Source organism: Anticarsia gemmatalis, chromosome W (assembly GCF_050436995.1).
Source record: "Anticarsia gemmatalis isolate Benzon Research Colony breed Stoneville strain chromosome W, ilAntGemm2 primary, whole genome shotgun sequence".
NCBI classification, from domain to species: domain Eukaryota; kingdom Metazoa; phylum Arthropoda; class Insecta; order Lepidoptera; family Erebidae; genus Anticarsia; species Anticarsia gemmatalis.
In genome coordinates, this window is record NC_134775.1 from 9,037,382 (window position 1) to 9,101,069 (window position 63,688).

A 63,688-nucleotide genomic window follows, 5' to 3' on the forward strand; every position below is an offset into this window, starting at 1 on the left:
TAGCTTCGATTTATTTATTTATTGCAGGTATTATAAATAATTAATGTGGTGTTGTAAAATAGTTGTACAGCAAAAATTACAAATAAATTAAGATTTAATTTTATTAAAAAATCGTTTTTTAAAACTGTTATCTTCTTCACTTTCATCCTCAGCAGTAGAATCTTCTTCTGTAAGTTTATTACAGTCAATAGGATCTATTGTTGGAACCGGATTTACAATATTCGGTGCCATAATTAAACTTCAGACTTCTGGAGAAAATGTAGAATTTTTTTTTTTTGGAATATCTCGCAGGCTATTTATTAGTGGGTCTGATGTAATCAGCAACATGGACAGCATATCATTATTCGTCGCTGTTCGCGAACACTTTCGTGTGTGATGTATCCGAAATCTGCGACAATCCTTATTTCGTGCCTCTTGGGCTTCAAAATCAAAATCAAAATCAAATCATTTATTCATTTAGGTCAAATATTGACACTTATGATAGTCGTTACAATAACTGAATCTACCACTAGCTCGGAAAGGGGGTAGAGCCTTATGAGAAGAGCTAGCGAGAAACTCACGGCCACTCTTTTCAATCGCCAAAAGTTTTACAATGTGGTTGATACAATAATTGATCATGCGAGGAGCTGCCAACAATCAGCGATATAGACTAAACGTCAATTAAGTTAAATTAATATAGCTAGGTTATTTATTAGTCTCTGATCATACCGTATGTTGGGAGCACCTACTAGCATGTGATAATAAGAATATGGGCAGCAAGTGAGCACACTGGTTGTGAACATTATAGAAGAAAAAAAAGTGACAGTTTTATGATTAACATCAAGTTGTACGTAACATCACCTATTTGCATCATTAATTGCCCATATTTTACAATATTTAAACCTACTTCTACTGCCAATTTAGAGCAAAGTTCCCTAATTTCAAAGAATCCTAATCAAGCGAGCGACTAATCCCAAGAGCTATTGTCGTTTAGATACTCATCAATTCTGTAATAAGTTTTCCTAACGAGATGTTCCTTAACAGCAACTCTGAATTTTGGCAGGGGTAAATCCATGATGTGCTTGGGAAGCTTGTTGAAGAAACGAATGCCGAGACCTACAAACGAATTGTGCACCTTGTGTAAACGATGATGGGGACCTACTAATTTGTGTCTGTTTCTAGTGTTATAATTGTGTCTATCGCTATTTGTTGCGAAAGTCCCTAAATTTTGTTTTATATACAACAAGTTTGCAAGCACATACTGTGATGACACCGTCAGTATCCCTATCTGCCCAAAAAGCTCTCTCAAGGAGTCTCGCGCTCCTAAACTATAAATTGCACGGATAGCTCTTTTTTGAAGGACAAAAATAACATCTATATCAGCAGCCTTACCCCACAGTAATATACCGTAAGACCTCTGAGAGCTGCCCGATTGGAATTAGATAATGCTTAATGATATCTGTACTGTGCACCAAAATTTTGTGCAGGGTAGGAGGCATGTAGTACCAAGAATAATGTTGTAAATACAGTGATCTGGTATCACGAGCGAGTTTTTCAAATGCTTCCAAGTTTATGTCATATCCTGACGATAATGCCCTGAGCAAGAAGCTAAGGTTTTTCAATAAATTGACATCTAACCCCGTGATTTCCGCACTGACTTCAGGATTCAAAAAAAATCTACGTACTGTATTCCCGTCATTACTTGATCCGAAGCCTGGTTTTGGCTTATCTATAATTAACCCTAATTTCTCTCTAAATGACTTTTTAATTAAGCTTGATCTTTGTTGTACAGAAACTTTGTCGCCAGCTTCTCTTGCTTGCCATTTTTTTATATCTAGGCGATAACTTATATGTAACATGCACTCAAAGCATCTCATTAAAGCATGTAGCGTTGATAAGCCAAACCCTACTTTATCTGGATCAACTGTATAGTCTCTGTTTTCATCGTTTAAATTTTTTGACGTTAATCCACAGAGATAGCATTTGAGTGACGAGGAAGTTTCTGTTAAAGCATTACATATTTTTCCATCGATCATAGTTAGTAACATTTCATGTTTGACAGTAACCTCTTTTTCATTGATATTATATACTTTTGGAACTAACTGGCTTATTTCCTCCAATACTTTATTAGTTTCACAAACTGTAAGTTCAGAGTTCTCCTTAGCAAATATGAATTTTATGGGTCGACAATACATCGTCGACGAAGGCCGAGGTTCTGCCAAATAATAACATTATTATTGTCAATTAACCTTAGAGGAACGAACGAAAATATAAATAAAAACTCATCAGTGTCATTAATGTTGGTAAATTTTTGTTTAAAGTTGCTATATCCTGAGCTACCATCGCAACCCCATTTAATAATCAACTTTAATTCCGAGCTGGACGCATGTATAATAACGTTATTTTGTACATAGAGAAGACGTTCTACAGTTTTATCTAGGATCGCCTGCAATTTTATGTCTACCCGTGTTTCGCTAATAAAAATTGAGTCTTTAGCGGGATAACAATTTGTTTTTGCTTCCTGTACATTATTATACGAGGGATATACGCTATAACCTGCTTTAAGTGCCCACTTCCTACATTGTTTATACGTGTAACTAGTACACTTCGCTTCCACAAAGTAAGCCAATGCTTCATCTTTTGACAAACAGCGTTGTTGAGACTTAGGTGTAGAAAGACTTTTTTTAACGTTGCTGGCCTTCTCAGGACTTTCAGTAACATTTTTAATTATATTTGCTACATCACGATTTCCCGAGAGTCTAGAAGATATTTGGGCAGCCACTATCAATTCATCAGCACTGCGAGACTGAATTAAATCATCAACCCGTCTTCTTTTTGTTTTGAACGAGGCTTGATCAAATTCAATCATCGGGCGACCAGGACCAGGTTCATTAATAGTTTGGGTTTCTAATGAGGACGTAGATGGATGCAAAATACGCACTACTGTAAATTTAATGTCTTCACCATTCAGCCAACCAACACTAGCCGGCCTTGTCTCAAAGCCCTCTCGAGACCTTCCGCACCGTATCCACTTTTCGGCTATTTTCGAGCAAACTCGACTAATATTCTTTTTAATACTTTTAACACAATCATCCGTAGTATCTTCTAAATTAAATTTCAATGACAAATACTCCCAAAATCTTGAGGTTGTTTCACTTTTTCTAAGGTTAAGCCATTGGTCAAAAAACTCCCGTCTCGATACGTTCACTATGATTTCTGCAAAAAAAACAAAGTTGTGCACTCGTGTGGCAATTTTAAATTACTGTTTCTAATAGTTAAGATATGTGGCTACAACATATAAAAAAAACAGCCCGGGGACCTGAGGGGACCAGTAGTTTCTAGTCTAAGAAACAAAAATATGTCGAAAAATGTATAAATTTGTTATTTAACAGCGTGTATTTAACTAACTATAATGTATTTGAAATAAAATTATGATATATTATATAGTACATACCTTCTACTTCACGATTCATAACTAACTATATCACAATTATATCAGTATCCACTGTGAGACGTTGACACGTTAAGTGCAAGAAAGTGAATAATTTCATCGCAAAAATACCACTTACACCGATACGTTACATTTTTATATTTTTATAAGCGGGTAGTTGGAAAAAATAATATTCAAAACGTTACCTCTGGGTATCTGGGTATCCCTTTAGGTATAGAAATTAAAGAAATGAGATGACCCTTTTTGTCCAGCTAGATTGGCCTCCTGGTTCACAGTGGGACGGCGGCCGGTCGCGGCGGTCGACGTCACGCCGCAAGTACCTACGCGCGCCACACAGACACGATTACGCACACAGCCGTCAGCCTCACACTCACTAGTATGCAGCGTTACTTAGTATTTGTTCTATGTTTAAAATGGAAATGTCATAATTATCCCGCTCTCCGATAAAAGGTACATTCATACGATTTAAAATGTGTGATATCTAATTATTACACGTACAAATACATACAGAACGACATAAAACCCTATTGATATTCTTTAGCGCAGCAAAAAATGTCAAATAAACAATTTAACATGAAGGTAGGTATGCTGATGTATTCATTTAAGTCGCAAACTTAAGAGGAACATTATTAAAGAAATGGTATCGTCGCTTTATTCCATTTGATCTTGCCAACTTCTACCTATCCGATATTTACACGCTCATTCACACTTCATGCAAGCGCGGTGCGACTCCTTTGCCGAAAATTAGATGCCATCAAAAACATTCTGTAAAAACCTCAAGTCTCGCCGTAAAAAGGTGTGAGATATATATAATACCAAGTCGATTAATCTATTTAGTCTCTACCTATTTAGAACCTAAGTCCAATTTGTACGGAAAGACGTTTTTTTTTCATAATTCAACATATTTTCCTATGGGAATGTTGTTCAGTTTCATGGGCTAAACACCCTTACCCACCCTATACCCCCTCCCGTTATGCTTCATATAGTAGGTACCTATTTACACCTATTTATTTTATTTTCTACAGTAATAATAATTCATTAACTGCAAATGTAACCTTGTAATCTTATACATTTATATGGGATTACAAAGTTATTGTTGCAGTTGGTGTATTTAGAAAACTGGACCGAAATTAGAAAATATTTAATTTTTCCCATGATTAAGACACTAAACCCTATTTGTATTCTAAATTTTAAGCTTCTAAGTCTGCTAGAAGTACCTTAGACTTTTGATGATCGGTGAGTCAGTGAGTCAGTGAGTCAGTGAATCAGTGAATCAGTGAGCGACAAAATTCAAAATTTTAACAAGTTGTCATTCTTAAACTACTGGTTCAAATTGACTGAAATTTTAAATATACCGTGTTTATAGTATACAATGACTGATTAGTTGCTGAAAATCCAGGCTTCTAGTTTTATTTACAATCACAACGAAATTATAGGGGTGTCAAAAATAGCCCGAATTGCTTCGAGAAAAGGATGTTAGTTACGGCCGTGCCGCTTTTTTTTGCTCGACTTGCGGGGGCACTTCCGTGCCCCCAGATGCTAAGTACTTCTCCGGGGATTATAAATTATGATAAATTAGTTTTTCTGATTAGAATATTAATGGATATTGATAAAATGTTAAAGTATTTAAGTGTTTTATACTCGGTCAGTAAATAAATACACGTCTAAATAATAATACGTATTTAATAGGCAACGGCCATATTGACAGAACAAAGTATTTGAGAAGACCAATGACATTTATGAAATATATTTAAGTGTTGCAATTACAAATAATTAATTTCAACAGATATTGATTGTTATCATAGCAATGATAATAACAGTACATTTTTGATGGTTTAGCTAAATAATTATTTGTATAACTGCCTCTGTGGCGCGGTCGGTAGTATATGCGACTGCGGCGCGAGAGGTCTCGGGTTCGAATCCTGGGTCGGGCCAAAAAGTCTTTTCTGAGATTTTCTGTTAAGAATTTCTTAGAGATTGCCCGGAGTTAGGAAGTTGAGGTCGAAGACCTCCGTGCCTCGGAGAGCACGTAAAGCCGTCGGTCCTGCTCCTGACCTCTCACTGGTCGTGTCGGTTATCCGTCCCACCAAACTATGAGAGTGATGGAATAGAGAGTGTACCTGTGTATTGTGCACACACTTGGACACTATAAACAAAGTCCTGCACAGACGGCCAGTTTCAATGAAACTGACCGCCGTAGCCGTATATCGGCTAGGAGGAGGACATTATTTCGTGTTTATTTTGTTTACTTTATTCTGGTTTTGTGTAATTAATATAATTAATATCAAAGTATTTTAAACTTACATCAATATTTTTTGTAATGTTATTAGGTAATTGAATAAAACTACAATGCAACGAGTTACAACTGTAACAAGTAAAAATAGTAATTCGTCGCAGTCATAGGTCAAAGTGCCTCATCAATATTTTATTGAATCTAATCTCTCGCTGGGAACCTAACTCGTCACTCGTCACCAAATCGGCGCGGCGGCGCACAGTGGGCTGAAATCGTAAAGTTGGGACTTAGGGACTAAAACTTTTTGAATTCTATGTACTAATACAAATATATTATGTTATTACAGTTTTTTGATATACTCAGTATTTTTCGAGTTATGGAGCCCTAAACTTTGTATGAAATATTAATGGGGTTTTTGGTTTTATCTTGCATTTTTTAATATCGTTTTACAAAATATTGTGATAAATATTGGTTAACATTTCACACTACACTTATGACATCATTTGTTTATAACAAAACTCAGCAGCGCGGTGACCCTCATTACTGATAGATCGCCCGGAGTCCTGCTGGCAGGACTTGGTGTACTTCCGGAAGGACGCAACTTTTTTCGTTCACAGCACCGTAATATTATATTACTCAAAGTTCATATTTACATGTTAATATTGTATAATCCTTCCTCTTTCACACTGTAGTAGAAAGGATTCGTCATTGCAACTGCAATTCAATCGGCAAGCGATGGCGCACGAGTATAAATTTCGACGCGCCCGGTACCGAAAATGCATGGGGTCGAGAACAATTTGGTGAAAACTATAATAAAACTGAAATATCTGGGAGCGTGGTTAGATTCTTGGCAAATAATAAAGTACGCGTACAGTGGGATATTGATGGTGAATATTCAATAATGCCTATTGAATTAATAAAACTTACCAATGACCAAATGACAAAGTGATTCAAAGCTCCTCTATAATAAATAATATGAGTTCTATAAATGAATAATTATAGCAATAGATAAGCAAACATCCAAATATAATTGTGATAATTTTTTTTTAAGTAATTAAATCACGGAGTTTTATTTTAATTCGCAATAATCAAGGTTTAAGACCTCTGACTCACTAGGGTTCAAAGCCTAGGGTCACCGTACTGCTGGAAGGACAATAGAAGTTTTCATACAAAACGCGTACTGCTAGAAGGACTCGAGTCCGTCTTCTAGCAGGACGTTATGACATCCTTCCGGAAGAGCTTCCAGCAGGACCTACCGTCGGGCGATCTATCATTACCATGTCGTCCAATCAGAGCGCAGTAAAATGATGACGTGTCATTATGTGATTAGGTAATGAATAGCAGGTAAAAAATTACACCGTTACATTTGTAAAATCACCATTTCCAATACGCTGTTACACACGTACTGCACTACAAGTGAACATGAATCTACAGCAAAAGTGTCTACTGCCACGTGAACGAATGCGAAATCCAAGAAAACCGTCTAGTGAATTAGAACCTAAGCAAAAAAAGAGACGTACAAGACATATTCATACAACTATGACTACAGAGGAAATATCTTATGCATGTATTATGAAATTACGAGAGGGTGGTAATCAAGGAATAGCTGAAATCCTCAGACACCTACATACATACTTCAAAATCTACAGGATATTCAGGAAGCCAAAAATAGTCTTTTGGGTAAGAATGAAGATCTTAAATTTACTCCAGATGAAACTATGGAATAGCTTTTTGTATCAAAACTAAAGCCAAATTAACAAAGAGGCAACAATACTTTAAGAAAAAGCATCAAATAGAAAATTACAATATGTTTCCTTCCTGCTACAAGGTGTAAGATGCAAAAAAAGAATGTTACCCGCCAAAGGATGACATCACCTTAACAGATACAGCTGCTAGAATAAAATTGCAGCCTCTATTAGACATAACCGCCAAAATGATATTCAAGGCAATCAATACTGATAGCACAGAATGTAAGGAGTTGACAATGATAAGCAAATGATGGTGGATGGTGCCTCAAATCAAACAAACTAAGCAAACAATTACAACGGAAGACAGTGCTTTGGCAGATAATTCAAGTATTTTTATGGGTAGTCTAGTACTAATAAAAATTAGAGTCATCCTATATCGTCCCCGTAGAGCGAAAAATCACTAACTAACACCTAAGTGATTTTGAGATACGAGGTGTTTTATGTCCTAACCTCTCGAGCGCCCCACGTCAAAATTCAAATATACCGTTAAGCGTCCAGGCCAAAAATGGCGCGCGAAATTGAATTGGCGGTTGGCGTTTAAGCGCCGATTCCGTCATATTTTGATACTAACACCCTAGTCATACCTTATATATTTGAAATCTACATAAAATTTGCTATATATTAAAAAAATAAACCACAAATAATATTTGATAGTGGTGGTACAATAGTCGGTTTAATCTGAATATTTTGTGTTTTAGGCATGTGTTTGAAGAAAGTCTAAAAAATATTTTTAGGCATAAAAAATAATATGACGGAGGGTCTTATCGTGTAGTTAATGAATAATGACATTAAAATCCAACTGTAAAATATACTCAAATCTTTAAAATTAGTTAAAAAAAGTATTTACAATATTGGTCATAAAGGAACATGTCGTTGGGTCAGATGTTGTTTAAGGTGCTCTCTGGCCTATATCAACCACTTATTCAAGTGTGTGCATTAGATCGTCGTCTCGTTTCATCAGCTTCAATGTCAAATATGTTTGAAAGGGATAAACATAGTTTTAGCATTTAATTTCTACGTTTTTTTAATGTAAGATCGTTTTGCCGTACCACGGTGGCGGGACGCTTGACGGGGGTAGCACATTCAACCGTGACACGGTGGCCGGGCGCTTGAGAGGTTAAATGACAAAAAAAAATATGACTTTTTTCGAAGATTAGTGTAGGCGCCTTTACGGTACTTTATAAATAAAGAGTGGACTGTATGATATAGGGCTTTAATGCCGTAATTTACAACAGATCATAAACGCAACGTAGTACAAATAAGTGCCCGCGGTTAAGCGCGCCGTGGCCTGAAGAGAAGTGACGGCCGCGGTGGCGGCGCGGGCGCGGCCGGCCGCGGTTGCGCCCCGGCCCCCGCACCGCTCCCTCGTTCAGCTGTAGCGGTCGTGCGCCGACATACTCCCCGGGTTGAAGCGTTCAGTCTTCTAATGGGAGTGGGCATATGCAATTGAAGGCACGACGGATGGTGCCCCTCCTGGTCTTCATTTCTGCCACCCTCGTGACTCCGTCAACGCCGGGATAGGTCTTCGTGACCCGACCCAGGGACCAGAGCAGTGGTGGCGTCGTCTTGTCCTTGATTAGGACCAAGGTTCCTGGCTTCACCTCCCCTCTGGAAACAAACCACTTGGACTTGGCCTGCAGCAGAGAAGTGTACTCATTATGGAAGCGTCCCCAGAAGTGCTGCCTGATGTACTGTATCCTCTTCCACCGGTCCAGTCGCGTGATGTGCGTATTATCAGTCACCTGGGTGCATGGTACAGATAAGAGTGGTCGTCCAATCAAGAAATGAGAAGGTGTTAGTGCCGTAAAATCGTTCGGGTCAGAAGAAAGAGGAGTGAGAGGGCGCGAGTTCAATACCGCCTCTATTTGAATGAGACAAGTAGACATCTCTTCATAAGTGAAGTGAGTAAGACCCAATAGCCTTTTCAAGTGATGCTTGCACGATTTTACAGCAGCTTCAGCCAAAGAATTGAAATGAGGGCTATATGCAGGCGTGAAAATAAATTCGATACCCTCCTGCGCGATTTCAAATGGAACATTTGATGAATTTTAAAAATTGTACATTTCATTAGACGCGCCTACGAAATTAGTCCCGTTATCGGACGTGATGCTTCGGGGCTTGCCTCGACGCGCCACGAAACGATTTAGAGCGGCCATGTAGGCCTCAGAGGTGAGGTCTGTGACGAGCTCCAAATGTACTGCTTTTACTGCCGAGCAAACAAAGATGCACATGTAAGCCTTTGTTAGTTTGCAGCCTCGCCCCGCGCGGTTTGCTATGAGTACTGGCCCGGCATAGTCAACGTAACTGTGTAAGAAAGGAAATTCAAAATTAGTTCTCGACGATGGTGATTAGTTCTTGAGTCTGTAACATTTGAGACATTTATTTACGGTGAATCTAGATAGGTTCCTACCACCTAGCGGCCAATACGTTTGTCGAATGTGTGACAGTAACAACTGAGGACCGGCATGAACAAGCTTTAAATGTTGCATGTGAAAAATAAGTTTAGTAAGAATGTGCTTACCACATAAAAGAATAGGATGCCTCACATTGAAGTCATAGGGAGAGTTATCAAGCCTCCCGCCCACACGAATGAGGTCGTGATCGTCAATGAAAGGCGTCAGAGGAAGCAATCTACTTTTGCGTGGCAATTTTTGACTACTTTTTAAAAGTTTATATTCCTCAGGGAACATTTCAAGTTGTGAGAAATGAATAATTGAATTAAATGAATTTTCTAGCTCTAACAATGAAAGATTGCCACACAATTTATTATTTTTATTTTTTAAGTTGTAAATAAATCGCTGTACATATGTAAATATTTTATGAATTTTTGTTAGACTAGAATACTTTGATAATAAATTATGAATGATAGATGAATGAGAGGTTACGTGTGAATGATGAACATTATGTGAGTGATCATTACTATTATTACTACCACTACTAATGATATGAGTCACCACTTCTGGCAAATCATGTTTCTTTGTGTTTGGCATTGTGGGCCATTCACTCTCTTTATTTAATAAAAAAGACGGTCCGGACCACCAGAGGGGTGTGTCCTTGATAATGTCGGCCCGTAGACCACGCGAAACAAGATCCGCTGGGTTGTCCTTAGACGGTACGTAGCTCCAGGTATGACCACATGTGATCTCTTGAATCTCGTTGACTCTATTTCTGACGAAAGGTTTTAATTGGTTAGAAGGAGTAGAGAGCCAACCCAACACTATGGTTGAATCACACCAGAATCTATACTTGTGGATAGTCATGGTGAGAGATTCCTGAACCTTAGCACACAGCCTTGCTCCCAACAAAGCGCCACAAAGTTCAAGCCTCGGGATAGTTGTAGGTTTGATGGGTGCTACACGATTTCTAGAGACTAGAAGTTGTACACCTACGACTCCGGCACTGTTACACGATCGAATGTACACACAGGCGCCGTATGCTTTCTCGGATGCGTCGGTAAAAACATGTATTTCGTGCGTAACAGAGTCTTTATGCGAAACCCAACGAGGAACCTTTAAATAATTTAAAGATGTAATAGTACTCTCAAACACAGACCAAGCATTGCTCACCTCGAGCGATACTCCGTCGTCCCAGTCGTATTTATCTAGCCAAAGTCGCTGCATGAGGATTTTGGCTTCAACAACGCACGGACCAACGAGGCCCAGTGGGTCGAAAATCTGACTGATAACAGAGAGGATATGACGTTTGGTGACTTTATTAGTAGAAGTAACGTTTATAGTGTATGTAAGTGAATCTGAGTCACAAACCCAGTTAAGTCCTAGGGTTTTGGACTGAGAACCGTTAAGACCATGCTCAGAAAAATGTAACATATTATCTGATTCATTATAATTATTATTAGATTTTATTTGATTTAAGATTTCCAAATTATTTGATCGCCATTTGCGTAAATTAAATTTTGCTGAAGAAAGAACCTTTTTTATAGTTTTAGTTACATGTACAGTTTCAGATATGGTGCTCCCTCCCCCGAGATAATCGTCTACGTAAAAATCACGCCGTATAGCGAGTTGTGCACGACTATCCTCAGTGTTATCAGCCAAACTTACCAAACACTTGGTGGCTAAATAGGGAGCAGACGCAGTACCGTACGTAACTGTGTTTAATGTGTATGTACTTAGAGGTTCCGAGGGATCAAATCGAAAAATATTTTTTTGGAGAGGTCGTTGATCTGGACTTAGTTCGATAGCCCTGTACATCTTCTCCACGTCACCTGAGACCACGTATCTATGCTGACGAAAACGTATTAAAATGGATAATAGATCGTCTTGCACTACCGGACCGACCATCTGAATGTCGTTAAGAGACACTCCCGTACTAGTAGGGGCTGATGCGTCGAAGACTACGCGTAGTTGAGTTGTGGTACTCGAATTCCGAATGACTCCATGGTGTGGAATATAATATTTAGTTATGGAATGTCCAGGTGGAGAAGTACAGTTAGAGTCTAACGTCATATGACCTAAGCGCTCATACTCTCGCATAAATTCGTAATATTTGCTTTGAAAGGAAGGATCACGCTTAAACCGCCGCTCTAGGGACAAAAAACGATTCCTAGCATTTGTGTAAGACTGTCCTAGAGAGCTTGGATCGTCCTTCAAAGGCATTTTAACGACAAACGCACCATCGCTGTTGCGTGTAGTGGTTTGTGTAAAGTGTTGTTCACACATTCTCTCCTCAAGAGAGTGGGAATGTTTGTGTGAGACATTGTCAAATTCCCAGAATTTAGTGAGGTCGGGATTGACATTGGAATGATGGCAAAAGTGATTAGAAGCAGAGGAAAGAAAGCTAGATTGATGTGAAATGCTACCAGATACAAGCCATCCGAATTTTGTTTCACACAATTTAGGTAAATTTTTCCCTAAGTCTATCGTATTTGAACCTATGACATTCCAAAACACCTCAGCCCCTACCAGGACATCGACGGCCGACGGAACGTTGAAGTTCGGGTCCGCTAATGTAAGACCTGAAGGAATAGGGACATGGTTAATGGGTACGAACGTAGAAGGCAAGACCTTCGTGATCTCAGGTAGGACGTGGCAATCAATATCTACAGTGTAGGCACAGCATAAGGACTCTATAGTTAGTTGACAAGACTGTGTACTGGTGGATATGTGATTATTGATACCTGTTACCTTGGTGCTAGTACCTCGTCGTGACAAACCCAGTTTCTCTGTTAAGCTCTGCGTTACGAAGTTCGCCGTACTGCCGTTGTCCAGCAGTAGGCGCGCGGCGTACTTCTTACCTGTGTGGCTGATGACGTTCACCAACGCTGTCGATAAGAAAACATGCGCAGAAGTGGCGAGCTGCATAGAATTAGCCGAAAGCACAACATTAGACGCAGATGGCAGTGCAGGAGGCAGTGAAGAAACAGCAGAAGGCAATAGATTGGGTTCGCTAGAATCTAAGTGCAAAAGCGTATTATGTTTGGTCTTGCAATATCTGCAGCGTGAAAACTTACACTGCTTAGCAGTATGTCCAATGCGTAGGCAGTTAAGACAAACAGTCAAATCTTTTGCCCTTTGAATGCGATTTTCTATTGATAGGCTTCTAAAGGTATTGCATTTATATAAAGTATGTGCTTGGGAGCAAAGTGGACATTTAATATTAATATTTTTTAATTTTTTATCTGAGTTTTTATTTTTAGAGTAGTTGTTATTGTTACCTAAATTAAATAAAAGTCTAAATTGTTATTTAAAGCAACAACAGTATTGTGCCGAAAAGAATTCGTATTATTATTTGATTCTACAGACTCCAACCAATCTGCTTTTTTACTTAAGAATGAACAAAATTGTGACGTAGTAGGATAGCCTGTAATTTTATTGTTTCTGTGTTCCTCCCATTCACGACTAGTAACTAAATCTAATTTTTTAACCATGACAAAAATGATGATATCATCCCAATGTTCAGTGGGTCTTTTTAAATTGGTTAATGCCCGAACATTTTTATTAATATTATCAACTATGCTTCTAATGGAGACACTCGATTCTTTAGTAATTGGCTCAAAATCAAATAATAAAGCTTGTAAATGATTTCCCACAAGCAGATACTCATTGTTGTATCGCTCGCACAACAAGTCCCAAGCGGTCTTATAATGATCCCTGCTAAAATCTAAATTTTTAATTAGCGACGCTGCGGTTCCCTGTAGGGAAGCACGCAAGTAATGAAACTTGTTGATGTTATTAATGCTAGAGTTATCGTGAACTAATGACGAAAAGGTGTCTCGAAACTCAAGCCAGCACTGATAGTTCCCGTCAAAATGAGGCAAATTGATTTTTGGCAAACGAACAAAATTATTGGAAGCGTGTACACCTGAGTCAGCATCTTTGAAGCCCGCCTCAGAACCAGCAACGTTGACCGAAGAACCGAGCAGGCTGCGCGTGAGTGCCACCAGACTAAAAAATTGGCGGTCGAAGTCCTCACGGTCCGTGAGTGCAGTCTCGGCATCGTCGATAAGCATTTCGATGTCTGTCTGTAAATCATCAAATTCGGCATGTAAGGTTTCGAATTTATGAAAACGCTCCTGCAGGTCTAATCTTTGCAACTCAGATATTTGTGCACTACTGCTAATTAAAGTTAAATAGTTACTGTAAATCTTGAGCTTCGACTTTAAAGAACTACGTTTCTTAATAAGTGTCTTAACGTCCGACATTTTCTAGTATCTATTAAAAAAAATGAACACGTGTTTACCGTTATGCGATAACACTAATGAGTCTGTTATTGAAAGGATAGCAAAACAACTGTGCGGAACACAAAGGAACTAAATCTATAAGTATAAACTGCATAAACCGAGATCGAGCACGTGGTATGTGTCTCGACTGCACATGCGCATATAATGTTGCCGCAGTTTATTTATTATAACGAAGCGGTGAAACACTGTAAATACAGTATAATAAGCACTAGTAATTGGAAATAACTATTTGTGAAGGAGGAATGTACTTGCTCAACAAAAAGAAAAACTTGAGAATACGATTATTTCGGCAAAAAAACGGCTGGGAATATAATTAATTGGAACGAACTCACTCAGATAAGTACTAATACTCCCAGAATATGACTTCAACTTCTTCCAAGGTGACGCACGTTGCTTCGGGGACGACTTCTTTGACTTCGGTGTGGCCGCGGAAAGTTCCACGCGGCGGCCCGTTGATTTGCGAAGATGACGTGGTTACGACGGTGATTTTAACGGTGAAAGGACCAAAAACTGTAGGCGCCTTTACGGTACTTTATAAATAAAGAGTGGACTGTATGATATAGGGCTTTAATGCCGTAATTTACAACAGATCATAAACGCAACGTAGTACAAATAAGTGCCCGCGGTTAAGCGCGCCGTGGCCTGAAGAGAAGTGACGGCCGCGGTGGCGGCGCGGGCGCGGCCGGCCGCGGTTGCGCCCCGGCCCCCGCACCGCTCCCTCGTTCAGCTGTAGCGGTCGTGCGCCGACAATTAGTTATCGATGTATGAAAGGTTTATTTTTGAAGATATATTAATTAAGTATATGTTATATGTATTAAACCACGAAAATAGTATATAAATTATTAACTATAAAGGATAATTTGTTTTACCCCAAGTTTTACCTATTTATCTGTCACTTAGTTACTTTTATTTATTTTAAACTTCATATACATGTGTATATAGGCGGACTTAATGCCAAAGGCATTATCTACCAGTCTACCTTAGGGTGATGCAGAGATTGAAAGAAGTAGGTGTTTAAAAAAATAAAAATAAAGGACGTTAAGAACCAGGTTTACCAATAAAAAAAATAAGGTCATGTATGTACGTGTACTTAAATATAGATAGGTTTATACATACATAATGATTATCAAATAAGAAATATTAAATACATATATATACCCATATACATAAATAAATAATAAAATAAACTATATACTGAATTATACAATATATATATTATCTATACTAATTACTAATTACTTATCTATACTAATATTATAAAGCTGAAGAGTTTGTTTGTTTGTTTGATTGATTGTTTGTTTGTTTGTTTGTTTGTTTGTTTGAACGCGCTAATCTCAGTAACTACTGGTCCGATTTGAAAAATTCTTTCAGTGTTAGATAGTCCATTTATCGAGGAAGGCTATACCCAACTAGCACACAAGCGCTATAACAAGCTGCACAATGGCCGGTTAAAGGATTTTTATAACGCCTTAGGCTCCTTAGTAAGAAGTATAGTGGTTCTATAAGCGGCTACAGATCTCTTGTAGCGTCAAATAGGCCCATTCTGTCCAGCTTATAGCTCGACATTGGATCTACAGTGGTCGTAAATAGTAATTATAATAGTACGTAGTATAGTAGTAATACAGGAGCGCTAAAATAAGATGAAGGTGGTATTATCGCGCTACAAGAGCTTTTTCGCAGCTTCGTGGCGCTTACCAGCTGTTGTACCGAGGTGGTTAGCGCCACGAGCGTTCGAAAAAGCTCTTGCAGCGCGATTATACCACCTTTACCTTATTTTAGCGCTACTGTGTAACGGTTATAAATGCTAACGCTCTAAATTAGTAATATGGTCGGTTTATTATGGTGTAAACTAAATTTATTTCATTTCATTTCATTTCATTTCATTTCATTTCATTTCATTTCATTTCATTTCATTTCATTTCATTTCATTTCATTTCATTTCATTTCATTTCATTTCATTTCATTTCATTTCATTTCATTTCATTTCATTTCATTTCATTTCATTTCATTTCATTTCATTTCATTTCATTTCATTTCATTTCATTTCATTTCATTTCATTTCATTTCATTTCATTTCATTTCATTTCATTTCATTTCATTTCATTTCATTTCATTTCATTTCATTTCATTTCATTTCATTTCATTTCATTTCATTTCATTTCATTTCATTTCATTTCATTTCATTTCATTTCATTTCATTTCATTTCATTTCATTTCATTTCATTTCATTTCATTTCATTTCATTTCATTTCATTTCATTTCATTTCATTTCATTTCATTTCATTTTATTTTATTTTATTTTATTTTATTTTATTTACAGTTTTATAAACAGTTGACAGACTGAACCACCACTGCACCTATGTAAATATATTATGATAATAATTTTAAGCTTTAGTATAAAGGTATATTACTCGGTTATAGCGCTTTAGGTGCTTAACATAATTCTGTAATCCCCATGGCTGTAAAAATGTTTCGAATGATACCTTATACATCTATTTGCCGTACAGAAGCCATATAAATATCTGATATAACGCTCAAGGCGCTATTTAAGACCTACGCAACTCTTTTATAGATGAGTAATACACTAGCCCTAAAAAAATCTGTTGTAGAACCTAAGGCATTACAAAAAGCTTATTTACGCTCTTGAGCGCTATAAGCGCAACGCATAACTCCGTTTAAACTCCTTTATCTCCTAAAGTCCCCTTATACAGTTAACGGTGTTATAGAAGATTCCATTAACTCAGTTATACTTCCCTAGGCTGTCTAGCGATGCAATTGCATGCTCATATATCACTATAAGTCATTAGTTTCCTACTAAACGGCTACTGTCCCGCCTAGCTGTTAAAGGGTTTTTTAAATAGCTAGTATACAACTTATAGAGAATTGTACAGCATTTGAACGACTCTTATGCAACTATCAGGCTGTATAACGACTGTATAAGCAGCTTGTGTGCTAGTTGGGTAGGCTATATATCATTACGCTACGACTAATAGGATTGGAGTAGCAACGAGAAATGTTACAAAAACGGTGAGAATTATGACGCATTCTCTCTTATGTGACGCAAGCGAAGTTGCGCGGGTCAGCTAGTTAATAATAAATATACAAGGGTGCTTTGTGGGTAGTTACAAGGGTTGGTCACAAATAAATTGCTCCTAATAGTTTTATTTAATTTAAATATATATAATAGTTTATTTACAAAGTTTATGTTCTCAACTCTTAACTGAACACTCTACGTCTACTACACACACACACGTCACTCTAAGTCCAAACGCACGGTTGCCAAGAAGTAAAGGAAAGGCCCTACTTATTGTTAACTAGCTGACCCGCGCAACTTCGCTTGCGTCCCATAAGAGAATCATAATTTTCCCCGTTTTTGTAACATTTTTCACTGGTACTCTGCTCCTATTGGTCGTAGCGTGATGATATATAGCCTATAGCCTTCCTCGATAAATGGGCTATCTAACACTGAAAGAATTTTTCAAATCGGATCAGTAGTTCCCGAGATTAGCGCGTTCAAACAAACAAACAAACAAACAAACTCTTCAGCTTTATAATATTAGTATAGATATTATAATCAGATTCCATATTGTTATATAATTAGTTTTTTGTTTTTAGCCGTTTTCTATATCAAGGTTCTTATTAATATATTTTACTTATACTGGCTCGATTGCGTATTTGGTATTGGCCTTGCCTCGGGCGCTAAGAGTCGCGGGTTCGATTCCCACCCGGGACAAACATTCGTGTGATGCCAACTTTTAACCTCCTTTTTCCCCCGTTTGTGCCTCCGATAAGTGATGTTGTCTGACATTTATTAAAACTTTATTATTTTATTTTTAGATCGATATTAGTATGGATCAAAGCAGTAAAGAAATTTCTTTAGAACAAGGACCAGTAGTAAGTGAAAGTCCCACAGGTGCAAATAAACCTGGGCCATCAACATCATTTGCACAATCAACTCCGAAACGTTCTTTAGTTGGCATGACAAGGGTAAAACAACCTCAGATCGATAACTTTATTTCGAGTATACAATCGTTCAAAACAGGAGGCCCTAATGAAGGTAAGATCACCAATGCACTCTTATATTTCATAGCTGTCGATAATTTACCATTAAACAGTACAGATAAAAAAGGACTTCAGTACTTAATGAAATCTATATGTCCACATTATACTATGCCAGGAAGAAAAACAATTACTAAATTATTGGATGAAAAATATGATTGCGCAGCTAATATTTTAAAAAATAAATTAAAAGAGGCAAAGAGTGTATGCTTGACCACAGACGTTTGGACAGACACCATGAATACAAGAGGTTATTTGGGATTAACGTGTCATTATCTTGAAAATGATGAGTTGATTTCGATTATGATAGGTGTAAAGGAATTGGAAGACCGCCATACATCGGATTATTTAGCACTTATTATAAGAAACTTATGCTTTGACTGGAACATTGAAGTTGACAAAATAGTTGCAATCGTTACTGACAATGGAGCTAACATAGTCAAAGCCGTCTATGATTTTGCTGGTAGAAAGAAACATTTACCGTGTTTTGCCCATACCCTGAATTTGGTCGTTGATAAAGCTATTAATGAAACTGCTGGCTTTGAGGCCCTAATTACAAAGGTAAAAAGTATTGTCACTTACTTCAAGCAAAGTGTACATGCCAGCGATGAACTCAGAAAGTTACAAAAGGACAATGATTCAGACATTCAAAAATTAATTCAGGATGTGAGCACCCGTTGGAATTCCACCTTTTATATGCTTGAAAGGTTTGTTCAACTCAGTGATATTGTAAGCACCATTTTATTACAGAACCCAAAAGCTCCTTCAATGCTTACCGGTGTCGAATTGGCAATTATAAAAGACGTTATAAATATTTTGAGACCGATCGAAAATGTTACAACTGAAGTATCAGGGCAACACTATGCAACATGTAGTATAATTATCCCGATGATTTATTACATGACAAAAGCAATAGAATCTACCAATAATAATGAGCCTAGTGATTTAGGTTCAGAATTTCAAGCCAAAGTGTTAATAGAAATAAAGAAGCGTTTCCAACATATCGAAAAAGTTCATATATTGGCAGTCAGTTCTGTTTTAGATCCTCGATTTAAAAAAAACTGTTTTAATGATCCACAGTCATGTGCCAAAGCCTTAACTGAAAGAACAATGGCAAAAAAATCACTTATATTTTTTGAGCGTCTTCGAATCTCAATATTACCAATGTACTTTATTAATTATCGTATGAATTTCAGGAATATCATTTTTACCTCTAAAAGCGACATTTAATAGATTAAACAAAAAGTAAAAAATTGACTCTCCATTTCCTTATCTAAGAATGATTCTCCATTTCCTTTAGATTAAAAATGTTGCCATTAGGTACTTTGTTGTTTATTAAGTAGATTTATGTTGTCTTTGTCTATTTAATTGTTTAAATAACTAAATAGTCTTCAACGTGAAATATATTGTTATGACAAATTATTAAAAACAGTTACTAATAAACTGAAAACTTCTCATTTATTTTGCTCATACAAAGATATATTTACAGTCAACAGAGATATTTTAGTAGTATTATCTTTTTAAAGTATGGCAACTATATATTGTCTACTTCGGTTCGATTTGATTGTTTGTCGTTGACGTTTGGTGATTTTCGGCATTGACGTGTTGTTGTGTTTTTCGATTACTATTGCTTTTTCGTACCTATTTTCAAACAACTCTGACTTACTGAGGATTTCTGCTCTATTTGTCAACCCTGCATCTCTAACGGATTTCGATTTGGATTGCATCTACATGACTTCTACTGATTCATCATGGACGTTTCCCTTGCTTTTTGGATTTTGTGAACTAGTATAATACTTCTTCAAGTATGGGAAGTCGTGTCAGACTGACTCGAATTCTGTGCGTGAATTGTAACATAGAATAGCTTCCGCTGATACCCTGCTTTAGAACAAAATACAAGAGTTGCCACATTGCTGATTAGCTGGGTTTATCCAATAACATATTTCACGAAAATAGGTTGTCCGGTGGATAGACATACTCGTACAATAGGCTGCTGTGCTGACTTTAGTCTGGTACTTAGGATAGCCCAGGCATCAAGATAATGTACCAACTGAATTTTAAAATGACATGATAATCAGAGATGTGTATGAAAGAAATAAATAATGTATAACCTTTTCATTTTTTATTTACCTTTGTTGTTACAACCAAGCTGATTTATACTATCTGATAACTTAAATACCCCATAAAACAGTTTGTTTTATAATATAACAGTCTAGTTGTAGGAACAATGACTCAATTAAAATATGCCGGAGTGAAGTTGGCTACAAATGGCAGCAGCTATCGGCTCTTTATCTCTTTATTAACGCAAAGAATTGGAAATGTAGACATAAGACCCAGAGGTTACCATACGGAAATCTCTGGGTACATATTAGTTTTGGGGCTATACCTGCTCGAAACGTTAAGGCAGTCAACTTCACTACGATGACGATAGTAATACAGGGTGTAATTGACAGCTAACGGTCAATTATAACATTTTAATGAAGTGATGATGACATAACCTATAAAAATATAAACTCAAATTACTCAGGATCTCCGGCGCGCCTAATGAACATATTTATATATTTAGAGTCGGGAATTAATGCTGCATATTATAACATTTGTTTTATTTGAAGACGCAACATTTTAAAATTAGTGATTATGATGTATGAGATTTTGCCATTGTTCTTTCCGATATGTTGAAATTTGAAATGGAAACTACTCCTACGAGTACCGCCGATGTATCTGAATATACTCGTATTTCTGAAAAATGCAATGACATCTGGAAATTTCATAACGAAATGGTGGCACAACAAGTTGAAGCAAACAGACCACAGGAAGGACTCCACATATATTTTAAACAGTATATGTCGGAGCCTTTGCTGGATAGAAAGTCGGATCCAATTAAATATTGGTCAGCGAGAAAAGTCGTTTGGGGAACACTAAGCGATATCGCATTACGTTACTTGTCCGTTGTAGGAACGTCTGTGCCCTCAGAACGACTTTTCTCGCTGGCCAACCATACTTTGAATGAGAGCCGTAATCGTATAGATCCAAAGAGGCTATCAAAATTAATCTTTTTACGTACACTTCCCTTTAAAGATTGGCCTATGTAAACAATTTTGTGTTTTTTTTTCCTAAATAAACTAAGTACATAGTTAAAAATACAACTTGTTTAATTTTTTTTAAATACTTGATACGATACTGGATCGATCCAAAAAATCGTATCAAATCTATTGGATCGATATTTGGATCGATACAATGAATTACGATCCATTGCGATCCAGAGTATCGATACAAAGTGCTTGGATCGAACATCCCTACATCTGTCACTGCCGTTCCTACCTTGTTACGTTTCGTTTTTCCTCTTGATTTATATATCTACGCCATAACTTCTTAAACAATTCTTTTATTTATTTACTTCCTTCTAATTTCCTATCTTAGTAGTTTTATTTATTATTTTTGTGCCTGAACTAGATTTTTATCTGTTATTTATTTGTTTTTTCTTGTCATTTTGTACTTATATACATTTTTTTTTTACGTTTAGTTGTTACAGCCGGCAGATGGAGCAATAACGTTTCGTTATTGGTTTTAAAATATTTTTATAGAATTAGGTTACATATTATTTTAATATTTTATTTATACTATTTTTACTTACATATTATTATTATTGTTATTAAAGCCTATTTATAGTTTATTATTTTTTTTTATATTATGTCGCTACAAGATGTTAGTGTCGATAGTGATGATTATTTTTCCGCTGACAGTAATTCTAGTTATGTTAGTGTCCCTTCTCTCGCTGAAACATTATCGTCTCATTTCTCTGATGCTCTTAAGAATCTTAATGTTGTCCATATAAATGCCTAAAGTATTCCGGCCCATTTTCCAGATATGCTGACTAGCTTTGACTGTACAAACCTACACGCTATATTAGTCTCAGAGTCATGGCTTAAGCCGTGCTTAGCCTCCTCCGCATACTCACTCCCCGGTTATCAGCTCATCAGAAATGATCGGGCTGTGGGAAGTGGGGGTGGCGTTGCCATATACCTTAAAAATAACATCCCATTTTCCATTATTAGTTCGTCATCACATAACGATGAGGGCGAACACCTTTTTCTAGAGATTGAACTGCTCCACTCGAAAATACTGCTCGGTGTATTTTACTGCCCCTCGTTTCGCATTGATTATTTCTCATCGTTTGAGATTCTTTTAGAAAACTTTACTCCAATGTACAGTCAGACTATAATCATGGGTGATTTCAACACTTGTCTCCTAAAAAACGATTCCCGCTCCACCACACTCCAGTCTATAGTTCGATCCAACAACCTGTCTATCCCTCCTCTCAGTGCCATTCACCATTTTCCAAACTGCAACCCCTCCCTACTTGACCTCATTCTTGTCTCCTCCTTAAATCGTGTATCTAAACATGGCCAGTGCTCAGCTGATGCTTTCTCCTACCACGATTTACTTTTCCTATCCTATCGAATCCGACTACCTAAACCCAAACCGAAAACCCTTGTGCATCGCAATTTTCGTGACATGGATGTTGTAAAGCTTTGCGAGGATGCCGGCAATATTGATTGGAGCTCACTCCTCGACTCTGACTGTGTAGATGACAAAGTGGCTATAATGACAACAAAATTGACCGATCTTTACGACACTCACGCACCATTTCGTCAAATTAAAGTGAAACAGCTTCCGTCGCCTTGGCTTACTGACGACATCAAATTTCTGCTCCACAAAAAAGCTAAAGCCAAATCTAAATACAGATGTCGCCCCTCTCAAGCTAATAGAGATAAATATAGCTATATAAATGTAGCTATTCGTAATCACTGCAGCAAGGTGTGTAGGAATGCACAACGCCGTCACATTCAAGAATCCGTTGAAAACGGAGATCCAGCCAAGGTCTGGAAATTTCTTAAATCACTGGGGGTCGGCAAACCACAACAAAACCCTGTCCCTAATAATATTAATATGAACCTCTTAAATCAACACTTCTCTGCATTATCACATTTAGATAGTACCACGAAACGTAATACACTCAGTTATCTTTCTTCTTGTTCGACTCCTGATTGTTCTTCATTTGTTTTCAGTCAATTCACTGCTTGTGGTGTTAAGAAGAGCATTTTGTCCATCACATCGAATGCGCAGGGAGCTGATTGTGTCAGCCGTAATATGATCCTTCCCATCCTTGATGAAATACTTCCTATCATATGTCATATCCTCAACTTTTCCATCTCTAGCGGCATCTTTCCGTCCTTATGGAAGGATGCCCAAATTATCCCTATACCAAAAAATCGTAACCCGTCTACTTTCTCTGAATATCGTCCCATATCCATACTTCCTTTCCTATCCAAAGTTCTTGAACGCCTTGTACATTTGCAACTCAGCACCTATCTTTCTTCAAACCTACTCCTAAATCCTTTCCAATCGGGTTTCCGTCCTGGTCATAGTACTACTACGAGCTTGGTTCATATTACGGAGGACATCAGATCGGGTATGGAAGATGGCAAGCTTACGACCCTAGTCTTGCTAGATTTCAGTAGCGCTTACAATTAAATAAATAAATAAATATTTTTGGACAACTCACACACGGTCATTTGATTCCAAACTAAGCAGAGCTTGTACTATGGTAACCAAATAACTGATAAACATACTTATATACTTCTAAATATATACTTATATAGATAATTTGACAACCAGGCTCAGAACAAATACTCGTGCTCATCATACAAAGATTTGTCCCGGGTAGGATTCGAACCCACCACACGCGGCGCTACGGTTGTTGCGGCGAGGTGACCGCTTAAACCACTGCGCCAAACGTGCAGTTGTGTTGATTTTGATGTTCTGCTGGGTATATTGTGTTCTCTTAACATATCTCCATCAGTGGTTGACTGGTTTCGTAGTTACCTGTATGGGCGCCGGCAATGTATTAACATTGAAAACAATGTCTCTGATTGGTACTCTGTATCCGCTGGCGTACCGCAGGGCGGCGTTTTATCTCCCTTACTTTTCGCAGTTTTTATCAATACTATATCCAATCGCATCACTTCTTCCTACCACCTCTATGCAGATGATCTACAAATATATTCTTCTGCTCCCGCGGATAGGTTGGCGGAAGCTGTGGAAACGATAAACAGTGATCTGGTTCATATTTGTGAATGGAGTAAGTCGTATGGTCTCAATGTCAACCCTCACAAAACACAAGCCATTGCCATTGGTAGCCCCAGGATGCTCGCAAGAGTGGATTGGACTGTAGTCCCCACTGTGATCTTTGATGGCACAACCATCCCTTTTAGTGACCGAATCAAAAACCTGGGTCTATGTTTTGACAAGTGTCCTGGAGTCCTCAACTCCAGGAACTCAGCCGTAAAATATTTTGTTCGGCGGGGTCCTTGCGCAGGCTACGCAATTTTCCCCCTTATCAACACTAAAATTGCGCTTGTACAATCCCTTCTCTTCCCCATCCTTGATTATGCCGATGTCAGCTATCCCGATCTAACCGAGGACCAACTTAATAAGCTTGAGCGCCTTCAAAATTTCTTTATCAGGTTCATATTTGGATTACGCAAATATGATCACGTCTCAGAGTATCGAAACAAGCTCAAGTGGTTACCAATACGTTCACGCCGGAATGCTCACATTCTCTACCTTCTGTACAATATCTTGTTCAATCCCTCGACTCCCTTCTATCTCAAACAACGTTTTGTTTTCCTACATGACACGCATTCAAGGTTTTTACGATCATCGGAGAATTTAAGACTTAAGATGCCTGTGCATTCCACTAAATTCTTAGACAAGTCATTTACTGTGCAAGCTGTGCGGTTGTGGAATGCGCTGCCGCTATCCATTAGACGAGTACAGAGCTTGCCAATATTTAAAAATTGGGTGAAGGAACACTACTTAACACTGCAAGACACTTTTTCTTGAATACCTCTCAACTTTCACTACTCTACGTTCTTTACTTTCCCATGACTGTCTTAATAAACTCCTCTTGCTATCTCTGTATGAATATAATTATATATTATATATTTACTTATTTATATATATTTTATATATTATATTTATTATATATTTGCTTATATATATATATTTTATATATTATACTTATTATATATGTGCCTTTGTATTTATAGATGATGTCTATTTTATAAATACAATTTTTATTTGTTCTTTATTTTATATAACTTATATAATTAGATTAATGTGACATGAAATGTACGCAGTACTACCTCTTTTTATCTCAACTTCTCTTTCCATCCTATGGTTGCCTGTAAGAGATTGCCTTGTGCGATAAGGCCGCCGATTGTGCATTGATATTGTATCTAGTCTAAGTTTATACTGCTTTTATTTATTTTTATATTTTCCTGGTACATTGTGTACAATAAAGAGAATTTATTATTATTATTATTATTATACATAAATAAAAACTAAGACGAGTGTGACGATTCTGCTACTTGTTTTAACAAGAGATTCCGCACTTTGCTCTTAACCGTATGACGGTTAGTGGACATCCTGATTTCAAGAGGGAGCGCATTCCATAATAAAACCGATTGGACAGGAAAGGAAGAGTTGACAAACCCAGAAGTGTGAGATGGACATAGAAGAAGAAGATTGTTTGAGGAACGGAGGTTACGGTTGTGATTGTCGCACAGATATTGAAAGTAGGGAGTTAGGTAGGCTGGGGGAGTAGAAGAAGAGAGAAAAGAGAAGAGAGTCGTGAGTGCACGTAAGTGACGACGCTCACGAATAGGCAGCCACCTAAGTTGGGAGCGATAAGTAGATATATGATCATACTTGCGGAGGTTGAAGATGAATCGAATGCAGTTGTTAAGAAGACGGTCTAGTTTGTTGAGGAGATCTGCATTCAGGTCAAAGTAACACACATCACCATAGTCGATCAGAGGGAAGATTAAGGTCTGCACAAGCATAGCTTTAGTCCTAGAAGGTAAAAAGTTCTGAAGACGATAAAGAGCCCTCAGTATGCCAGTGACCCTTTTACAAACATTAGAAACTTGGGCTCTCCAGCTTAAAGTTGAGTCCAAGTACAGGCCAAGATCTTTTACGGTAGGGGTCAGTTCTATGGTAGAGCCATTAAATACAACTGGTGGTACCTGCATATGATCTAACCTACTAATGCTACGATTACTTCCTACAACTATAGCCTGGCATTTGGTAGGATTAACAGCCAAGCCGAATTTCATCGACCAACACTTGACATGCTCGAGGTCGTTATTTAACGTGGCGACAACTGAGGCTATAGAATCCACTGTTCCTTGCGAGTAGAGTTGCAAGTCGTCCGCATACAGATGATACGCTCCCTGAAGGTTTTTAGTCACAAGATTAATGAAAATTGAAAACAATAGTGGAGAGAGGAGGCCGCCTTGTGGGACGCCAGTGTCGAGTTCACGCCAGCTCGATGAAGATTCACCGATGTGAACCGACTGTTAGCGTCCTTGAAGATACGAGGAAAACCAATCCAGCGCACCGGAAGATATATTAAGATTGGAAAGGATGGCGAGAAGGATATCATGACTGACGGTATTAAAGGCGTTCGAGAAATCAACCAAAGCCACCACGGTGACTTTAGTATCCTCCATGCCTGCCCTAATATCGCCAGTCACTTTTAGGAGGGCGGAAGTAGTGCTATGACCTGGTCTGAACCCAGATTGAAGTGGGTCAAGGAGGTTGTTATTAAGCACAAACTGTGTTAGTTGCTTGTGTACACAGGCCTCAAGCACTTTGGAGAGGAAAGGGGAATCGATATGGGGCGGAAGTGAGCTGGACTTGAGGGATTAGGAATTTTTGGTAACGGTATAATGTAGGCTTTGCGCCACAGAGAAGGAAAAGTACCAGAGGTAAGGGAGAAATTTATGATATGGGAAATGGCGGGGAGCAGATGATCCAAGACAGAGACGACCATATGACGACTAACGCCATCGGCGCCCACTGCATTGGACTTAATTGACAGGATAATCTTTTTAATATCTTCCGGTGTAACTGGAGCAAAATAAAAGGATTCGAAATTAAGTCGAGGTAAATTCATCAGGGCACGAACGGTGTTGCATTTGGTTTGGTGATCCAAAGGTACAGAGGAAGTGAAGTGGGTATTGATGTCATGCAAACCAACCGTGCACTGTGGATCGTTACTACGGTGTTTGTCGATACCTAGAGTCCCAAGGAACTTCCAGATATCAGCAGGGGAAGAAGAAGATAGATTACTGAGAATGTGTCGGCGTTTAGCATTGCGTACCATCTGATTGCATCTGTTCCTTGCAACTTTGAACCGAACCCAATTGTCGTCACAGCAGTCTCTGCGGAACTTTGCGAATGCCCTATCCCTACGCCTCATGGCCATACGAACTCCTTCAGTCATCCAGGGAGCAGGCGGTCGCTTGAGTTTCACTTTTCTGACGGGCGCATGGACGTCAAACAGCCCAATAACAGCTTTGTAAAAAATGCCTAACTTGTCATCGATTGTGTGGGCTGTCGTTAGCTGCTCCCAATCGATTTTCGCAGCGTCCCTACACAATTTAGTTACGTCCATACGCCCAAAGCAGCGTCTGTACAGAACCTTGGGACGGGATTTGGGAGGTTTGAGGATATAGGACAAATGAATTAGGTTGTGATGAGAGAAACCCGGGGCAGGGTATTGACCAAAAAATGAGGCAAGGGTGGGAGCAGACGTAATCATTAGGTCCAACCATGTATCATCGCCTTCGGTGTTGTGATGAGTGGCATTCAGTGGTAGAACATGTAGACTGGCGGACTTAATGATGTCTAGGAGTTTACGGGAACGGAGTGAACCGGGAGAGAGGAGATCGGTGTTGAGATCGCCCATGATGATGTGATGCGAGTAAGCGGACCCTAAAGATTCCAGCACTAGTTCAATACTGGAGAAGTAGTCGACAGATGGGGGACAGTATACTACGCCAAGAAGGATTTTAGCCCCTTTGACCCAAACCTCCAAGAAAAGAAATTCGGCGGAAGCGGAGTAATTAGGACAGGAGGAAGCTACGATTTGATAAGGGAGGTCACTTCTGAGGTAGATAGCGACGCCACCCCCTCTCCTGTCTATCCGATCATTACGGATGAGAGAGAATCCAGGGAGGGGGTAAGAAGTTGAAGGAAGGTGAGGTTTGAGCCAGGTCTCCGAAATCAGGACGGCATGAACGTCAGCATCACAGAATGCCTCCCGCAGGTCATTGTAATGGCTAGGCACGCTTTGCGCATTTATGTGACATACGTTAAATAGATTTATCCCAGAACGCTCAAAGGTCTGTCGGACGAAGTCGCCTAGCGTGCCTGTCGTAGAGCAAAAGCTATCTTCCGAGGATGTAGTAGAGTCGTTCGCAGAAACATATGAAGCATCATCATCAGACATAGTGTATAAATATTAAATATATGATAATTATCCTTAAATAGTAATTATAAAGATAAAAGTGATAAAAAAAAAACAAAATACTACGGTGCAAATTGCATCTCTGCACCACCCGCCAGTTAACACAAAAAAGAATAGAAAAAAAAACACAGTAAAAATATTAAACAATAAAACACATTTCCGAACGCAACTTAACTAATCAAAGGACTGTCAGTTTGACAACTAACAACCCCTCGACGCAGTCATTAACGTCATGTGTCAAACAAAACAGTTTACGGTGAAGAAATAAAAAGTTATAAAGTAACAATGCGTGTAGATAAAAAAAATATATAAAGTGGGTAAACATATTATCGGCGAAAACTACAAGTTACGTAGGATGCGAAACTAAACTGGAGCACGGCACAGTCTAACAATCGAATCAATTAACACGTAAAGATTGCGTGTCTTACTTGCGTGTCTTAGATATCGCCGTCGATGATCCCGCACTTCCACTGGCTGCTCCGGTCTGGGAAGAATGAGAGGTACCGGTCACCTTTGGATGCTTGGCCGCCAACGCGTTCAGCTCGTCGGATGTTATAATCTTGTGGCGGCTTCCATCGGCAACTTTCACCACAATGACGCCGTCCTGTGTCCAGCATCCCCTCATACCGAAGTGCTGTCGTGCCTTGGCGAAAACAATTTGGCGGGTCCGCGTCAAGAACTATTTTCACATGTAATTAGTTAGTTTTCGCATCAGAATTTAAATATTATACTAGTAACTAAAATCAGTTAGTTATTTTAGGAGTAAAACATATTTTACATAACTATGTCTAAATAAAATACCCAACTAAATAGACTTTGCTTATTTATTAATTTATTGCCTAATTTAAAACTAGTGTCCTATCAGTTAAAAGTTTAAAAGTAAAACAACATTCTTAGGCAACATTTATTGAAAAAAAAACTGTCATTAAGTATACAAAACCTAATTAAAACATAATGAACAAGAACACGTTACAAAATCATCAATAGAACAGCATTAATGATGTAGCCACATCATTTTCCTCTTCTTCCTCGAGCTAAGTGACGTCAGGCTCACATAGCCTGCCTATCCACCACATCGTTACTGACAGGTAAAGATTCATACCAAGGATAAAGTTCGCTTGGTATGACACCTTTGACACAAAGATTTAACAAATCTTTCCTTGCAGGGGTGTATTTGCCCTAGGGCTAGAAGGGCTATAGCCCGGGCCGGTTTGCTCTCTTGGGTCTGCATCTTGTCGTGGTGAGGGGGCTTAGTAGAATTGAAAGGTTGGGGAAACAGTGATCGCGAGTAACAAAAAATGACTGTGCGTGTCCCTCTGTTTGCAGAGGACACAGGTGCGGGACAGGTGAGCCGTCAGTGGGAGGACGGGCTCAGTAGGCACTCACACTGCCCCGAGCTGACGAAGAGCCAGGCCGCTGCCGCCCTCGTCAACCGTCGGTTATCGTAAATCCGTCCATCCTTGACCGAGGGCCTTGCCTTAACCGGCTGGGTCGCGAGGAGACCACCTCTGTGAAAATCCCGAGTAACTCCAGCAGTGGCGCCCCCTTTAGGGGCCTTGCGTGGTCAGAGTTCATTCGCTTTGTGGGGACCCCCGCACCAGAAAAACCAGACGCAAGCGGCCACTGGGGCACCTCCCGCCCTCCAGTAGTATAAGGGTCACCGGATTATGGGGCCTCTACCTCGGTGGAACGATACTTGCCACCACACTCGCGGGAACTGTTTGGATAATATAAATTTGAAAACGAACCCAAATAATGTAAGTGGGAGAGGCGAGAAGCTCAAACCCGAGGAGATCGGGGGCAAGAAGCCCAGCCGTATTGACTGCATAGCATAGTTGCGGATGGTCGGAGCACGCCCAGTTTTGCGCGACCCTCGTCGGTGAGGACGAGGTCGAAGGTCACTCGGGAATCTGGTGTCGAATCCAACACTGGCTCCGACATGAGCGTAGTTTCGAATGCAACTCATCTATCCGAGAGTGGCCACCTTTGGCGGTAGAGACGACTGCGCCCCGAGTCCGAGGAGTCGGAAGGGTCGGGGAAGAAAAAGAAAGCGCCGGGGAAGCAAGTGTCAGACAATGACCCTAAGGACAAATTCACCATCCAGCTGGCGGATACCATCCTCACTCACCAGGCAGTGGTGGAGGTGGCCGACAAATCCGGTCACCTCAAGGGTGACTTTTATAAAGTCCCTCAAAAACGCTGCCAGGAACATCAAACTGGCAGTGTCGGAGTCGAGCAGGCAGTATGCCACGAAGGAGAATTTGGCGCGTCAGGCCCAGAATTATCGCTTGCAAGAGGAGGTCGATCACATGTCACAGGCAACGGCATCAACCCCTGCGCCAGAAAAACCAGGGGCAGCGTCCTCAGCTGTACCTGTTAACGCATTCGCCACGCCACCGCCACCGCACCGCAGCTCACAGGTCTCCGGACCAAGGAGAAGCAGGGTAAACAGCCGCGTCTTACAGTGCAGTGGCTTCCAAACCGCCGTTCTCTAAACCGACGGCTGCCAAAGAGTAGCAGTTCGACGGGAAAAATAGCAAGGCGCCCAAGGCTACGGAAGCCGACAAAAAGGGCAAGAAAATCAAAATCAAAATCAAATCATTTATTCATTTAGGTCAAATATTGACACTTATGATAGTCGTTACAATTACTGAAAGCTCGGAAAGGGGGTGGAGCCTTATGAGAAGAGCTAGCAAGAAACTCACGGCCACTCTTTTCAATCGCCAAAAGTTTTACAATGTGGTTGATACAATAATTGATCATGCGAGGAGCTGCCAACAATCAGCGATATAGACTAAACGTCAATTAAGGAAAATGAATATATTTAGGTTATTTATTAGTCTCTGATCATACCGTATGTTGGGAGCACCTACTAGCATGTGATAATAAGAATATGGGCAGCAAGTGAGCACATTGGTTGTGAACAATATAAAAGAAAAAAAGTGACAGTTTTATGATTTACATCAAATTGTATGTAACATCACCTATTTGCATCATTAATTGCCCATATTTTACAATATTTAGACCTACTGCTACTGAGTTTATACAATTTATGGCAAAGTTCCCTAATTTCAAAGAATTCTAATCAAGCGAGCGACTAATCCCAAGAGCTATTGTCGTTTAGATACTCATCAATTCTGTAATAAAAGAAGAAGGAATAAGAAGGCGCCCAATCTTCGGGCTCCAGCTGCAGCTGAAGGCGGCAAAAAGCGGTGCGACATATAAAGACGTTATTAGGGACGCAAAGGACAAAATAAACCAAGCCGACAATTAAATACGACAATGCTTCGGGGTTGCGGCTACGGGAGCTCGAACGTTGAGCTCCCAGGGGCCAGGGACCGGAAAAGCGGATGCCCTGGCCTCTAAATTGAGGGAAGTTATCGCGGAGGACACCTTCCGAGTGTCCAGGCCCACAAAGACCGCGGAACTGAGCATTACAGATCTGGACGACTCAGCCTGCCCAGAGGAGGTGAAGGTCGATTAAAGCCGATTTAATAAATAAAATTGATCAGGACAATGTAAAAAACTAATTTGTTAAAAATGAAAATAAAGTTTAGTTTTTTCATTCCTTGATGGGGCGGAAAGCTAGCGGAGCCCAGGGCGCGCCATCTTAAAATACGCCTCTGCGAATGACTGCAATAATGCGCGGGCGCGGCGAGGGTCCTAATGTCAAAGGGCGTAATCTCACTAAGTAGCATCGTATCACGGGACATAGTTACCAACCTTTCATCTAGTAGTGTTTTTGCTGAGTGAAAAGTAGCAAAAACATTTTAATTATAATACTCTAATGTGTTATGTCATCTACAGTCAGGGAAAATATTAACCAGAACACTATAGTTAGTTGTCGTTTTTTCTTTTAAACGTCTGGTCTTAAATAATATAGCTCGAAAAATAATTAATGGTAGTTAGTTACTTTTCGCACAAAATATCACATACAATAAAATTACTAAGTCACTTTGATGAGTTTTCGCATTACTATTTTTTAAGACATGCCTATAGGGAGTAATGCGGAAAAAGTAGATAAGGAACTTTAATGCGTAAGTATCTTTTTCAACAAAGAAGAGAAAAAGTAATCAGGTCACTTAGTTACTTGTAACTCAACTGTCACAAATCAAATAATGTACTTAATTAAGTCTCGCGATTTACATTTTTCTAAATAATTACGTTATGAATACGAGAGTAAGACAGAAATATGGAGAAAAAATTACTGATTTTATTGGTATTTATAAGTCGATTTTGAACATTTTGTTACTTAATGACTTTTCGTTCTACGGGGACGATATTCTTTATGTTTGAAAACGAGAATAAGCCAACGATTTTAGTGTGAAAAACGAAATTGAAATGAATTGTGTGTGTGCGTGTGTGTGTGTGTGTGTGTGCGTGTGTATGTGAATGTGTATGTGTATAAGTGGGTTTATATGCGTAAATGAGCGCATAAAGTCTACAGGTACGTCCAGGGTCCATGGGTCATTTTGTGTGTATGGAATTGTTTGGGTGTGTCTGTGTATATAATATATAGGGTGTAACAGACAGCCTACCGAAAACGAAAAAAATGACTTTAGACACGATTCTGGTGCTTATGGCGTTGAAAATTTTCATCGGTTTTTTCTTGATTTTTCCGATTATATTTATATTATATTAATACTACACAATGTAACATGAATAGGAAAGAAAATCCGTCATATTACTGTTTTTCACAAAAAACAGCAATGGATTAAAACAACGTATAAATTCGCTATCAGCTGTTCGCGCGCCGCCAACGACACCGCGCCGGCGGCGGCCGGCCGCGACGGTCGACGTCACACCGCGTACCTACGCGCGCCACACAGACACGATTACGCACACAGCTGTCAGCCTCACACTCACTAGTATGCAGCGTTACTTAGTATTTGTTCTATGTTAAAAATGAAAATTACATAATTATCCCGCTCTCCGATAAAAGGTAAATTCATAAGATTTAAAATGTGTGATATCTTATTATTACACGTACAAATGCATACAGAACGACAAAAAATCCTATTGATATTCTTTAGCGCTATAAAAATTGCTAATAAACAATTTAACATGTATTGTCGCTTTGTTCCATTTGTTCTTGCAAAATTCTATTCGATATTTACACGCTCATTCATACTTCTTACAAGCGCGGTGCGACTCGAAAAGTAGATGGCCGTAGTGACGCGTGACGCCGCGACCGCGCGTGGATGTTACATAGATGGGATGCGATCATGCGACAAAATGGATGCTAAGTAATTCTCCGGGGATTATGAATTATGATAAGTTAGTTTTTCTGATAAGAATATTAATGGATATTGATTGTTATCATTGTTATGTACCTACATTTTTTATGGTTTAATTAAATAAACGTTTCGTGTTTATTTTATTTACTTTAAGCTGATTTTATGTTATAAATATCAAAGTATTTTAAACTTACATCAATAATGTTTGTAATGTTATTTGGTATTTGAATAAAACTACAATGCAACGAGTAACAACTGTGACAAGTAAAAATAGTAATGCCACATCAATATTTTATTGAATCTAATCTCTCGCTGGGATCCTAACTCGTCGCTCGTCACCAAATCGGCGGCGCGCGCGCGGACGGCGCGGAGGGGGCGGGTGGCGCGGGCGAGGGGCGGCGCGAGTGAGCGGAGAGGCGCCCGCGCCGGCGGCTCTCTTTGATTGATAGTTCGAGCAATTCGCTCGCGGAAGACGGAAGCTCTTCACCGGTGTCGTTCGTTATGTCCTATTCATCGTGTCGTGTGTGAACTGCTGTTTATTATTACTTGTTATTGTTCCGGTTTTGAGTTGTTAGTGTTTTTATTGTTATTGTTTTCGAAGTGCAGTTGTGTTCGTAAATACGAAGAAATGTTGATGTGTTATGTATGGTGAAGCACGTGGAAGTGCACTGCGTGCTCTGCACCTGTATGTCCGGATCCAAAGGTACTCAAACTCTCGCCATACACCAGGTATTTGCGTGTTGATAGATATTGATAACAATTTGTTTTAGCACTTTCTTATTATTGGTTACATTTTGCGATTATTGTTTGATTTCACGTAAGCCAAGTAGGTACCTACCTACTTACAATTTTACTATGAGCTATTGTAACATACGGGCCTACTTACGATACCATAAACGATACATAAGATTGTTATCTAATGATAGCGTTGCATACTAGTGAGCGCATAGACGTGGTGGTACGCGTACGTACCTACGACGCGTCGCGACATGTCGTCGCTCAGCGCGCCGCCGCCGCCAGAAATCTCGTAGCCATGCGCGGAGATACATCGCGTTGTTCACTATACATTGAACGCTCAAAAATGACTAACTCGGGAACCAATCATTTCCGAGAAATATCGTTGGAGTAAATTTCGCGCATACAGTGTCACAAACTTACCAGTAAAGTTTTCGGTTAGCTGTCATTTACACCCTGTATATGTGTGTGTATGAGAGAGAGTGTGTGAATATAGGTGGATTAGGCGTCTAGGGGACTCCACTAATAAAAAAGAACGCTCATAGCTTCTTCATCTCAAGGATGTGGTGGAAAAGGGAATAAAAATCAATTATCTCCAGAATCGAAGAAACTCGAAGCAAGTGATATATCGAATAAATTGCCTAAAAAATAGCACAATCGAATACCGAAAACCGTTTCTTGAGAAATCTTGAGAATTAGGAGTTATTCATGAAAAAACAATTTTCTCCATACAAAAATAAATTCAAAACGTCATAACTTTTAAAATATTAAGTTTATGCAAAAATCACAAAGAGTAAAAATGTCTTGTATTTAGTGATACATTCCAAAAACGTAATTAGTTTTCATAAAATCGCTCATCAATTTTCATGCATCCCTAAGTCCACTAGAGCTCGATTTCGTTCCAACGTGCGGCGGCGCGAGCGCGGACGGCGCGGGGGGGCGCGGGTGGCGCGGGCGAGGGGCGGGGCGCACAGTGGATCGAAAATCGGCTGTAGAAGACATAGGATCTCGATGTCGTGAATGTTATTTTTTTTATGGAAATGTCTTCTACTAATCATTACTGTTCCATAAAATGTATCATCATGTCATCAACCGTCCTTAAATTGTTGATTTACGAAGGGTCATAAATGCTATTGTACCAATAAAATTGGAAGTCTTTCGGAAGAAGTTTCAGAGGCCCAAAACAAAGATTTTAGGAGGTTCAGAGAGCACCATTCGAAGAGTAATACGATTTTGTGATTTATTAGAAAGTTTTGGTCTAATAATAAAAAATATTGTAAATTATACTTGTTTTAGTCAATTCCAGTTGTTATACTTAAGCATTAAAATGTATCATAAACAAATATTTTTTTTGAAAATTTTGACGATTTTCAGAAAAAAAATCGCAAGTGATGCCGCGATATAAAGAACCTATGACAAAAAATATTACTATATCAGTGTGCAAGGATATAACGGCCAACCTTGCGATTCCAGAGATATTCTCATTTTTCATGTCAGCTCCATACATTTTTTCCTAACAATGTTATAACTCTTCCATTAGTGCACACAATTACTTCATATGACATTTTATAGAACAATAATGATCAGCAGAAGATATTTCCATACAAAAAATAACATTAAAGACATCGAGATCCTATGTCTTCTACAGCCGATTTTCGGTCCACCGTGCGGCGCGAGTTTGCGGTGCGGGCGTGCGGCGCCGGCGGCGGCTCTCTTTAATAGTTTGAGCAGTTCGCTCGCGGAAGACGGAAGCTCTTCACCGGTATCGTTATATCGTGTTCGTCGTGTCATGTGTGAACTGTTGTTTATTATTACTTGTTTTGTTTCGGTATTGTGTCGTTAGTTATGCGTCCCAGTCCCATACATCATATGATACTAGTAAACTGAAACGCATCACGCCACTCGCCATAGCAACGCAAGCTGATCCATTTCGCCATAACTAATAAGACTAATAAACATTCGATTCTGGCTAATGGTCATGAGATTCCATGAGGTGAGGTCTCACCGATACACACATGTAGGTAAAGCTCATAATCAAATATAAGTGCATGTCTTTTAGACCTAAGGGTTCTGTTCCGCATGTCACGCTCGACTGTACACTCGTTTAGTATTAAGATATTTTAAATAAAGTATTTTTTATTAAGAAACGCGAGTGTTAATATTTAACTGGCGCAGTCGGGTCGGATTGTTTAGGTCGCGAAAAGTCGTCGTTTAACGTACACACGAATCGGTCGTAACGTCGTTCTGATCGCATAGACTACAGTCCGTATAAGAATCTACAAATTTGTCAAAAACGCAAGGCGAGCAGCGGCAGCACCGGCATGAGATCGAGCGGTTTAATGTGAGTAGACCCTTTATTCACTCCGTTCCCATGTCTATCCATCCATACGTTTAACCGGACTGAACATTGACATTAACGTATTTTTAAGTGAAGTTCTGCCAAAATCGCGAGCTTTCACTATTAGAGTAAGTTAACAAATATATTTCCAATAACTCAGTTATTTATTTATTTGCCTTATTTTTTTTTATAATTGTTTGTGTAACATTTTTGTGTGTTTTTGTGTAATATTATTGTGTAAGTGTATAGTGGGATAAGTGTAATTTGTTGAGCCAAAATGGCTCAACAAATTACACTTATCCCTAAGGAAATTCAATGCATTATTCCACGATATGATGGAGATGAGAAACTATTGAATCTTTTTATTAACAAATGTGAGTACGTTATAAGGAGCTTTAGGGGAGAAAACAATCCCGTTCAGGCAACTTATTTATACCACTGTGTTACGAGTAGGTTAGTAGGCAAAGCAGCTATTTTAGTTAGTGAACGCGAAAATATCTCCACTTGGGAGGAATTAAAAGAGTTATTAATTCAACATTTCGGGGATCCTAGATCCGAGGCTTGTATCGCCATAGAATTAGAAAATATTAAAATTAAACCAGGGGAATCTTACATCGCTTTCTGTCATTTTTTCTTTGAACCTTCACGAAACCCTCGTCGTCTTCGTTCCCATTTCCCGTATCCTTTGGTAAGAATTTAGTTTTGGGAACAGCAGTGCTCGCCGTAACGCTCGCAAAGTCTCTTATTTGAGTCTTCACGGGGGCTGCAGGCCGTGGCAGCGGGACGGGGCGAGCGGTTCGCGCGACGTCACACGGTGATGTCACAGGGGCAGGTGCGGGGGTGGGGGGCGCGGGGGCGCTGCACTCCACAGTACGCGACGGATGCGCTGGCGTCGAATATGCTGACGCAGAGTTCAACGACGGCAAATCGACGACTCGCCGGCACGTGTTGACATTCGATGCATCGGGTGTTGACCTAGAAACCGACACCTCAATGAGCAAATCGTTTATTTCTTTACGCAAATCGGTGACGGTATTCTGGGATGCATCTAACTTCACTAACACATCCGCAAGGCTGGCCTTCAGCGACACGATGTCCTTCAGAAGGCTGGTTACATCGACGTGGTCGAAGGTGACAGGGGGCAGCTTGTGCAGTTCCTTCGCCACAAACGTCGGCACATCGTCGGGATCAGTCTCCTTGAGTAGCGTGATGATGTCTTGGATGCTCTTCTTTGTCCCGTCACGCCGGCGGGACACCATCTTGTCGCGCTTATTCAGCGTCGTGAACAATAGCAGCTTGGCAGCTGCAATGTCCTCTTCACTGAAGTTACTCGCAAATTCGGGTTTCTTTAAGCCGAACCCGAACAACCAATTTAGATTTGGTTTAAATAATAATCAAGCGCCGTATAAGCCTAGTACTGACGTAACTATGCGCACCGTGCGAAATAATATGTTAGCTGAACCGGAAGAATCGTACTACGTATCGGAACAATGTAATAACATAGAAAACCAATATTCTTGTGAAAATTTTCAGGAGGAAGCCCCTCCAGAAGACGTGAAATAATAAAAATCAATTATTGCGATACGTTACGTTTACCGCACATTAGGTTAGCCGAATATAATTTCGACATTCAATATAAGCCCGGAAAACAAAATAATAATGCGGATGCACTCTCTAGAATTAAAATAAACGCTTTAGAGGAACGTCATCTATGATTGTCAATACGGGACAACAAGACGACACTATAGTTATCTCATCGGACGACGAAACGCGTTCGGTTCGATCAATCGAATCACAGTACCCCGTACCTTCTATAAGTAGTAGTACACTTACGGCATCTGAAAAACCAGATTCACAAATTATAACAGTTCATTCTGAAGAAAATATGGATTCATCGGATATACCGATATTACACGAGGCTATACGATACAAAGCCGAACCAAATTCTAGTATTCACTTGGAATAAAAACGAATGTTTTGTTAAAAAGTTATCAAGAGATAAACAAAAGGTTTTAGAAGTTCATTTACGTCCTGAAGAACGTGATTTTGAACTTACGGAGGGAGGAGTTATGCGTCCCAGTCCCATACATCATACGATACTAGTAAACTGAAACGCATCACGCCACTCGCCATAGCAACGCAAGCTGATCCATTTCGCCATAACTAATAAGACTAATAAACATTCGATTCTTGCTACTGGTCATATTTCTCCATAACTAATAAAACTAATAAACATTCGATTCTGGCTAATGGTCATGAGACTCCATGAGGTGAGGTCTCACCGATACACACATGTAAAGCTCATAATCAAATATAAGTGCATGTCTTTTAGACCTAAGGGTTCTGTTCCGCATCTCACGCTCGACTGTACACTCGTTTAGTATTAAGATATTTTAAATAAAGTATTTTTTATTAAGAAACGCGAGTGTTAATATTTGACTCGTTAGTGTTTTTATTATTATTATTATTTTTGTTATTGCTTTTTTGAAAGTGCAGTTGTGTTTGTGAATACGAAGAAATGTTAATGTGTTATGGCGAAGCACGTGGAAGTGCACGGCGTGCTCTGCACCTGTACGTCCGGATCCAAAGGTACTCAAACTCTCGCCATACACCAGGTAATTGCGTGTTCATTGATATTGATAACAATTTGTTTTCGCACTTTCTTATTATTGGTTACATTTTGCTATAATAATAATAATAATAATAAGCCCCCTAAACAACCATACGTCCATGTCGAACATCAGACATACGTGGGGGGCGGACACGCGATTGAGAAATTACTGGCGCGGCTAACATGGCTCTGGACACCCATAAACATGGAGACACGTAATAGAAGTAAACGTATAGGGCCGCTGTCCGGGGGCGATCGCCGGAGCACACCTGGAGTCGACGCTGGGTGTAGCAGCATGCGATCCGTCGGCGGAGTGGAGTTGAATAGGCGGGCTCCCTCCGGGTTAGACCCAAATGCTACAGCCAACCACACACAGGACAGACAGACAGACGATGACAATATTAGTTTACATTCATTAGCATCAATAGTTGAGCCGTTTAGCCCATCCACCAATTCATACAATCCCACACCGGTGTCTTCCATGGACGAAGATTCTCGTGGAGCACCGACCCCGACCTTAAGTGTTGCGCAGGTGGCTAGCGCCTTTTTACCTGCGTCCACTAAGGCTGGGAAACCCCGCGTGCGCATGAGCTGGAGCAAAGAAGTAAATACATTTATCATGCGCACCTACTACTACATTACTAAACTTGAAACAGACATGACCACTTATAGAAAACAGTTACACGAAATTTTCTCTCTAAAGTATCCGGAAGTTAAAGTCAGTGAGCAAAGAATATCAGACCAACGTAGAATTATAATACGAAATAAATTGTTACCCCAAGAACTATTGAACAGATTAAAAGAAGAAGTGCAAGCACAGTTAGAAATAGAGTCTGAAATGGACACACACATCTCTCCGTCTAACATTCTTCCTGAACATACTCAACAAAACCTTTCACAAACACGCACCCAGGAATCACCTCACACCCTGTTAACAAGCACTCATACATCAAACTCATCCACACAAACAGAATATATTACACAGATGCTAGAAAATGAAATAGACACATTAGTAGACAATAATCCGATCGAAGAAGTATATGTACAAGAGATAAAGGATAAATTTAGGACAGCACTAACACAATACTCTGGCATGAGCCCAGTTTTGCGACCAAAGCTACCAAAATTAAAATACAGTTATAGACTAACACAATTAACTAACTTATTTAATATGAACATCCTTAATCAATTTCTTAGTGAGGATATGCAGTTAACAGACATACATACTATTATATATTGTACAGCTTTAGTGATATCAGAAGAACTCAATTTCAAAATAACGGAATTTGTAGGTAACAGAGGACCAACACATAATAGCAAACCATCGTGGCAAATTAGATTAGAAAATGATATTGAAAAACTTAGGGCAGACTGTGGTAGACTAACGCAATATATAAACAACAATAGGTCGAATAGAGTAGTCGCAAGAGTAGAAGCAATATTTAGAAGTAGAAAAACACACACTAGACACGAAGACAACAACAAAAAACCAGAGGAATTCCTAGACACACTGAAACAAAAATTAGCACTAAAGGTCAATAGATTACGCAGATATAAAAAAGCTCAACAACGAAAGAATGATAACATCTTATTCAGCACAAATGAGAGAATATTTTACAGGAATCTTTCAAAAACAAATAACAACACTTCTACAGATAACACAAACACACCCACAAAAACACAACTCGAATCTTTTTGGTCAGGTATATGGGAGGATCAAGTAGAGCACAACGATAAAGCAGAATGGATAATTGAGGAGGAAAATATGTATAGTGTAATAGGGGAGATGAAGTTCGATGACATTACAGAATCAGACATAACCAGCATTACCACTAGACTACACAACTGGAAAGCTCCAGGTGCAGATAAAATACACAATTATTGGTACAAGAAGCTAACAACACTACACAAATACATAGCTAAAAACTTTACAGAGATAGTATTAGGGAGACAGAGAATACCAGAATTCCTTGCAACAGGAATAACATACATGATACCAAAAACCACACACTCTTCACAGCCCTCTCAGTATAGACCAATTACATGCCTACCCACAATTTACAAAATTCTTACATCAGCAATAACCAGTAAAATCACCGCCCACATTGAACAGAACGATATCATAGCAGAGGAACAAAAAGGATGTAGACGGGGCCACATGGGCTGCAAAGAGCAGTTGGTGATTGATTCTACCATACATAGACATGCGACTACTAAAAACAGAAATTTACACTGCACCTACATTGATTACCAAAAAGCGTTTGACAGCATACCGCATTCTTGGCTATTACAGATACTAAAAATATATAAAATCAACTCAAAAATTATAGATTTCCTACAAAACATCATGAGCCACTGGAAAACATCCTTACAACTAAACAGCAATAACACAATCACAACTAGACCTATTTACATAAAGAAGGGTATATATCAGGGAGACTCTCTGAGCCCCTTATGGTTTTGTCTTGCTTTGAATCCCTTGTCACACATGTTGCATAGAAGCCGAGCCGGATATTGCCTCAAACACACAACAGAAGAAACATTAATTTCACATTTAATATATATGGACGACATTAAACTCTATTCTAGAAATGAAAAGGAGATGAAGAAGCTTATAGATACTACAACAGAATTTAGTAACGACATTAAAATGAAATTTGGTCTGGATAAATGTAAAACCGTACACATTGTGAGAGGCAAGATTCGGCCCGGAGAATATGAAATAGATGAGAACAACACCATTACAGCAATGCAACCCACTGACTTGTATAAGTATTTAGGTTACAAACAACTTAAAGGCATCGATCACACATCCATCAAACAAACACTAACCACAGAATACACAAGACGAACACACGCAATCTGTAACACACAACTCTCAGGAAAACACCTCACAAAAGCACTTAACACTTACGCTATACCTATATTGACCTACTCTTTTGGCATCATAAAATGGTCCAAAACGGACATAGAACAATTGGAGCGGACAACACGCACCACACTCACGAAACACAACAATTTGCACCCCAAGTCCGCAATAGAAAGACTGACAATTAAAAGGCACCAGGGAGGTAGGGGCATAATAGACATTCATCATCTCTGGCAAAAACAATTACACAACCTTAAAAAATTCTTTCACACAAAATCACGCACCAGTAACATTCATAAAGCCATCACTCATAACGACTGCAATTACACACCATTAAATCTCATCGAGCAAACTGACACACACGACCCAAACCAAATTGACCCACAAACACAAAAAGTAGAAAACTGGAAAAAGAAAATACTTCACGGCAGACACCCACACGACCTGGAACAAACACACATCGACACAATCGCATCTAATAAATGGCTTCAGACTGGCAATTTATTCCCTGAAACTGAAGGGTTTATGATTGCTATACAAGATCAGGTAATTAACACCAAAAATTACAGGCGATATATTATTAAAGACCCTTCTGCCACTAATGATAAATGTCGCAGATGCAATGCTCAATCTGAAACTATTCAGCACATAACCGGTGCTTGCACAACACTCACACAAACAGACTACACACACAGACACAACCAAATAGCCAATATCATACATCAGAACCTCGCACTCAAACATAACCTCATACAAAACACAAACACACCATATTACAAATACAAACCTGAGACTGTACTGGAGAACGCCACACACAAATTATATTATGATAGGGCCATACTCACCGACAGGACTATACACTACAATAGACCGGACATCACTCTACTAGACAAAAAAACTAAAACAACTTACCTCATTGACATCGCAGTTCCCAACACACATAACATACAAAAGACCATCTCTGAAAAAATATCAAAATACGCCGAGCTGAAAGATGAAGTAGCAAGAATATGGAATCAGGACAAAGTTTACGTAGTACCCATCGTTCTTTCGACAACAGGAGTTATTCCTAAACATCTTCACCACAGCCTCAAACTAATAGACCTAAAAAATACAACATACATAACCCTCCAAAAAGCAGCAATATTGAATACTTGTAGAATTGTACGAAAATTCCTAGAAATTGACGAGAACGATATAACAACACAACACAACACGACACAACACAACACACCACACACTTAACTCACACACACTGCATTTACTTGGTTTCGACCCGTAATGTAGTAAACACCAGCTCGAAAGCTGAGAAAAAATACACTCCCGAATATAATAATAATAATAAATCATTTTATTTTCAAGCTGCAATGGCTCATAGATATATACCTTACAAACTAACATATATATTTAGTACAACAACTTGTTATTAGTAAATATAGCTTAAGACTATGTTAGTAGCACTTCACTTAAGCACCGTGTCTTTGGTGCTATCCTGTGGTATAAGTCCGCGGAAGCGACGGAATACCACGCCCACGGGCCAAAAGTCCTCCTTCATGAGGAGGGGCAGCACGTCGTTTGGGACGCGCACCACGAACGACTTGAATCCGACGTTACGGCGCGCCTCCAACAGCTGCACCCTCATCTGGTACTTGGTCCTCTTACAGATATACGTCTCGACATCCTCCTTCTTGGTGAGGTAGTGCAGACGTGAGACGTACACCGGTGTGGTCGGCCTCGCGGCTCTTAAGCACGGTGTTGGCTCTTTAGGAGCCGTACCGCTGCGATTCTGGGTTCGTGTGGCGCGCTTTTTTCTTTGAACCTTCACGAAACCCTCGTCGTCTTCGTTCCCATTACCCGTATCCTTTGGTAAGAATTTAGTTTTGGGAACAGCAGTGCTCGCCGTAACGCTCGCAAAGTTTCTTCGTTGAGTCTTCACGGGGGCTGCAGGCCGTGGCAGCGGGACGGGGCGAGCGGTTCGTGCGACGTCACAAGGTGATGTCACAGGGGCAGGTGCGGAGGTCGGGGGCGCGGGGGCGCTGCACTCCACAGTACGCGACGGATGCGCTGGCGTCGAATATGCTGACGCAGAGTTCAACGACGGCAAATCGACGACTCGCCGGCACGTGTTGACATTCGATGCATCGGATGTTGACCTAGAAACCGACACCTCATTGCGCAAATCGTATATTTCTTTACGCAAATCAGTGACGGTATTCTGGAATGCATCTAACTTCATTACCACATCCACAAGGCTGGCCTTCAGCGACACGATGTCCTTCAGAAGGCTGGTTACATCGACGTGGTCGAAGGTGACAGGGGGCAGCTTGTGCAGCTCCTTCGCCACAAACGTCGGCACATCGTCGGGATCGGTCTCCTTGAGTAGCGTGATGATGTCTTGGATGCTCTTCTTTGTCCCGTCACGCCGGCGGGACACCATCTTGTCGCGCTTATTCAGCGTCGTGAATAATAGCAGCTTGGCAGCTGCAATGTCCTCTTCACTGAAGTTACTCGCACATATCTGGATGGCTGACACTTCATCCATCACATCCAGTTTTTGCTGCAAAAACGCCAGTAACTCATTCGCAATAAGTTGTGTACCCATCGCGAAAAAGAACTTAGTCGAGCGTCAGCTTGCGCTGCGCTTATCAAATTAATATAATTAAAAACACGTCTGCATTAGGACACGACGCAACTAAGACTTGTATTATATATATATATATTGCTATTATTGTTTGATTTCACGTAAGCCAAGTAGGTAGATATTTACGTACAATTAGACTATTAGCTTTTGTAACTTAAGGGCTTACTTACGATACAATAAGCGATACGTAAGATTGTTATCTAATGATAGCGTTGCATACAAGTGCATAGACGAGATTGTACGCGTACGTACATACCTACGACGCGTCGCGACATGTCGTCGCTCAGCGCGCCACCGCCGCCAGAAATCTCGTAGGCATGCGCGGAGATACATCGCGTTGTTCACTATACATTGAATGAATTAATGAATGAATGAAAAACTCTTTATTGTACATAAAGGAAACACAAACAAACTTAAAATAAAAGTACAATTGGCGGCCTTATCGCACAGTGGCAATCTCTTCCAGGCAACCATTGGATGGAGAGATATAAAAGCAGTTGAATGAAGGAGGGCAGTACAAATGAGTGTAGATAGTGAATATATAAATATTGACATATACATATATAAAAGAGAAATATAAACATCCATATATATAAATGATACACAAATAATATATTTAAAATACATAAAATAAATAATTAATTTTGTAGCGAAAGGTAGTGTTCCTTAACTTGTTTTTTAAAAATGGGTAAGGATTGAGCACGTCGTATTGACACTGGTAGTGCATTCCACAATCGCACAGCTTCAACAGAAAACGATCTATCAACAAACTTTGTGGAATGCACTGGCATCTTCAATCTTAAATTTTCTGATGATCGCAGGAGTCTTGAATGTGTGTCATGCAAGAAATCGAAACGTTCTTTAAGGTATGGGGGCGCTAAGGGATTAAACAATATATTGTACAAAAGAGAGAGAATGTGAGCATTCCGGCGTGAACGTAGGGGTAACCACTTGGGCTTATGTCTGTATTCAGAAATATGATCATACTTGCGTAAACCAAATATGAATCTAATAAAGAAGTTTTGAAGTCGCTCAAGTTTATTCAATTGGTCCTCGGTGAGATCAAGATAGCTGACATCAGCATAATCAAGAACGGGAAAAAGAAGGGATTGTACTAACGCAACTTTAGTCGTGATGGGAAGAAAATTACGCAGTCTGCGCAAAGACCCCGCCGAAGCGAATATTTTGCGACTGACGTGTTGGATTTGAGGAACCCACGACATCTTCTTATCAATGAAGATACCCAAATTCTTGACTTTGTCACTGTATGGGATATCAATACCGTCACAAGACACGGGGGGTATCAGTGACCAGTCGATTCTTGAGATCATTCTCGAACTGCCAACAACAATCACCTGGGTCTTATCCGGGTTGACCTTTAACCCGTACGACTTGCTCCAGTCACAAATTCGCATCATGTCAGTGTTTATAGTTTGAACAGCTTCCGTCAACCTATCTAGGGGAGCGTGGGAATAAATCTGTAGATCATCTGCGTAGAGGTGGTAGGAGGAAGTCAAGTAGTTAGAAATTGAGTTGATAAAAACTGCGAAGAGAAGAGGAGATAAGACGCCGCCCAGCGGAACGCCAGCATATGACGGGCACCATGCGGAGATCGTGTTATCGATGCTGATACGTTGCCGGCGCCCTAACAGGTAACTACGAAACCAGTCAACCGCTGTTGGAGATACGTTAAGAGAGCATAGTATCCCGAGAAGTACATCAAAGTCAACAGTGTTAAAAGCGTTGCTAAAGTCTAGCAATGCAAGCACTGTAAGATGACCACCTTCCATTGCTGACCTAATGTCTTCCGTAATATGAACCAGGGTTGTGGTGGTACTGTGACCGGGACGGAAACCAGCCTGGAGTGGGTTAAGGAGTTGGTTTTCGGAAAGAAAAGAACTAAGCTGATCATGAACGAGGCGTTCAAGAACTTTAGACAGGAAAGGTAGGATAGAAATGGGCCGGTATTCGGAGAAGGATGAATGGTTACATTTTTTAGGTAGAGGTGTGATTTGGGCGTCTTTCCAAGCTGATGGGAAGATGCCCCTGGAGATGGAGAAATTAAGGATATGACAGATGACAGGGAGTATCTCATCAATGTCAGATGTCAAAGTCAGTCAAAGTCAAACGGGAGAATAAACATATAACATATTATAATATTTGTGGAAGGTAGAAGAAATGAATGAATTATACAAGTAAACAAGCGAAGTGTACCTGGACTAGTAATGAACTCGGATGACTTCACTTTTTGGGGGCTACTCGCTTTGATTTTGAGGCAATCAGTGGTTTGGGCGCCGAACTCGGCTTGGGCAACAGCTCACCGACCCTGCACAGCTCGGCTTGTGTTGTCACGCGGTGCCTCACGTCGTCCGGTCCCAGAACATGGATTGCACCATCCCGAGTCCAGCACTTGTTGACCCCATACTTCTCACGAGCCGCCATGAACACATCGTGCCTGCTCTTGGTGAGTAACTCCGACATGGTCACTCCGGAACCCTTAAGCTTTGTCTTGGAGAACCACAGCATATCACGCATCTCCAAGTCCATCAGCTTAACCAGTATTGGTCGGGGCTTCTTAGCCGAAGTCTTCTTCCCCATTCGCTGACAGCGCCTGATGTCATCCTTGGAGAAGTTACCAATGCCCAGCTCCTTGACAACAACACCAGTGAGTGTTTGGGCAACATCTTCATCCTTGGCAGGCTCTGTTACACCATGAAGCAGCAGTATCTTTCTCCGCCGCTGCATCTCCATGCTGTCGACTGTTCGTGCAAGCCCGTCGATTTGCAGTTGTAGCGTTGTCAGGGCTTGGGTAACAAATGCCCTGTACGAAGCAAAGTCGGAGGCCAGGCTGGAGACACTCAGAGGAGCAGACTTCAGTAGCTGCGCTTCAAAATCAGCCATTCTGCTGTTGATGCTGGTGCTGAGCTCATTCAGTGTTGCTTGCACGGTGTCCATATTGTAGTGTGTAGTTCAGTGTAGTCAATGGTAGATAGTGAGTAGTGAAGTACAGAAGAGAAGGATTCAAAGAAGAGAAATATTGTAACCGGCAGGTAGATAGATGATTAAGAAATTAAAACATAAAATTGTATAAATTAGATGAAATTACTATTAAAATTTAATTAAAATATGTAGAGCAGAATTTTAGTTCCTTCTTGTTGCAACTACCCCCGCAAAAAAAAGCGCATTGAGCGCTCAAAAATGACTAACTCGGGAACCAATCATTTCCGAGAAATATCGTTGGAGTAAATTTCGCGCATACAGTGTCACAAACTTACCACTGAAGTTTTCGGTTAGCCGTCATTTACACCCTGTATACATATATGAAAACCTAATTTATGTACACGAAAATATCGCAGATTTCATGAAAAAGAGCGATATACATAGCATTAATACACGAAACAAAAATAAACTTGTTATTCCAGCCACTAGGCCCAAAAAAATAAATAAATCCTTCAGAGGTCAATGTGTGCGATTCTACAATAAAATCCCTAGTGAAATCCAAAATTTAAGCTTCAATAAATTTAAATTAGTTATTAAACGCTACTTATGTTTAAAGGGCTATTATACTGTTAAAGATTATTTCGACGATAATAAAGCTTGGGACTGTGCTGCTTCTACCAAGTCTGTTTCAAATAATGTACTAATATTTTAATGTACGATGTTTTACTGTGTCTTACCTATATGTCGGGCGATGCCTTGTTGCAGTCGTACGACACTCTTGATATTTCTTGATTAATGAAAATACTTGTAGTTGTTCGATATTAGATGTTTATTTCCTTGATACACGGGTTTACCTTGCTGTTGACTACTTGTGAGTGATACATTAGAATAAAATTGTCAAATACATGCAGTAAAATGCTGACGCGGTGACACGTGCGGTAATTAGACCTATTCAAGTAATACATAAGAATAAGATTGTGAAATCCATGCAATAAATGCTGACGCGGTGACATGTGCGGTAATTGGACCGTACATATTCCCGAGCCAGAGAAGATGGGATGCTGAGCTACTATTAACAAACAAAAATGAATTGATAGAAAATTAAACAATTACTTGATTTAAATGTAACAATAATAACTAAACAGGGTTATCAAACATTCAATTTTTGCAAAATTGGCCTTGTTGATTGGTTTCGAAATCTTGAAGTGCGTGCGCTGGGTGGTGGTGCGATGTCGTCGCTTGCTCGACGTGCTCCCTCAGCCGCGCCTGCCGCCACCGGCGGCTCTTGAGTAGCCGGACTTGATGTTGCTTCTGTATTATGATGTTGTTGTCTCTGCGTGCAACGCCATTTGTATGGCATGCGCCGTACCAAAATCGCCGTGCCGATAATCACCAACATACCAAATATGACGTAGATCATTGAGTAATGGTGAATGTCGTGAAAAGTTGCAGTATCTGGCAGGACACCTTCACTGTTTTCCAAATCTTGTAATCTATCTTGTATTTCGGCGGCTGCTTCTTGAAACATCAAATGCGATTTGTTGGAAATGTTATACGTAGGAATGCTGATGTTGAGTATATGATTAATCGGTGCGATGGTAGGTGTATATAAGTCAGGTGAAATTCGCACCTCGCTTGTATGAGGTTTGTGAGGATATATAGAGAACTCATCTGTTTTCAATAAACAATCGTGACCTACACTAAGCAGTCCAGTGCCCATCAGCTGGTGCGCAGTAATCCGATCTTCGCACATTGTTCGTACCTTGCACCGATTGCAACAGGTATAAATATAAGTGTTGATTATATAACTGTCTTGCCATTTTTCCTCGCATACTATTTCTTTTGTTAAACATTCGTGATTTTCTTGTTGGCATAAATTTTTGTCACTCTTCATCTGATATTCGGGCCTTTGGCTGTGACAAAAATAACTTTCTTGTATGATACAGCTCTTTATGTCTTCTTCGGTCATGGGTATAAATGACCCCTTTCTAATATTTAACGCCACGTTGTCCGACACAGGTGATATCGCGTAGGTCTTGTTTCCATGATGCTGAGGAATTGGTATTAACTTGAAGATTTCGTACGTATCTCTACTAGTAAGAGGTATTCTTATCTCGAACAGTAGATACTCTTCCAGTATTCTTGCTTTAACTCTAAAGAGATTGTACATCTTGCGTATGTCCGAATGAATGTTGTCTACGGGCAAAGAGACATCTTTGGGCAGTTTACTTGATATAGTTTTCAACTCATTGATTAGTTGATCTGATGACACTAAGTGTACATTAAATCGGCCTTGGTAAACATCCATGACGGTATCCATAATCGTGTCTTGTAGATTTCTCAAGTTGTTAAGCACATTTATCGCTATGATAGACCCAACTGTAAAGTCACCCAGTAAACTACTTGTCCTAGCACTGTTTTTCAGATCAATTACAGCTGTATCTAATGCCATCATGTGTTGATTTATAATCTTATGTTGTTGGTTCATAGTACTCTCAGTACGTTTTAATAGATTGTTTTCGGCTTTTCTAATGGTCGTTTGATTTTTCCAATGATTTTAGCTGCAATAAAAGCTGGTGTTGTCAGGTCGGACACCAACTCTAGATGCACGGCCTTGGTTGCCATGCATACGAATACAGCAACATATCCCTTTGAGGATTTTACTCCACGGCCCTTGTTAGCCTTCAAAAGGACATGCCCGGTGAAATCTACACCCGTATGTTGGAAAGGACGAGAAGGGCAGACCCTTGAACCAGGTAAGTCCCCCATGATTTGTTCTTGCATGCTTGGCTTGTGCTTCTTACAATTTATGCAGTTACGTATATATTTTTTAATTGTTTTTGTTCCGCTTAGAATCCAATACTTTTGTCGCGTAAATGCTAATGTAACCCGAGCGCCGCCGTGCAACGTGAGCTCGTGTGCATTATTTATTATTAATTCTGTGAGGCGGTGGTTTGCGGCAAAATGATTGGGTTCTTCATTTCAGGGCTAATCAATGCGTTACGCAGCCTCCCTCCTACGCGAAGAATCTCCTCATGATCCAAATACGGATTCAAGCTTAGAATTTTGCTTTTTGTAGAAATAGATTTCTTTTGTTTCAGGTATGCTATTTCATCTTCAAAAGTTTCACCTTGAACTTGCTTTATTATAATTTTTCTTGCCTCTAGTAATTCCGATATAGTGAGCCAAGAGACAGATTTTCTATCTTGATTTTTCGCAGCAAATCGGCGCACCCATGCTAACACCTTTATTAGCTTCGAAAATGAACTATATTTTTCTATCATTTCCTTAATTAGACTGTTGTTACTAAACTGCGTAATTACGTTAACTTGCTTTGTAATTTTTGCTTCTTCTTGCGTAGTGTAAGAACAATTTTCTTGTGTAAAATTGTCTGTGGTGAATAGCCATGCTGGGCCTTGCCACCATATTGGATGTAGTCTCAGTTGACTTGCAGTCAGGCCGCGGCTGGCGCAGTCGGCAGGATTTTCTGCAGACTTGACGTAGTGCCAGCAATCTGGCGGCATGACTTCAACAATTTTTCGGACTCTGTTTGAGACGAAAGGCTTCCACCGATCAGGATTTCCTTGCAGCCATCCAAGAACCGCCATAGAATCTGTCCATCCGTGATGTCCACGTCAGGTGATAGGGCTTGTTTGATTTTTATCATGACTTCGGACAGCAATAATGCTCCACAAAGCTCCAGTCTTGGTAAGGAAACTTCTTTCTTGCAGGGAACGAGTCTTGATTTTCCAACAATGAGTTTTATATCAACTTCATTTTGTTTTTTTACCTTGATGTAAATAACGCAACCGTATGCTTTTTGCGAAGCGTCGCAAAAGCCGTGCAATTCGAGCCTGCACGTGTCATCATATCCGAGCCATCGTGGTATTTCAATATTATTTATGTTAACAATATCACACTTTATTGATTGCCATTCTTGATGAATATTTTTGGGCAGTTTGTCATCCCATGCCATGTTTGTCTTCCATACTTCTTGAAAAAGGAGCTTCATTTTAGTAGAAAGCGGAGTTAACCACCCAAGAGGATCAAACAGCTGTGAAATTGCGGATAGCAGCGATCTCTTTGTATGTTAATCTTGCTTGTTGATCTTGCATTGAAAAACAAAAACATCCTTTTCAGGATTCCAGTATAAACCGAGTGTCTTGGTAGATTCGGTGTGCGTGAGGTCAAAGTTGCACTGGCCTTCTTGACTTGAATTTTCAGATAGAACCTTGTAATTAGACTTCCATTTTCTTAAATTGAAGCCGCCAGCTTTCATAAGATTTATGAGGTCTGCCTTGATTTTTAGCGCGTCCTCTATTGACGGCACAGGCAGGATCAAATCATCCATGTAGAAATTGTTCTCTACAATCAGCACCGCTTCTATTTCCCAAAATTTTTGTATGTCTTGCATATTGCTGAGCACCACATTGCACTGGAGAGACTGCATCTTGCCGCACAATAGCCACCCCAGACGCGTTTCTTGAGCGATTAGAGACATGTTTCCAATTCGATACATTCCATTCATCATAATATTTGAGTAAATGTCGGCTCCGAATAAAATGTCAATGGGCTTGCTCACATTGAAGTCGGGATCGGCCAATTCTATTTGTTGTAATAAATTCCATGTTGGACGGGTGAATGACGCATTAGGCAAATTTCTTGTTAAGCCTTTCATAATGTAAACATTAGTCGTAAACGCATAATCTTCGCGCATAGAATTGCAATATATTTCTGCTAATCCATTGCAGATGTTGTCCTTGGCGCCAACACCTGTTATCACTCCTCTACATTTTTGTCTTTGTAGGCACAGAAGATGTGCTGCTTGTGTGGTGATGAGAGAAGCTTGTGAGCCTTGGTCTATTAGGGCTCGCATGACAAGGTATTCTCCATCTGCTCTTTGAATCTTTATGAGAGCTGTAGATAATAAAATTTCGGTCGCTTCAAATTGTTGGGCCACGTGCATATTATTGCTGAGTTGTTCGGTCCGCGGGTTCAACGCTACATTATTGGACGCTGGCTTTGACGTCGTATCGGCCGATGTCACGTTTTTTGCAAACGCTGAGTGCAGCAAAGTGTTGTGTCGCCCGTTGCACTCCCGGCATCTTTTGTTTGACGAACATATTTCCCCATTATGACTATGAAGACAATTATAACAAAATTTTAGTTTCGAAATTTCTAAACGTTTTTGGGTCGGCGACATTTTCAGGAACTTGTCACAATAATAAATCGTATGCTCGGCGCTGTTACAAATTGGACATACTATCTTGTTTTTCGTATGAGATGAAGCTGCAGCTTGATTGCTTGAAAAATTCTTAAAATAATGCAATTTATGTATGTCTATCAGATGTCGACGTCGATGATCTTGACTGATAATTTTCTTGCTTTCGACGTGCTGATTCAAATTCAAATTATTCATTCAGATTCCAATGTAGTGAACTTGTTTTCTAGGAACTTGAGAAATTCTTCCAAATTTGGTAACTCGCGTGGTTCTTTAACTGACTCCAAATAGTCACTATGTGTTTCAGAGTCTATTTTTTGCACCAAAAGGTAAACTAAAATGAGGTCCCAGGTATCTATGTCGACCCCCAGATTTTTTATTGCATTTAAGCATTCTGTGGTGACGTCATGGAGGCGTTTTATGTGATTTACATTGGCTATTTGAGCCACAGGCAGGTTCATCAGAGTATTCATGTGCGTTGTAAATATAAGTTTTTTATTATTGTACCTGTATGGTTCAATATTTCCCAACAGGTCAAATAATTATCCGAGCTGATCTGTAAATGTTGCACTAAGCGCTCAGCTTCGCCCTTAAGCTTGCTCTTTAGGAACTGCATTCTTTGCGCGTTAGGCAAACCTGGGTTGTTGTTTATCGCCTCGCTGAAGAGGTCTTTAAATGACACCCACTGTTGGTAGCTGCCGCTGAACACGGGAATGTCGAGTTTAGGTGTCGATTTTTCACGGTGTGACACGGACCAAAGCTTACTATTTATGGCCCTCTTGATGTCATGATATTTCTGTTTGTGCTCTGTGAATCTTGCTTCGTAATGCTGATTAGATCCGTTAGTCTCACTGTCTATTTCCCAGTGGAGTAGATCTATGGCCTTCCAGCGTACCTGAAGAGTTTTCAGTGTGTCTTCAAACTCCCATCGATCTTGTATGAAGTCTACATTGATGTTAGAGACTGTTCTCGCAAACACCTTGAAGTTGCTTGACTCTCTTCTATACACCTCGTCCAACTTGCTTAAATTTCCTGAATCCGAGGCGTTTGCCATGTCATTCCAGTCCGGCTTGCTAGGAGGAACGTTCTTCTGTTGAGTGGCAGCGTCCTCGAAGGTGCTCTCATCTACTTCTTGAGACGTAGATGCTGTTTCGCTCAACGTGGTCTTGATAGTTTTCTGTTGTTCGGGACCTTGTTGTGCCGAAAGAGGTTTGAGGTCGCTACTTATGCTTAATTTCTCAATGTAGAGTTTTGCATCTAAGTAGCTTTGCCTTGTCTGCTGGTAAACGTCACCCACCAGATAGTCATGATCACCTGGTAAAAACTCCGAAAGCTTCGCATGATTGGACTTGAACTCAATCCAAAATCTTTCCAGAGTTTCGAGACGTCTTTTGACTTGCTCAGGTGTCCTACGTGATGGACCATCCTTCTTAAAGTTAATCAAAACTTTCTTGATCTCCTCTGATATATAAGAGATTGTTGATAGAGTAAATTACTCATTTCCATTTTGATATAACTTGCTAAAAACTTGATAGATTAACTGTCTTGATTTTCATAAACCCGCGAAATAAACAATCGAAACAACAAAACTTGATAGATAAGGTACCTTATTTGCTGGATATATATTTGGTGTGCACACAATTTATTCACTTGTTAATGTGGATTTGTATTTCACAACAAATTCCACACCGTAAATTTGCTCTTGATAACTTGACACTTGCTAGTTAAGTACTTGCTTACTTAAAAACTTGCTGGTTCTTGATAACTCAGTGGCTAAGGTGCTTTCACGTGATATGTGCGCCTTCTCAATTCAGCCGGTGAGACCCGCTTGTGGGAGGCCGCAACAAGGTCCCGAACAACAGAAAACTATCAAGACCACGTTGAGCGAAACAGCATCTACGTCTCAAGAAGTAGATGAGAGCACCTTCGAGGACGCTGCCACTCAACAGAAGAACGTTCCTCCTAGCAAGCCGGACTGGAATGACATGGCAAACGCCTCGGATTCAGGAAATTTAAGCAAGTTGGACGAGGTGTATAGAAGAGAGTCAAGCAACTTCAAGGTGTTTGCGAGAACAGTCTCTAACATCAATGTAGACTTCATACAAGATCGATGGGAGTTTGAAGACACACTGAAAACTCTTCAGGTACGCTGGAAGGCCATAGATCTACTCCACTGGGAAATAGACAGTGAGACTAACGGATCTAATCAGCATTACGAAGCAAGATTCACAGAGCACAAACAGAAATATCATGACATCAAGAGGGCCATAAATAGTAAGCTTTGGTCCGTGTCACACCGTGAAAAATCGACACCTAAACTCGACATTCCCGTGTTCAGCGGCAGCTACCAACAGTGGGTGTCATTTAAAGACCTCTTCAGCGAGGCGATAAACAACAACCCAGGTTTGCCTAACGCGCAAAGAATGCAGTTCCTAAAGAGCAAGCTTAAGGGCGAAGCTGAGCGCTTAGTGCAACATTTACAGATCAGCTCGGATAATTATTTGACCTGTTGGGAAATATTGAACCATACAGGTACAATAATAAAAAACTTATATTTACAACGCACATGAATACTCTGATGAACCTGCCTGTGGCTCAAATAGCCAATGTAAATCACATAAAACGCCTCCATGACGTCACCACAGAATGCTTAAATGCAATAAAAAATCTGGGGGTCGACATAGATACCTGGGACCTCATTTTAGTTTACCTTTTGGTGCAAAAAATAGACTCTGAAACACATAGTGACTATTTGGAGTCAGTTAAAGAACCACGCGAGTTACCAAATTTGGAAGAATTTCTCAAGTTCCTAGAAAACAAGTTCACTACATTGGAATCTGAATGAATAATTTGAATTTGAATCAGCACGTCGAAAGCAAGAAAATTATCAGTCAAGATCATCGACGTCGACATCTGATAGACATACATAAATTGCATTATTTTAAGAATTTTTCAAGCAATCAAGCTGCAGCTTCATCTCATACGAAAAACAAGATAGTATGTCCAATTTGTAACAGCGCCGAGCATACGATTTATTATTGTGACAAGTTCCTGAAAATGTCGCCGACCCAAAAACGTTTAGAAATTTCGAAACTAAAATTTTGTTATAATTGTCTTCATAGTCATAATGGGGAAATATGTTCGTCAAACAAAAGATGCCGGGAGTGCAACGGGCGACACAACACTTTGCTGCACTCAGCGTTTGCAAAAAACGTGACATCGGCCGATACGACGTCAAAGCCAGCGTCCAATAATGTAGCGTTGAACCCGCGGACCGAACAACTCAGCAATAATATGCACGTGGCCCAACAATTTGAAGCGACCGAAATTTTATTATCTACAGCTCTCATAAAGATTCAAAGAGCAGATGGAGAATACCTTGTCATGCGAGCCCTAATAGACCAAGGCTCACAAGCTTCTCTCATCACCACACAAGCAGCACATCTTCTGTGCCTACAAAGACAAAAATGTAGAGGAGTGATAACAGGTGTTGGCGCCAAGGACAACATCTGCAATGGATTAGCAGAAATATATTGCAATTCTATGCGCGAAGATTATGCGTTTACGACTAATGTTTACATTATGAAAGGCTTAACAAGAAATTTGCCTAATGCGTCATTCACCCGTCCAACATGGAATTTATTACAACAAATAGAATTGGCCGATCCCGACTTCAATGTGAGCAAGCCCATTGACATTTTATTCGGAGCCGACATTTACTCAAATATTATGATGAATGGAATGTATCGAATTGGAAACATGTCTCTAATCGCTCAAGAAACGCGTCTGGGGTGGCTATTGTGCGGCAAGATGCAGTCTCTCCAGTGCAATGTGGTGCTCAGCAATATGCAAGACATACAAAAATTTTGGGAAATAGAAGCGGTGCTGATTGTAGAGAACAATTTCTACATGGATGATTTGATCCTGCCTGTGCCGTCAATAGAGGACGCGCTAAAAATCAAGGCAGACCTCATAAATCTTATGAAAGCTGGCGGCTTCAATTTAAGAAAATGGAAGTCTAATTACAAGGTTCTATCTGAAAATTCAAGTCAAGAAGGCCAGTGCAACTTTGACCTCACGCACACCGAATCTACCAAGACACTCGGTTTATACTGGAATCCTGAAAAGGATGTTTTTGTTTTTCAATGCAAGATCAACAAGCAAGATTAACATACAAAGAGATCGCTGCTATCCGCAATTTCACAGCTGTTTGATCCTCTTGGGTGGTTAACTCCGCTTTCTACTAAAATGAAGCTCCTTTTTCAAGAAGTATGGAAGACAAACATGGCATGGGATGACAAACTGCCCAAAAATATTCATCAAGAATGGCAATCAATAAAGTGTGATATTGTTAACATAAATAATATTGAAATACCACGATGGCTCGGATATGATGACACGTGCAGGCTCGAATTGCACGGCTTTTGCGACGCTTCGCAAAAAGCATACGGTTGCGTTATTTACATCAAGGTAAAAAAACAAAATGAAGTTGATATAAAACTCATTGTTGGAAAATCAAGACTCGTTCCCTGCAAGAAAGAAGTTTCCTTACCAAGACTGGAGCTTTGTGGAGCATTATTGCTGTCCGAAGTCATGATAAAAATCAAACAAGCCCTATCACCTGACGTGGACATCACGGATGGACAGATTCTATGGCGGTTCTTGGATGGCTGCAAGGAAATCCTGATCGGTGGAAGCCTTTCGTCTCAAACAGAGTCCGAAAAATTGTTGAAGTCATGCCGCCAGATTGCTGGCACTACGTCAAGTCTGCAGAAAATCCTGCCGACTGCGCCAGCCGCGGCCTGACTGCAAGTCAACTGAGACTACATCCAATATGGTGGCAAGGCCCAGCATGGCTATTCACCACAGACAATTTTACACAAGAAAATTGTTCTTACACTACGCAAGAAGAAGCAAAAATTACAAAGCAAGTTAACGTAATTACGCAGTTTAGTAACAACAGTCTAATTAAGGAAATGATAGAAAAATATAGTTCATTTTCGAAGCTAATAAAGGTGTTAGCATGGGTGCGCCGATTTGCTGCGAAAAATCAAGATAGAAAATCTGTCTCTTGGCTCACTATATCGGAATTACTAGAGGCAAGAAAAATTATAATAAAGCAAGTTCAAGGTGAAACTTTTGAAGATGAAATAGCATACCTGAAACAAAAGAAATCTATTTCTACAAAAAGCAAAATTCTAAGCTTGAATCCGTATTTGGATCATGAGGAGATTCTTCGCGTAGGAGGGAGGCTGCGTAACGCATTGATTAGCCCTGAAATGAAGAACCCAATCATTTTGCCGCAAACCACCGCCTCACAGAATTAATAATAAATAATGCACACGAGCTCACGTTGCACGGCGGCGCTCGGGTTACATTAGCATTTACGCGACAAAAGTATTGGATTCTAAGCGGAACAAAAACAATTAAAAAATATATACGTAACTGCATAAATTGTAAGAAGCACAAGCCAAGCATGCAAGAACAAATCATGGGGGACTTACCTGGTTCAAGGGTCTGCCCTTCTCGTCCTTTCCAACATACGGGTGTAGATTTCACCGGGCATGTCCTTTTGAAGGCTAACAAGGGCCGTGGAGTAAAATCCTCAAAGGGATATGTTGCTGTATTCGTATGCATGGCAACCAAGGCCGTGCATCTAGAGTTGGTGTCCGACCTGACAACACCAGCTTTTATTGCAGCTAAAATCATTGGAAAAATCAAACGACCATTAGAAAAGCCGAAAACAATCTATTAAAACGTACTGAGAGTACTATGAACCAACAACATAAGATTATAAATCAACACATGATGGCATTAGATACAGCTGTAATTGATCTGAAAAACAGTGCTAGGACAAGTAGTTTACTGGGTGACTTTACAGTTGGGTCTATCATAGCGATAAATGTGCTTAACAACTTGAGAAATCTACAAGACACGATTATGGATACCGTCATGGATGTTTACCAAGGCCGATTTAATGTACACTTAGTGTCATCAGATCAACTAATCAATGAGTTGAAAACTATATCAAGTAAACTGCCCAAAGATGTCTCTTTGCCCGTAGACAACATTCATTCGGACATACGCAAGATGTACAATCTCTTTAGAGTTAAAGCAAGAATACTGGAAGAGTATCTACTGTTCGAGATAAGAATACCTCTTACTAGTAGAGATACGTACGAAATCTTCAAGTTAATACCAATTCCTCAGCATCATGGAAACAAGACCTACGCGATATCACCTGTGTCGGACAACGTGGCGTTAAATATTAGAAAGGGGTCATTTATACCCATGACCGAAGAAGACATAAAGAGCTGTATCATACAAGAAAGTTATTTTTGTCACAGCCAAAGGCCCGAATATCAGATGAAGAGTGACAAAAATTTATGCCAACAAGAAAATCACGAATGTTTAACAAAAGAAATAGTATGCGAGGAAAAATGGCAAGACAGTTATATAATCAACACTTATATTTATACCTGTTGCAATCGGTGCAAGGTACGAACAATGTGCGAAGATCGGATTACTGCGCACCAGCTGATGGGCACTGGACTGCTTAGTGTAGGTCACGATTGTTTATTGAAAACAGATGAGTTCTCTATATATCCTCACAAACCTCATACAAGCGAGGTGCGAATTTCACCTGACTTATATACACCTACCATCGCACCGATTAATCATATACTCAACATCAGCATTCCTACGTATAACATTTCCAACAAATCGCATTTGATGTTTCAAGAAGCAGCCGCCGAAATACAAGATAGATTACAAGATTTGGAAAACAGTGAAGGTGTCCTGCCAGATACTGCAACTTTTCACGACATTCACCATTACTCAATGATCTACGTCATATTTGGTATGTTGGTGATTATCGGCACGGCGATTTTGGTACGGCGCATGCCATACAAATGGCGTTGCACGCAGAGACAACAACATCATAATACAGAAGCAACATCAAGTCCGGCTACTCAAGAGCCGCCGGTGGCGGCAGGCGCGGCTGAGGGAGCACGTCGAGCAAGCGACGACATCGCACCACCACCCAGCGCACGCACTTCAAGATTTCGAAACCAATCAACAAGGCCAATTTTGCAAAAATTGAATGTTTGATAACCCTGTTTAGTTATTATTGTTACATTTAAATCAAGTAATTGTTTAATTTTCTATCAATTCATTTTTGTTTGTTAATAGTAGCTCAGCATCCCATCTTCTCTGGCTCGGGAATATGTACGGTCCAATTACCGCACATGTCACCGCGTCAGCATTTATTGCATGGATTTCACAATCTTATTCTTATGTATTACTTGAATAGGTCTAATTACCGCACGTGTCACCGCGTCAGCATTTTACTGCATGTATTTGACAATTTTATTCTAATGTATCACTCACAAGTAGTCAACAGCAAGGTAAACCCGTGTATCAAGGAAATAAACATCTAATATCGAACAACTACAAGTATTTTCATTAATCAAGAAATATCAAGAGTGTCGTACGACTGCAACAAGGCATCGCCCGACATATAGGTAAGACACAGTAAAACATCGTACATTAAAATATTAGTACATTATTTGAAACAGACTTGGTAGAAGCAGCACAGTCCCAAGCTTTATTATCGTCGAAATAATCTTTAACAGTATAATAGCCCTTTAAACATAAGTAGCGTTTAATAACTAATTTAAATTTATTGAAGCTTAAATTTTGGATTTCACTAGGGATTTTATTGTAGAATCGCACACATTGACCTCTGAAGGATTTATTTATTTTTTTGGGCCTAGTGGCTGGAATAACAAGTTTATTTTTGTTTCGTGTATTAATGCTATGTATATCGCTCTTTTTCATGAAATCTGCGATATTTTCGTGTACATAAATTAGGTTTTCATATATGTATACAGGGTGTAAATGACGGCTAACCGAAAACTTCAGTGGTAAGTTTGTGACACTGTATGCGCGAAATTTACTCCAACGATATTTCTCGGAAATGATTGGTTCCCGAGTTAGTCATTTTTGAGCGCTCAATGCGCTTTTTTTTGCGGGGGTAGTAGCAACAAGAAGGAACTAAAATTCTGCTCTACATATTTTAATTAAATTTTAATAGTAATTTCATCTAATTTATACAATTTTATGTTTTAATTTCTTAATCATCTATCTACCTGCCGGTTACAATATTTCTCTTCTTTGAATCCTTCTCTTCTGTACTTCACTACTCACTATCTACCATTGACTACACTGAACTACACACTACAATATGGACACCGTGCAAGCAACACTGAATGAGCTCAGCACCAGCATCAACAGCAGAATGGCTGATTTTGAAGCGCAGCTACTGAAGTCTGCTCCTCTGAGTGTCTCCAGCCTGGCCTCCGACTTTGCTTCGTACAGGGCATTTGTTACCCAAGCCCTGACAACGCTACAACTGCAAATCGACGGGCTTGCACGAACAGTCGACAGCATGGAGATGCAGCGGCGGAGAAAGATACTGCTGCTTCATGGTGTAACAGAGCCTGCCAAGGATGAAGATGTTGCCCAAACACTCACTGGTGTTGTTGTCAAGGAGCTGGGCATTGGTAACTTCTCCAAGGATGACATCAGGCGCTGTCAGCGAATGGGGAAGAAGACTTCGGCTAAGAAGCCCCGACCAATACTGGTTAAGCTGATGGACTTGGAGATGCGTGATATGCTGTGGTTCTCCAAGACAAAGCTTAAGGGTTCCGGAGTGACCATGTCGGAGTTACTCACCAAGAGCAGGCACGATGTGTTCATGGCGGCTCGTGAGAAGTATGGGGTCAACAAGTGCTGGACTCGGGATGGTGCAATCCATGTTCTGGGACCGGACGACGTGAGGCACCGCGTGACAACACAAGCCGAGCTGTGCAGGGTCGGTGAGCTGTTGCCCAAGCCGAGTTCGGCGCCCAAACCACTGATTGCCTCAAAATCAAAGCGAGTAGCCCCCAAAAAGTGAAGTCATCCGAGTTCATTACTAGTCCAGGTACACTTCGCTTGTTTACTTGTATAATTCATTCATTTCTTCTACCTTCCACAAATATTATAATATGTTATATGTTTATTCTCCCGTTTGACTTTGACTGACTTTGACATCTGACATTGATGAGATACTCCCTGTCATCTGTCATATCCTTAATTTCTCCATCTCCAGGGGCATCTTCCCATCAGCTTGGAAAGACGCCCAAATCACACCTCTACCTAAAAAATGTAACCATTCATCCTTCTCCGAATACCGGCCCATTTCTATCCTACCTTTCCTGTCTAAAGTTCTTGAACGCCTCGTTCATGATCAGCTTAGTTCTTTTCTTTCCGAAAACCAACTCCTTAACCCACTCCAGGCTGGTTTCCGTCCCGGTCACAGTACCACCACAACCCTGGTTCATATTACGGAAGACATTAGGTCAGCAATGGAAGGTGGTCATCTTACAGTGCTTGCATTGCTAGACTTTAGCAACGCTTTTAACACTGTTGACTTTGATGTACTTCTCGGGATACTATGCTCTCTTAACGTATCTCCAACAGCGGTTGACTGGTTTCGTAGTTACCTGTTAGGGCGCCGGCAACGTATCAGCATCGATAACACGATCTCCGCATGGTGCCCGTCATATGCTGGCGTTCCGCTGGGCGGCGTCTTATCTCCTCTTCTCTTCGCAGTTTTTATCAACTCAATTTCTAACTACTTGACTTCCTCCTACCACCTCTACGCAGATGATCTACAGATTTATTCCCACGCTCCCCTAGATAGGTTGACGGAAGCTGTTCAAACTATAAACACTGACATGATGCGAATTTGTGACTGGAGCAAGTCGTACGGGTTAAAGGTCAACCCGGATAAGACCCAGGTGATTGTTGTTGGCAGTTCGAGAATGATCTCAAGAATCGACTGGTCACTGATACCCCCCGTGTCTTGTGACGGTATTGATATCCCATACAGTGACAAAGTCAAGAATTTGGGTATCTTCATTGATAAGAAGATGTCGTGGGTTCCTCAAATCCAACACGTCAGTCGCAAAATATTCGCTTCGGCGGGGTCTTTGCGCAGACTGCGTAATTTTCTTCCCATCACGACTAAAGTTGCGTTAGTACAATCCCTTCTTTTTCCCGTTCTTGATTATGCTGATGTCAGCTATCTTGATCTCACCGAGGACCAATTGAATAAACTTGAGCGACTTCAAAACTTCTTTATTAGATTCATATTTGGTTTACGCAAGTATGATCATATTTCTGAATACAGACATAAGCCCAAGTGGTTACCCCTACGTTCACGCCGGAATGCTCACATTCTCTCTCTTTTGTACAATATATTGTTTAATCCCTTAGCGCCCCCATACCTTAAAGAACGTTTCGATTTCTTGCATGACACACATTCAAGACTCCTGCGATCATCAGAAAATTTAAGATTGAAGATGCCAGTGCATTCCACAAAGTTTGTTGATAGATCGTTTTCTGTTGAAGCTGTGCGATTGTGGAATGCACTACCAGTGTCAATACGACGTGCTCAATCCTTACCCATTTTTAAAAAACAAGTTAAGGAACACTACCTTT

General features: G+C 40.0%; 3 protein-coding genes across 3 annotated transcripts; 1 reads left to right on the top strand and 2 right to left on the bottom strand.

Moving 5' to 3' along the window:
- Positions 1 to 43,800: 43,800 nt before the first annotated feature.
- LOC142985928 (uncharacterized) lies at positions 43,801 to 44,940 on the bottom strand. The gene has a single exon (XM_076134169.1). It carries the CDS (start codon positions 44,938 to 44,940, stop codon positions 43,801 to 43,803), a length of 1,140 nt encoding a protein of 379 aa, XP_075990284.1.
- A 6,433-nt stretch (positions 44,941 to 51,373) lies between these two features.
- Positions 51,374 to 51,895, bottom strand: LOC142985929 (uncharacterized). The gene has a single exon (XM_076134170.1). It carries the CDS (start codon positions 51,893 to 51,895, stop codon positions 51,374 to 51,376), a length of 522 nt encoding a protein of 173 aa, XP_075990285.1.
- Positions 51,896 to 57,424: 5,529 nt separating this feature from the next.
- LOC142985930 (uncharacterized) lies at positions 57,425 to 57,946 on the top strand. The gene has a single exon (XM_076134171.1). It carries the CDS (start codon positions 57,425 to 57,427, stop codon positions 57,944 to 57,946), a length of 522 nt encoding a protein of 173 aa, XP_075990286.1.
- Positions 57,947 to 63,688: the final 5,742 nt, after the last annotated feature.

Excerpts from the sequence above, each read along its gene's own strand:
- LOC142985930 (XM_076134171.1), top strand. The coding sequence starts at position 57,425 with ATGGCATGGGATGACAAACTGCCCAAAAATATTCATCAAGAATGGCAA.
- LOC142985928 (XM_076134169.1), bottom strand. The coding sequence starts at position 44,940 with ATGGGTACACAACTTATTGCGAATGAGTTACTGGCGTTTTTGCAGCAA.
- LOC142985929 (XM_076134170.1), bottom strand. The coding sequence starts at position 51,895 with ATGGCATGGGATGACAAACTGCCCAAAAATATTCATCAAGAATGGCAA.